This window comes from Coffea arabica, chromosome 11e (genome assembly GCF_036785885.1).
Source record: "Coffea arabica cultivar ET-39 chromosome 11e, Coffea Arabica ET-39 HiFi, whole genome shotgun sequence".
In the NCBI taxonomy this organism is placed as follows: Eukaryota; Viridiplantae; Streptophyta; class Magnoliopsida; order Gentianales; family Rubiaceae; genus Coffea; species Coffea arabica.
Genome location: NC_092331.1, coordinates 22,033,172 through 22,105,260, shown reverse-complemented (window position 1 = coordinate 22,105,260; position 72,089 = coordinate 22,033,172). Strand labels below are relative to the sequence as shown.

Below are 72,089 nucleotides of genomic sequence, written 5' to 3'. Positions count from 1 at the left end.
ACAGCCCCACCTCCCCCTAAGGCAAACCAAAGGGTTCAGCGAACGGCCTGCCCAACTCTCGCCGGGACTCAGTCATACCTCAATCAAATCCGAAATAAAACTACAAAATCAAACGAAATAACAGTCCAAAACTTAAAGTGAAACTTATATGCTTTGCTGTCTCAAAAAGGGTGTACAAACACTGAATATACAAAGGTTCTCAATCCTTCATACATCCAGCCCGTGCCGAAAGGTAGGGCGAGAACCATTACAAAATCTAAAATTAGTCTAGGCTAGTCTATACCGAGCTCTCGTCCTTGCTCGCCTTCCCCTGTTAAGGAAAACAAAACTAAAGGGATGAGCTAAAAGCTCAGTGAGGTTCCGACCACATAATCAAATAATAAGTTCAATACATTAACCATAAATAACCAACAATTCAAGAAACATTTACAATGGAAAGCAATACTAACACATTCATTAAAAGGATACGTGCTCACAGGGAGCCATTCATTCATTCATTCGTTCATTCTCCTTTCATTCCCTTATTCCTCCAACCATTTGAAATGCATTTTGATAAGTAAAACCCCTCATTTACATTGACAATCGTTCATTCATTTCATTCACCCCCTCCTGGACGTTGGCCAGGCTCCACCAGACTACAAGGTAATACTCGAGTATACCAATCATTCACCCAGGGTTACCAAATCGCCCGGCCGAATCCGCTTCTGGTTTGAGTTGATCGGTAACGAAGAGCAGGGCCCAGTTCAGCCATCAGGCTTACATTCATGCACATATAATCATTCAATCATTGTAAATTTCACATTTATTTAGGTCGAGTGCGATAAAGTACACACTCGCCTAGCAAACTCTTTTTCAGCAATCATTGAAAACATCTAACATGTTATCATTCATTCATAACAAGTCATATAATCAAGAACAAGCCACATAGTCAATGAAATTATAACAAACAAGAAACACTCACCTATTTAAGCAAAATAACGTCCAAAGTATCCTTCCGGATAACACCCTCAATCACCAAGGAACCCTAATAACCAAGAGAAACTATCACAGTTCAACCATCAAGAGTTTAAGTAAGTCAAAGAAAATTCGAATACTTACTAGTACAATATATAAATGTGAGTTTTAAAGTAAAAAGTATACATGTAGATTTTACGGCCGAGAAAAGGAAAATAAAGAAACCCTAAAATCACACTTGAAGCCTCGCGTGATGAAATTAGGTTTTCGGTCGAGAAACCCTAGGCAATTCTTCTTTGTTTCAGAAAGAAATGAGTAACCATTTGAAGTACAAAACTTGACATTTGTAACTAAGGATCATGCTTAAAATGGTTGTCTCATTCACCATGCAAAAATGTAGAAGTTCACACGAAAGGTAGCTCGAATAACGCAATTAAGTGTACCTAAGTATGTCCAAGCAAAGTAAGTCCAACGCATCACCAAATCACAGGTCAAATCTCACTTTTATGCACTCAAATTACAAGAAAACAAACGGACAGCATCTCCCCTTACTTTCTTTACTTTCCATCCTACAATCAAACACCAACTCACATTCCAAAACAACCACAATTTCACATACAAATCATAGGTGATAAAATACACCTTTCGGCATAACAACCACAATTGAAGCTACACTTATCGGATTGAAATGAATCTTATAGCGTTTCGAAGCCAAGACATATACCTACATTTCTTATGAAGACCTCCAAATCCAAATTGTGCATTTTCAGGGTCAAAAATGAAAATCTCCACGAAAATAGAAAACTGTCCGCGGAACAGGGCACATGGGCAGTCAAGGGTATTTCAGTCATTTAACATGTGATAGTGCTCTGATTGAGTTGAAATTTTACAGGTAGCTAGCTAACTAAATTATCCACAACTTTCATGTTTTGGGCAAAGGCCGATTCGGCCTCCTTCAGGGACGAACATGCAGTGTAAAATCAGGGCAGATTACTAACCCTAAGCTGGAATTTCCGCACAAAGTCTGAAATTTTCCGCAAACAACTACAACTTACACACAAATGCTTCATTTCTCACCATATCAATCCATCATTCATGGCCAACCAATAACTATCATATAAAAATAGAAAAATTCCCAAAAAATAGAAATTTAGCTAACTCTACCTCAAACCATAAAATCTTCCATACAATAACATATTTAACCACCACAAACCACTAATTTGACATTAGCATGAACAAAGAGGAAGTTTGTAAGCAAAGCACCTTAACACCTCAAGAAAGATGACAACTAAGGGTTTCCTTTCACAAATCCCTCCACTAGAAGCTTTAATCCTCCTTATCTAGAAACTTTGATGGTATATTTTACAACTTACTTGGTTAGAACTCAAGATTGAAGCAAATTGAAGTTGGCAAATGAAGTTTTCTCCCCTAGTTTTTCTCTTCAAGAAGCTCGGCCAAGAAGGTAAAGAATGAAGTAAAAATTGGTCAAAATTAAGGTTTTAGTAAAGGTAAAGAAAGTTAGGCAAGTCCAACTTCCAATCGTGTCGCGACACTTGGCACTTTTAATGGTTCAAGCTTATCTTCTTTCTTGCAAAGGTTAATCTATCTAGCTAACCTCTAATTTTCTCCTAACACCTTGTAAAATAATATCTCCGAATAAAAATTTCAATTAATCGCCAAAAAGTTTATCGTACTAAGCGCACTAGCGGGTCCCACGTCTAGAATGCACTTCAAATTAATGTACACTAACTCATACTAGGAAAATGAATTTAAAACTGTACTTGCTTGTAAAAATGCATAGAAATTTTAATATTTCCAAGGAAAGTATAAAATGTAGGCAAAGAAATAAAATAATGCTGAGAAAATGTGAAAATTTTTGTGAGAAGTTTGGGTTCTCACACTCTCTCCCCCTTAAGAAATTTCGTCCTCGAAATTTTTACCTTCAGATGGCTCTGGAGCTTGTTGGTTGTCTAAGGCATATACCCTTGCCGGTACTTTTGTTCGGTTCTCTCTTTCATTCGCTTGTTTTGATTTAGTGCCCTCCAGTTGCTGAGTACTACTTTCACGTGACTGTTTCCTCGGACAGTTGCTAACCTGGTGGTCACCACTTCCGCAAATCAAACACTTCCGTCCTTTCCTTCAACAATCACTCTTAGTGTGATTGGCCTTTTGTAGATCGTTCATCTAACGCCCCTAATGTCCATGCTGGGCCGGGTAAAGGGTTCACTTTCTGCACTTTGGAAGGTGCTATCAATTCACTTGGTTCCTCAGTCACACTACCAGGTGTACCCCTTTTTCGAGTTTGGGAGGCTTTTATCCGTGCTTTCGCAGCCTCAATTCTTTGGGCTTTCTCAAGGGCTTCCGTGAAGGTATTAACCTGAACCGCCGCTAGAGTTTCTTGAATTTCTAAATTCAATCCCTGTATAAACCGTCTCACCCTTCTCTGTTCGGTGGCCACTAATTCAGAAGTAAACTTAGACAATTTGGTAAATTTCATTTCATATTCGGCCACACTTTGGGTTCCCTGGCGTAATCCAATAAACTCATCCTCCCTCCTTTCACGAACTAAAGATGGGAGATACTTTTCATTAAATTCCCTTAGGAAGTTAGCCCATGTCCATATTGTTTGTTCTCTTTTCCACTTTGCCTTAATCACGTTCCACCACGCTCGGGCCGGTCCTTCAAATTGAAATACAGCAAAATTCACTTGTCATTGTTCAGTGTAGTTCAAAGCTGCAAAGATGTTGATCATGGCCTCCAACCACTGTTTAACTATGTCCGGATCAGGCCCTCCAAGGAATTTTGGAGGTACAAATTTTTGAAACCTCTCAAGAGCCCGATCTTCTCCTATCTCAGGGTTCTGGGGTTGATTCACAGGCATTTGGCCTTGTTGGTCCACCAATCTTGCTAAAATATTTGTCATTTGTTGTATAGCCATCGCCATTTGGTCCCCGGCTTCATCCCTCATTCCTTGTTCTGGCTCAGCTGTTGTTTCCCTTTTGTCTCTTGGCTCTTGGGCTCGCTTAGTCCCACGGCCACGACCACCACCACGTCCATGTCTCCCTTCCATACTTGTTTTTTCCTCTCTCTCTCATTTTTTTTTCCAAAAGGTAATTTAAAGAATAAACGCAATAAGTTGACAAAAGTAACTAAATTCTAGCACACCCAATACACAAATAGACACACACACACATAACACACCATATATCTAGGAGACAGATGATCAAATACACAAATACATATCAAGTTAGACAGATAATCATATACACAAATACACAAACTAACGTCATGTAGTAACAATATAAGGGCGAATCAAAAGAAAAGGGGATGTCGTCCCAGTCACAGTTAAAGTAACCCTATCCGGTCTCTCACGTCACTTTCTATCCAAACTAGACGTCCATTGACCTTTTGTACTCATTCTAGCCAAACAAAACATGTTCATGTTCCCAAAATGCAAGTCTCAAATACTTAGTATCGCCTCACGCTGGAGTACTCGGGCACGAGAATCCGAAATAAGATAATTCACCCCTCGAGCTGGCTAGTCCCAAGAGTAAACTATCTACAATCGAGATTCCTACCTGACGTACCTATCTATTGTCCTCAAATATCATAAGAAACATTTAAGGCCTATAACAAATCATGATTCATAACTTATGCTCAAACGAGCACTTAGCCCTTTCATACTTATACACCACTTGGCCCAAACTCACTCCGCGCAGAGACCACGCGAAGCAGGTTCTGATACCAACTGTGACAGCCCCACCTCCCCCTAAGGCGAACCAAAGGGTTCAGCGGACGGCCTGCCCAACTCTCGCCGGGACTCAGTCATACCACAATCAAATCCGAAATAAAACCACAAGATCAAATGAAATAACAGTGCAAAACTTAAAGTGAAACTTATATACATTGTTGTCTCAAAAAGGGAGTACAAACACCGAATATACAAAGGTTCTTAATCCTTCATACATCCAACTCGTGCCGAAAGGTAGGGCGAGAACCATTACAAAATCTGAAATTAGTATAGGCTAGTCTATACCGAGCTCTCGTCCTTGCTCGCCTTCCCCTGTTAAGGAAAACAAAACTAAAGGGATGAGCTAAAAGCTCAGTGAGGTTCCGAACACATAATCAAACAATAAGTTCAATGCATTAACCATAAATAACCAATAATTCAAGAAACATTTACAATGGAAAGCAATACTAACACATTCATTAAAAGGATACGTGCTCACAGGGAGCCATTCATTCGTTCATTCTCCTTTCATTCCCTTATTCCTCCAATCATTTGAAATGCATTTTGATAAGTAAAACCCCTCATTTGCATTGACAATCGTTCATTCATTTCATTCACCCCCTCCAAGACGTTGGCCAGGCTCCACCAGACTACAAGGTAATACTCGAGTATACCAATCATTCACCCAGGGTTACCAAATCGCCCGATCGAGTCCGTTTTTGGCTCAAATCGATCGATAACGAAGGGCAGGGCCCAGTTCAACCATCAGGCTTACATTCATGCACATATAATCATTCAATCATTGTAAATTTCACATTCATTTAGGTCGAGTGCGATAAAGTACACACTCACCTAGCAAACTCTTTTTCAGTAATCATTGAAAACATCTAACATGTTACCATTCATTCATAACAAGTCATATAATCAAGAACAAGCCACATAGTCAATGAAATTATAACAAACAAGGAACACTCACCTATTTAAGCAAAATAACGTCCAAAGTGTGACAGCCCCACCTCCCCCTAAGGCGAACCAAAGGGTTCGGTGGACCGCCTGCCCAACTCTCGCCGGGACTCAGTTGTTCACTAAAGTCCTCAATTAAATTACAAGATATATCTCAAATCAATCACATACACATCATAGACTATCAAATACACCTTTCGGCACAATATCCATAACTGAAACTACACTTATCGGATTGAAACGAATCTTATGGCGTTTCGAAACCAATACATAACCCTACATTTCCTTACTTTTCCAACCTACAAGCAACACCATTCCATCTCAAATCACAAAATCTTCTATAAAATAACATGTTTAGCCACTACAAACTACTAATCAACCATTATGAAAACAAAGAAGGAACTTTCTTAGCAACTTACCTCAAAAACTCAAGAAAGCTAGCAAACAACTCCACCAACCTCCTCAATCCTCCCTAGCAAGACGTTTCTATGGAGTAATTTGAGTTTCCAATGGTTGGAACTTAAGATTTGGCTTGGATTTGAAGTTGAAGATGAACTTTTCCTCTCTTTCTTTCTCTCAAGTGTTCAGCCAAGAAGGAAGAAGAAATGGGTTATTTTTGGTCAAATTTTTGGTATTTAGTAAAGGTAAGAAAGTTAGGTCAAAGTCCAACTCCAATCGGGTCGCGACACCTAACACCTTTTAATGTTATTCTCATCCTCTTGTCTCCCAATACAAATTAATCTAGCTAACCTCCAATTATCTCCTAGCATCTGGTAAAATAATAACACTTAGCACAAAAATCACTTAGTCTCCAAAATTTTATCGCGCTAGCGGGTCCCACGTCTATAATGCATTTCCAATATAACGTACACTAACTTGTACCAAGAAAATGACTTGAAAACTATTTTCACTTATAAAAATGTATAAAACTTTAATATTTTAAAGGACAGTATAAAATGTAGGCAAAGAAATAAAATAATGTTTAGAAAATGTAAAAATTTTCGGGTTCTCACACAAAGTATCCTTCCGGATAACACCCTCAATCACCAAGGAACCCTAATAACCAAGAGAAACTATCACAGTTCAACCATTAAGAGTTTAAGTAAGTCAAAGAAAATCCGAATACTTACTAGTACAATATATAAATGTGAGTTTTAAAGTAAAAAGTATACATTTAGATTTTACGGCCGAGAAAAGGAAAATAAAGAAACCCTAAATTCACACCTAAAGCCTCGCGTGATGAAATTAGGTTTTTGGCCGAGAAACCCTAGGCAATTCTTCTTTGTTTCAGAAAGAAATGAGTAACCATTTGAAGTGCAAAACTTGACATTTGTAGGTAAGGATCATGCTTAAAACGGTTGTCTCATTCACCATGCAAAAATGTAGAAGTTCACATGAAAGGTAGCTCGAATAACGCCATTAAGTGGACCTAAGTATGTCCAAGCAAAGTAAGTCCAACGCATCACCAAATCACAGGTCAAATCTCACTTTTACGCACTCAAACTACAAGAAAACAAACGGACAGCATCTCCCTTTACTTTCTTTACTTTCCATCCTACAATCAAACACCAACTCACATTCCAAAACAACGACAATTTCACATACAAATTATAGGCGATAAAATACACCTTTCGGCATAACAACCACAATTGAAGCCACACTTATCGGATTGAAAAGAATATTATGGCGTTTCGAAGCCAAGACATATACCTACATTTCTTATGAAGACCTTCAAAGCCAAATCGTGCATTTTCAGGGTCAGAAATGAAAATCTCCACGAAAACAGAAAGCTGTCCGCGGAATAGGGCTCGTGGGCAGTCAAGGGTATTTCGGTTATTTCACATGATACAGTACTCCGATTGAGCTGAAATTTTACAGGTAGCTAGTTAACTCAATTACCAACAACTTTCATGTTTTGGGTAAAGGCTGATTCGGCCTCCTTCAAGGACGAACATGCAGTGGAAAATCAAGGCAGATTACTAACCCTAAGCTGGAATTTCCGCACAATGTCTGAAATTTTTCGCAAACAACTACAACTAACACACAAATGCTTCATTTCTCACCATATCAAGCTATCATTCATGGCCAACCAATAACTATCATATAAAAACAGAAAAATTCCCAACAAAACAGAAATTGAGCTAACTCTACGTCAAACCATAAAATCTGCTATACAATAACATATTTAACCATCACAAACCACTAATTTGACATTAGCATGAACAAAGAGGAAGTTTGTAAGCAAAGTACCTTAACACCTCAAGAAAGATGATAACTTAGGGTTTCCTTTCACAAATCCCTCCACTAGAAGCTTTAATCCTCCTTATCTAGCAACTTTGATGGTGTATTTTGCAACTTACTTGGTTAGAATTCAAGATTGAAGCAAATTGAAGTTGGCAAATGAAGTTTTCTCCCTTGGTTTTTCTCTTCAAGAAGCTCGGCCAAGAAGGTAAAGAATGAAGTCAAAATTAGTCAAAATTAAGGTTTTAGTAAAGGTAAAGAAAGTTAGGCAAGTCCAACTTCCAATCGTGTCGCGACACTTGGCACTTTTAATGGTTCAAACTTATCTTCTTTCTTCCAATGGTTAATCTATCTAACTAACCTCTAATTATTTCCTATCACCTTGTAAAATAATATCTCCGAATAAAAATTTCAATTAATCGCCAAAAAGTTTATCGTACTAAGCACACTAGCGGGTCCCACGTCTAGAATGCACTTCAAATTAACGTACACTAACTCATACTAGGAAAATGAATTTAAAACGGGACTTGCTTGTAAAAATGCATAGAAATTTTAATATTTTCAAGAAAAGTATAAAATGTAGGTAAATAAATAAATAATGCTGAGAAAATGTGAACATTTTTGTGAGAAGTTTGGGTTCTCACAGACGGGGTCGTGGTCGCGGGATTAGGCAACCCACGACTGAAAGGGGTACTAGGGAAACCACATCTGAACCAAACCCTGAACCTAGGGTCGATCCGAACGTGCAAGTGACCGCAGCCATCCAACGAATGACCGACTTGTTAGCTCATGTAGTGGAGCACCAGGGTCAAAACCCTAATCCCTACCCTGGAAACCCTGGTAATTATGTGAAAAGCGAGGATAGGGCCCTCGAAAGGTTTCAGAAATTCTCCCCACCGAAGTTTATTAGAGGGCCAAATCCGGATGTGGCCGAGAGATGACTAGAAAAGATGGTGGACATCTTTGCTGGCCTGCATTAAATGGAGGAAAGGCAGGTGACTTTTGCTGTCTTCTAACTAGAAGGGGCAGTCCGTTCCTGGTGAACGTAATACGATAGAAATGGGACCGAGAACAAACGCCCAAGACATGGGTGAATTTCATGAGGGAGTTCAACACTTTCCTTCCTCTGATTCAAGAACGGAAGGAAGATGAGTTTATTCGGATTCGCCAGGGGACCCAGACTGTAGCCGAGTACGAGAGCCAATTCACTCGACTGTCCAAATTCGCGCCCGAGCTCATCATGACCGAGCAACGAAGAATAAGGCGCTTTGTTCAGGGCCTGAACGTGGAGATCCAGAAGGATCTCGCTATAGCCTAGATTAACGCCTTCAGTGAGGCAGTAGAGAAGGTTCAACGAATGGAAAATGCCAGGCTACAAGTGAGAAACTTCCAGGCGAAAAAGCAAGGATTTCCTGGAAGTAGTTCGGGACAGGGGGATAAGAGTACCCCTCCCAAGTTTGGACGGGGAACTGGAGGAGGAAGGATGCCGAGAATGTCAAGAGGGGCCCTGTCAAGAGGTGGCCAAGTTGGGAGAGGTCAAAGAGGAGGTTTCCAAGGAGGCTCTGTAACATCCCGAATATTAGGAGGTTGTTTGTGAAGAAAATATTAAAGTATATTTCTTCGGGTTTGATTTAAAACCTTATTTTGTTTTAAACGACTAGAAACCCTAATGTTTAATCAAAAACCCTAGTTTACTTGTGACTAAACGGTTTCTTAAATCTTTCATATTTTACTAGAGATTCTAATGTTAATTATTGAAATTGTAAATTCCTCACGTTTTCTTAAAAATTTCCTTTTATTTGAAAATTATTATTTATTAAGGCCCTACTACCCAATTGTTCAACAATAAGTGCAGATGAACCTGGAAATAGGGTTTTACACTTCGGTTTCAAGATTTGAGCAAAATTAGGGTTTTCGCGATTTTTCGCCGGATGAATTTTCGGTGCTGACCAAGGATCAATTTGGTGATTAAAAGTGACTTTTGAGTGAGAATTAATATGTGATTAGGAACAATAATATAAGGTTAGTAAATAGGAAGTAAAAATCCTAGTACGTGTGTTTTTAAGAAAAACGGCGCGAACCGGCGGGTCCCGCGCACTACCGATTGAACGCACCACTTGACTACCACTTTCTTGCCATACAAGTTTATCACTAATGGAGAAAAATATCTTCCCCCTCTTAGCTCTCCTATTGGCCGAAATTTAAGGCAAAGAAAAAACAAGGAAAGAGAAAATTTGAGTGGTTGAAATTGAGCCAAGTGTTAGGCCAACTTGTGGTCACAATTAGTCCTAATCCTCTTGTCTTATTAACACCATATTAGCAGCCTTTCTTCCTCATTTCTGCACCTTCACAGCCGAGCAAGAGAGAGAGAAAAGGGAGAGCAAGAAACAACCATTTTCTTCTTGATTTACACCATCCAAGTGAGAAACAAAAATTCTAAACCGATTGATCGTAAGTTTGGAAGCTTGGGAAGCTAAGAGAACCAAAAATTTCAAGAAATAGTGGAGGATCACTCTTGCAAGCCTTCTTTTTGAGGTATAAAATCTGATCTATGGCTTTGATTCTTTTATTCTTGTTTAAGATGTTAAATAGTCCATGTTTTGGGTTTGATTACAAGTGATGCAAGTTGTTGTGGTGATTGTTGGATGAAATATGTAAGTTAGAGTTTGATTAATTTCTGCCTAAACTTGTTGTATAGTTAGTATATGTTGTATATAAGATTATACAAGGGGCTTTGGTAGTGATTGGAACAAGGAATTGAAGAAAGTTCAATTGAAACCAAAAGATTTCAGATTTCTGGAAATTTTCATCCTATTCTGCCCGTTTTTGTTGCACCATGTTAGATGCCGAATTTGGCTTGGCATAAAACATGAAAGTTGTAGATAATGGTATTTTATAGTTACCTGCAAAATTTCATCTCAATCGGAGCAACGCAGAACGTGAAAAGTCCAAAATACCCCTACTGTTTTAAGAATTTCCCAGCAGTCTGTTTCTTCAGTTCAGTCCAGTTTAACACGATTTTTGACCAGGATCCATTCTGATTTAGCTCTGGGCCAAAACATAAAAGTTGTAGTGTTCTGAAGTAGCTTTAAAATGCCTCAAAGAAAACCTGATTCGGACTTGTGTACACTGAGTTAGGTTCCTTTACAGCATAATGCGTTTAAACTGCCGGTGAATTGGTTTCTGGTTTAGTAATCTGAGATTTTGACTAAGTTACATTAGGAAATGGACTAAGTGACCTTCATGAATGTTGTAGCTCTGTGTCTTAGCTTCGAAACGGCGTAGGTTTCGTTTTAATCCGATAAGCGTAGCCTCAGGTATGGTATTACCGCATTTGTACGTCAAATCTGTCTTGAACTACATTGCGTTTCTGCACTTGTACTTGATGCGATTCTTGTTGTTATGATATTGTGAGCCTATGGAACGGCTCTTGACATAAATTGCTGATATGTATGTTGTTGGGCTGTTGTTGAAGAAAAATAATGAAGCCTAAATGGCTGGAAAATTAGGTAAACACAAAGGGCATGCTGCCCAAATTTACGCTCGAGGACTATATAAATACACTTGCGACTTGGGTCGAATTGATATGAATAGTACTTGAACCATCTAGGGTACTTGAGTCTTCTTGTTTCGAGGTATGTAAATAAGGACTTGGCCGAACTTGTACCCTTGAGAAATGAAATAATGATTGCTCGAAGTATGTTTTCCTTGTACTTCAACTCGCAAGACAATTTCAAGTATAAATGTTACAAAGTTTTATCGTTTAAAAAGCGAGCAAGTGTTTCACGACTACTATCCGAGTGAATTTCAATCTCTTGATTTTTATTGAACGAAACGTTTAAGTTTCGAACTCTAGTCATGTTTCAAAGTTCTCAAATTGAGTTTTATCGCAGATTTGGACTCCGAACTCGGAGTATAACCTGAAAGTGACCAGTAAAGGCACTATATCTTTTGGTGAGTGCTTTCAAATACCGAATTGAACTTGATACTTGAACTTGATACGTGACCAATCTGATTACATGTTATATACGTGAATTGTAAGGGTAAGAGTGTACTTTATCGCACTTGCCCTTACGTGATATACTTGTTTATTGTTGCAATTGACTTGATATACTTGATTATGATGCGCGCACTTCCTGGAATTCCAGAAACCCTGTGGCGAGTTACTCTAGTCGAGCCGGCAAGGGCTTGGTCGATTGGGTAACGAACCCTGGGTCTCTTGTATTGTCGAGTGGAGTGATATCTCCTCGACTAATCGGTATACTCGAGTATTACCACCCGTGTTCTTGAGGATTTTGGGCCCAGCTGGGGGTTGAACGGTGGACGGAGAGTCGTGTAAGTGGTGTTCTACTGGATTGGTTACTTACTTGAAAGTTGACGGAGTGTCAACTACTACGGGATCAAGCTTCTAGTAATGTAATGGGAATTTGGCTCCTGAGAGTCATCCGTATCCTTATACTTTGGAGTAGTTATTGTTTATTGGATTATTGTTTCTTTTGAAAAATTTTCTACATTCGCTCATTTTAAGATTGCTACTTGACGTGTTACTGTTCACATTTATGAACACTTTATGAACTTTATGCTCGTTACCTTGCTATATCGAAAACTCGTACTTATAAATAATGGTCAATTTGCTATTTGGAACCTCACTGGGCTTTTAGCTCATTCCACTCCATTTGTTTTCCTTTCAGGGGTACGAGCGAGGTGCGAGATATGTAAAGTCTAGCATAGACTAGTTGTTTGATTTTTGACTTGTACTCGTGCTATTCCTCGAATAGAATGTTTTGTATTTGGATTGTATACGCCTTGAACCAGTTTGAGTATATTGAGACTTTGTACCTCGATTTCTATCAATGTAAATTATAAGCTGGAATTGGGATTGTTATTTATGGTTCATGGTTGTGTGTACATTACTCGATAGAGATAGTGAGTGAGTCCTGGCGAGAGCTGGGCAGGCGGTCCGCCGAACCCTTTGGTACGCCTTAGGGGGAGGTGGGGTCGTCACAGATGGTCATTCAATTGTCGTCACAGAGGTGGGGTCGCCTTAGTAGATTTCGGTGCTACTCATTCAATTGTCAACCCCAATTTCATGTGCGGAATTGATATAAAACCTGCTAGTTTACCTTATGACCTGAAAGTTAGTAGTCCTACGGGGGATCATCGTTTGATCACTAGTATGGTTTATAAGGATTGTGAATTTTGGATAGCAGAGAGAAAATTGTTAGGGGATTTGATAAGTCTGTCCATCAAGGGGTATGATGTAATCTTCGGCATGGACTGGTTAGCCAGGTATAATGCTCAACTTGATTGTAAAAGGAAAGTGGTAGAATTCCGCATTCCTGGGGAGGCGACTTTAAGGTTAGATATAAGAGTTAGGTTAGCCTCATCTGCCTTGATCTCGGGTATTCGGGTTAGGAAATTACTAAGTAGAGGGGTGCAAGGGTTCTTAGCCTTTCTAATTAATACCCCCATCGATAAATTGAAGGTAGAGAATGTGCACGTAGTGAAGGAATATCCGGACGTATTTCCTGATGAATTAGTCACCCTACCTCCGGAGAGAGAGATAGAATTAAAAATTGAGTTGTTACCAGGGACGTCACCTATCTCTAAAATCCCATACCGGATGGCCCCTGCCGAACTTAGGGAGTTAAAGTTGCAGTTACAAGACCTTGTGGAACGAGGGTTCATTCGAGAGAGTGGGTCTCATTGGGGAGCCCCTGTGTTGTTTGTGAAGAAAAAGGATGAGAGTTTGCGGATGTGTATAGACTATCGGGGGTTGAATAATGCAATGGTTAAAAATAAATATCCACTGCCCAATATTGATGAGTTGTTCGACCAGTTGCAAGGGGCAGTGGTCTTTTCGAAATTAGACCTCCGACAAGGATATTATGAATTACTAATTAGGAAGGAGGACATACCAAAAATTGCCTTCAATTCTAGATACGGGCATTTTGAATTCGCAGTCAAGCCCTTTGGACTGACCAATGCCCCTGCTGCCTTCATGGATTTGATGCATATGGTTTTTAAACCCTATTTGGATCGATTTGTAGTTGTATTTATTGATGACATCCTGGTCTACTTAAAGACTCGTGAGGAGCATGAGCAGCACTTATGAATCATCTTGCAAACCCTAAGTGAGCATCAGTTGTACGTCAAATTTAGTAAGTGAGTTTTGGCTGGAGAAAATTTCTTTCTTAGGGCATGTAATTTCCCAAGAGGGCATCTCTGTTGACCCGGCGAAAGTAGAGGCCGTGACTGATTGGAAGAGGCCAGAAAACCCTACGGAGATTCGTAGTTTTCTAGGGTTGGTTGGGTACTATAGTCGTTTTATTAAGGACTTTTCCAAACATGCCGGTCCTTTAACCGACCTGTGACGCCCCCACTTTCCACAAGGGCGAACCCGAGGGTATCGGCGGGACGCCTGCCCAACTCACGCCGGGACTCACTCGCTCACAACAGTCCTCAAATGAAATACAAGATAAATCCCAAATATTACATCCAATTCTCAAAGAATTACATATCACGAGTACTAGAAAGTAAAGCCTAGAAAAGCTGATAACTACAACCACCACGACAACTATATACATCTTACTAGTCAACATATAACAAGTACAAATTCAACTCATCTATAATCAAAACACTAAACACCTTCCCGAGCGATCCCCGCGTCGGCCCTCTACTAAGGAAAACAAATGGAATGGGGTAATTTATATGCTTAGTGAGTAATCAGGGGTAAAAATGTAAACTCACATAATTAAACAAGTAAATCAAAATATTTCACATCAACAACAGAAAAGTAACATCACAATGGTAGGATATGGGTGGCTCCAAAACCAGTTCAATTCCCCGAGTTTGAACGCCTGTTGACACTCCGTCAACCAAAGTACTTATGGTCCGTAGACTCCACTTAATTTTCTCCGTTCACCTTATCAACCCCCGCTGGCCAGTCAACAGCACACAACAGCTCGAGCGAAACAAAATAACTTAGCTTTCATCAAAGCTTTAACAAAAAACTAAATCCCAAGGTTAGCATGGAACTATTTTCGACCAAACCCCGACTGGCTCGAATAGTTCGTCTACCCATGGAACCGGGCAGGAACCAAGCCCTGAGATATCCAATCTCTCAATAGATGGTATCTCTAAAAGGTACACAACAAAGTACTTACCCCAACAGCACACAGCAAAAGGGGTTCAACTCAAATCAAGTAATCACACCCATCAGCACACAGCAAAAAGGTGATACTCAAGTCATGTAATCACCCCCATCAGCACACAGCAAAAGGGTGATACTCAACATAAGGCATGTATTCTTACATATGAAATCAAAACAAAGGATGGGCTTAGGTCGAGTGAGATAAAGTACACCCTCGCCTAAGTTTTCATTTAACATATACAAAGCACTTTAACAATTTCACATCAATAAACAACCCAATTACTCACTTGATAAAGCTTGGCACGAAAAATGATACAATTCACTGAGCCTGACCGTCACCGTCAAAAGCCTCACAGTCTGTATTGACAGATTATATACACATATAAGTGAAACGGCCATACAATAGCAGTTTATAACTTAAACAATCGAAAATGATCGAAAACGGTCAAAAATAATAAAAAACGGTCAAAAATGATGTTAAGGCCAAAAGAATGTCGAAATTGGCCGAAACGGCTGGAATGGTAACAAAAATACCAAAAATCGTCTTCTAGTGAAAATTTGGCGGCATGCCGTTTGTGTTTACCTATTTTTCATCCATTTATGGTTTCAATATTTTCCTCAAACAGTCCCGAAGTCACACATAAAATAATCTCATTTCAATAGTCATTCAATAGGCTCAAAGTCATACGAGTACAAAATCAAGTTAGGAACATGTGCGGAAATGAGATTTAAGTCATAAAACAAAAGACAGATTTGACATTGTTTTGCGTAATGGACACAACCAAGGCTACACTTATCAGATTGGGATGAAATTTATAGTGTTTCGAAGCTAAGACAAAGGTCTACAACTTTGATGAAGACCACTCTGTCCAATTCATAGTGTAGATAGGTCAAAATTCTATTGTCCAAAACCAGAATCTCACAAACGGGTTAGCTAACCACACTATGGTTAAATGACAATAACTCAGGCTATGAAGTCCAATCGAGGCGATTCTAGGAGCGTTGGAAAGCTAAGCTATAGCACTACAACTTCTATGTTTTGGTCAAATGCTAAATCAGCATGGATCAGGGTGAACAGATGCGGTCAAATTGGTGAAATGTCAAAACTGTCCCTAACGTTCTACCTGTGGCAGTCAGGGGTATTTCGGTCTTTTCAAAGGTTACGTTGCTCCGATTGAGCTGAAATTTTACAGGAACCTATAAAACATAATTTTATACAACTTTCATGTTTTAGGTTAAGCCTAATTCGGCCTCTAACTTGGTGAACGAAAACCGGGCAGAACAGGGCACTAAGGATTTTCACTTCTGGAATTTTGCTTCATTCAATGTATAATTCACATTTCTAGCTGAAAACCATCACTACCACCTCATATATAAGCTTGTATACATCATATACCATCCATACAACAAGTATGAGAAGGAAATCAATCAAACCCTAACTCAAAAGCATCACTCCAATCATCCAAAATCTCTTAATTTAAGCATCACAATCACAATTCTAACATTAATACCCAACTTAATCATGATTAATGGAGAAAGAAAGGTTAATCAGCCATTATGCCTCAAGACAAGAGCTTGCAAGAGTGATCCTTCACTACTCCTTGAAATTTTTGGTTCCTTAAGCTTCCCAAACTTCCAAACTAGTGATTAATCGGTTTAGTTTTTCTTGTTTTCACTCAAATTGTTCAAACTCAAGATGGATTGGAGGTGTTTCTCTTGCTCTCTCTCTCTCTCTCTCTTAAGTTTGGCCCAAAACAGAAAAAAAATGAAGAAAGATGAACTCAAATGGAAGATAAGAAGGTGAGACTTTGGCTTGGTCAGGGAACCATAGGTGGTTGACACTTGTCACCACCAAAACCAACAAAAATTTTGTTTTCTTTTCCTTGCATTTTGGGCCACATATTTCGGTTATATGGCTGAGGATGAGGGAGATATTTTGCAAAAATATCAAGGGTATGTGGTGGTAGGGAAGTAGTGATCAAGTGGAGGGTTCAATCGGTAGTGATCGATATCCGTCGGTTCGAGCCGATTTTCTTAAATCGCATATACTAGGGTTTTTAACTTCTAATCACTAACTTATTATTATCACTTCTAATCATATAATATTTCCTCATCCAAAAGTCACTCTTACCTACCAAATTTGATCCTCACTCCGTACCGAATAGTCACACTACGGAAAAACGTGTAAACCCTAATTCGCTCTAACTTGGAAACGGACAACGAAAACCCTTACTTCTATATTCATTTACACTTATTGTGGGGTGATTGGGTAGTAGGGCCATAATAAATGAATAATTTCCAAATAAAAGGCATTTTTAAGAAAAACGTGAGGGGTCTTACAATTCCATAAATTGAATTTAGGGTTTCGGTTGAAATATGATAAATTCGACTAAACAAAAGATGATCCTAAAAGTTGGGGTATCACAATTTCCCCTCCTTCAAAGAATTTTGTCCTCGAAATTTTTTCTTTTTTTTTTCAAAAGGTGATTTAGTATGTAACACAGTAAATTGACTAAAACAACAAGATATAACACACCAAATACACAAGGAGACATATACACAATATGATGCACCATATACACCAAGAGTGTGAGGACTTGTAAATTCCTTATATATTTCTTGAAAATTCCCTTTTATTGGAAAATTATTTGGCAATTATTATTCTATACTATCCTACTACTCAATCACCCTAGAAAAGTGCCAATGATCATAGGAAATTAGGGTTTCCTTTCCGATTTCAATTCGAAGTGAAATAGGATTTTTCGTGTATCCGTAGTGTAATTATCCGGTACGGAGTAAGGATCAAATTTGGTGCTTAAGAGTGACTTTTAGGTGAGAAATAATATCTGATTAGAAGCAATGATAAAAAATTAGTGAATAGGAAGTAAAAACCCTAGTACGTGTGATTTAAGGAAAAACGGTGCGAACCGACGTATACCGTGCACTACCGATTGAACATACTATTTGATCACCACTTTCTTACCATATAAGCTCATTAATATTTGTGCAAAATATCCCCTCATTCTCAGCTAGCTTTGGCCGAAAACGTTGACCAAATTTGCAAGGAAAAGAAAAAAAATGAGTGGAAATTGGTGATGCCACTTGTTGGCCATCTAGGGCCTTGACCAAGACCAAATTGTCTTGCCTTCTTATCACCATTTAGCTTCCTTTCTTCATCATTTTCTGCTTGCTTTGGCCAAGAGAGGGAGAGATACACCAATCCATCTTGAGTTTGAGTCACTTAAGTGAGGAAACAAGAAACTAATCCGATAAAAACTTTCTTTGAGTGTTTAGCTAGTGGTGTGTTGGTGAAAGTTTGGAAGGAAAAGTTAGGGCTGCTCTTGAAAGTAACTTTAGTAAGGTAATAATGCTGATTTACCATTTCTTACTCTTAATCTTGCTTAACTTGGCATAGCACCTTAAATTTGTGGTGGATGATAGCTATTATAATGATTTGGATGGATATAGTGTATGTTCTTGAGTTACATGAGTTAAGGTTTGAATGATTTTCTGCCTATGCTTGCTGTGTGGATAGTATATGTTGTATCTAAACTTATATAAGAGGTTGTGGTAGTGATTGAAGCAAGAAATGAAGAAAGTTTCCTTTGAAACCGTAAAATTTCAGATTTCTGGAAAACTGTAGCTCAGTTCTGTCCGGTTCCATTTCGTAATGTTATAGGATGATTTAGAATTAGAATAAAACAAAAAAGTTGTAGAGAATGATGTTTTATAGTTTCCTACAAAGTTTCAGCCCAATCGGAGAAATGTAGCCTGTGAAAAGATCAAAATACCCTCACTGCCCTAGGATGCATCCAGTGATCAATTTTAGACAGTTCATCTCATTTGACCGTGTCTATTCACTATGATCCGTGCTGATTTAGCCATTTCCCAAAAAAATGAAAGTTTTAGTACTTTGTTTTAGCTTTTCAAAGCCTCCAAGAACGCCTTAAACGGACTTTGGTAGCTTGAGATATGGCCATTTGGAGGTAGTACGGTTAACTAGCCGGTTAGTTGAAATTTGGTTCTATGAATTGGGAATTTGACTGGGTTACACTGGAATTTGGAATAAGTGATCTTCATAAAAATTGTAGGCCTTTGTCTTAGCTTCGAAACAGTATAAGTTACACCTAAATCCGATAAACGTAGCTTCGATTGTGTCCATTACGCAAAAACACGTCAAATCTGTCTTTTGTTAAACTTCATTTCCGTACATGTCATTAGCTTGATTTTTGTACTTGTATTACCTTGAGCCTATTGAACGGCTATTGAAATGAATTTATATTGTGTACGACTTTGGGATTGGTTGAGGAAAATTATGAAGCCGTAAATGACTGAAAAATTAGGTAAATACAAAGGGCGTGCTGCCCAAATTTACGCTCGAGGACTAGAGAAATATACTTGCAACTTGAGTAAGGGTTATGAGTGATTACTATTTGAACCATCTAGGATATTTGCGTCTTCTTTTTCCGAGGTATATAAGTAAGGACTTGGCCGAACTTGTACCTTTGAGAAATAAAATAATGACTACTCGGAGTATGTTTTCCTTATACTTTCGACTCAAAAGTTATTTCCAAGTATACATGTTACAAAATTTTTCAGTTGGAAAAGCAAACATGTGTTTCACGACTATTCTCCAAGTGAATTTCAATTTCTTGATTCTTATTGAATGAAACGTCTAAGTTTCGAACCTTAGTCGATTTTCAAAGTTCTTAAGTCAAGTTTTATCGCAAATTTGGACTCCGAACCCGGAGTACAACCCAGACGCGATCACTAGAGGCACTACTTTTGGTAAGTACTTCTAAATATCTGATTGAACTTGATATTTGTGATTTATCTTTGACTAATGTGATTACATGATATATAAGTGATTTGATAGGACAGGGGTGTACTTTATCACACTTGCCTTAACGAGAATTGTTCTTGTTCATCGATTTCAATTGACTTGCTCTACATGTGTATGAATTATATCTTGACTGAAATTCCAAAAACCCTGTGGCTAGTTAATCGAATCGAGCCGGCAAGGGCCTGGTCGATTAGATAACGAACCCTGGGTAATTAGTGATGTCGAGTGGAGTGTTATCTCCTCGGCTAATCGGTATACTCGAGTATTACCACCCGTGTTTCGTGTGGCATGCGGGCCCGGTAAGGTGGTTGATCGGGGAACGGAGATTGGCATGAAGTGGGGTTTTTCTGGACTAGATCATTACTTGAAAGTTGACGGAGTGTCAACTACCAATTGATCAAGCTGGGATGGAGCCGAGAGATGAGCTACTGTATCCTTACATGTGAATGTGAACAAGATATTTCTTGATTATCTGAAGTGCTATTTCTCTGATTCGATTTGTTTGCTCGCTATTTCACTATCACGCTGTTATTACTTTATTTGATGTCCAATTTGATATTTGAAACTTCACTGAGTTTTGGCTCACTCCGTTAGTTTTGTTTTCCTTACAGGGGTACGAGCGAGACGTGAGATGTGTAAAGACTAGCGTAGCCTAGTTGTTTTTGACTTTTGACTTATACTCGCGCTATCACTCGATTAGGATGATTGTAATTGGATTGTATACACTTTGAACCAGTTTGGGTATATAGAGGTTTTGTATATTGATTGTGCATCGATGTAAATTATAAGTTTGAATTGTGTCGTTGTTTATTATCTATGGATGTATGCACGTGATACGAGTGAGTGAGTTCTAGAGAGAGTTGGGCAGGCGGTCCGCCGAACCCTTTGGTACGCCTTAGGGGGAGGTGGGGTCGTCACAAAGAGACATTTCAAGTTAGACAAAGTCAAGTGCAGTAAGTACTATAAATAGAGGTATTAACATACCACAAGTAAATGACATGTAGGGACAATACAAGGGCAAAATGAAAGAAAACGTGACTTGTCGTCCCACACTCAGTGAAAATCACCCCCGTCCGGTTTCTTACTCCACTTCCCAAGGTGCCCGTTGATCTCTTATACTCACTCTTGCCAGATAAAGCCAGTTCATGTTCCCAAAATGTAAGTTTCAAGTACTTAGCAGCGCCTCAACTGTGGAGTACTCAAGCACGAGAATCCAAAATAAGATAATTCACATCTCGAGCTGGCCAGTCTCAAGAGTAAACTATCTATATTCAAAATTCCTACCTGACGTACCTATCTATGGTCCTCAGATACCATGAGAAAGATTTAAGGCCTATAACATTTATGATTCATAGCTTATGCTCGAACGAGCACTTAGTCCTTCATACTTATTAATCACTTAGCCCAAGCTCACTCCGCGCAGAGACCACGCGAAGCAGGCTCTGATACCATCTGTGACGCCCCCACATTCCCCAAGGGCGAACCCGAGGATATCGGCGGGACGCCTGCCCAACTCTCACCGGGACTCACTCGCTCACAACAGTCCTTAAATGAAATACAAGATAAATCCCAAATATTACATCCACTTTTCCAAGAATTACATATCACGAGTACCAGAAAGTAAACCCTAGAAAAGCTGATAACTACAACCACCACGACAACTACATACATCTTACTAGTCAACTTATAACAAGTACAAATTCAACTCATCTATAATCAAAACACTAAACACCTTCCCGAGCGATCCCCGCGTCGGCCCCCTGCTAAGGAAAACAAATGGAATGGGGTAAGTTATATGCTTAGTGAGTAATCAGGGGGTAAAAATGTAAACTCACATAATTAAACAAGTAAATCAAGATATTTCACATCAACAACAGAAAATTAACATCACAATGGTAGGATACGGGTGGCTCCAAAGCCAATTCAATTCCCCGAGTTTGAACGCCTGTTGACACTCCGTCAACCAAAGTACTCATGGTCCGTAGACTCCACTTAACTTTCCCCGTTCACTTTATCAACCCCCGCTGGCCAATCAACAGCACACAGCAGCTCGAGTGAAACAAAATAACTTAGCTTTCATCAAAGCTTTAACAAAGAACTAAATCCCAAGGTTAGCATGGAACTATCTTCGACCAAGCCCCGGCTGGCTCGAATAGTTCGTCTATCCTTGGAACCGGGCTGGAACCAAGCCCTGAGATATCCAATCTCTCAATAGATGGTATCTCTAAAAGGTACACAACAAAGTATTTACCCCAACAGCACACAACAAAAGGGGTTCAACTCAAATCAAGTAATCACACCCATCAGCACACAGCAAAAGGGTGATACTCAAGTCTTATAATCACCCCCATCAGTACACAGCAAAAGGGTGATATTCAACATAAGGCATGTATTCTCACATATGAAATCAAAACAAAGGATGGGCTTAGGTCGAGTGAGATAAAGTACACCCTCGCCTAAGTTCCCATTTAACATATACAAAGTACTTTAACAATTTCACATCAATAAACAACCCAATTACTCACTTGATAAAGCTTGGCACAAAAAACGATACAATTCACTGAGCCTGACCATCACCGTCAAAAGCCTCACAGTCTGTATTGACAGATTATATACACATATAAGTGAAACGGCCGTACAATAGCAGTTTATAAATTAAAATATCGAAAATGGTCGAAAACGGTCAAAAATAATAAAAAAGGGTCAAAAATGACGTTAAGGTCAAAAGAATGTCGAAATTGGCCGAAACGGCCGGAATGGTAACAAAAATACCAAAAATCGTCTTCTAGTGAAAATTTAGCGGCATGCCCCTTGTGTTTACCTATTTTCCAGCCATTTATGGCTTCAATATTTTTCTCAAATAGTTCCAAAGTCACACACAAAATATTCTCATTTCAATAGTCGTTCAATAGGTTCAAAGTCATACGAGTACAAAATCAAGCTAGGAACATGTGCGGAAATGAGGTTTAAGTCATAAAACAAAAGATAGATTTGACGTTGTTTTCCGTAATGGACACAACCAAGGCTATACTTATCGGATTGGGATGAAATTTATAGCGTTTTGAAGCTAAGACAAAGGTCTACAACTTTGATGAAGACCACTCAGTCCAATTCGTAGTTTAGCTAGGTCAAAATTCCATTGTACAAAACCAGAATCTCACAAACGGGTTAGCTAACCGCACTATGGTTAAACGACAATAACTCAGGCTACTGAAGTCCAATAGAGGCGATTCTAGGGGCGTTGGAAAGCTAAGACACAGAAATAAAATTTCTATGTTTTGGTCAAATGCTAAATCAGCATGGATCAGGGTGAACAGATGCGGTCAAATTGGTGAAATGTCAAAACTGTCCCTAACATTCTACCTATGGCAGTCAGGGGTATTTTGGTCTTTTCACAAGCTATGTTGCTCCGATTGAGCTGAGATTTTACAGACACCTATAAAACATCATTTTATACAACTTTCATGTTTTAGGCTAAGCCTAATTCGGCCTTTAACTTGGTGAACTAAAATCGGGCAGAACAGGGCACTACGGATTTTCACTTTGAAATTTTGCTTCATTCAAGGTATAATTCACATTTCTAGCTTAAAACCATCACTACCACCTCATATATAAGCTTGTATACATCATATACCATCCATACAACAAGTATGAGAAGGAAATCAATCAAACCCTAACTCAAAAGCATCACTCCAATCATCCAAAATCTCTTAATTTAAGCATCACAATCACAATTCTAACATTAATACCCAACTTAATCATGATTAATGGAGAAAGAAAGGTTAATCAGCCATTATGCCTCAAGACAAGAGCTTGCAAGAGTGATCCTTCACTACTCCTTGAAATTTTTGGTTCCTTAAGCTTCCCAAACTTCCAAACTAGTGATTAATCGGTTTAGTTTTTCTTGTTTTCACTCAAATGGTTCAAACTCAAGATGGATTGGAGGTGTTTCTCTTGCTCTCTCTCTCTCTCTCTCTCTCTTAAGCTTGGCCCAAAACAGAAAAAAAATGAAGAAAGATGAACTCAAATGGAAGATAAGAAGGTGAGACTTTGGCTTGGTCAGGGAACCATAGGTGGTTGACACTTGTCACCACCAAAACCAACAAAAATTTTATTTTCTTTTCCTTGCATTTTGGGCCACATATTTCGGTTATATGGCTGAGGATGAGGGAGATATTTTGCAAAAATATCAAGGGTATGTGGTGGTAGGGAAGTAGTGATCAAGTGGTGGGTTCAATCGGTAGTGATTGATATCCGTCGGTTCGAGCCGATTTTCTTAAATCGCGTATACTAGGGTTTTTAACTTCTAATCACTAACTTATTATTATCACTTCTAATCATATAATATTTCCTCATCCAAAAGTCACTCTTACCTGCCAAATTTGATACTCACTCCGTACCGAATAGTCACACTACGAAAAAACGTGAAAACACTAATTTGCTCTAACTTGGAAACGGACAACGAAAACCCTTACTTCTATATTCATTTACACTTATTGTGGGGTGATTGGGAGTAGGGCCATAATAAATGAATAATTTTCAAATAAAAGGCATTTTTAAGAAAAACGTGAGGGGTCTTACAATTCCATAAATTGAATTTAGGGTTTCGGTTGAAATGTGAGAAATTCGACTAAACAAAAGATGATCCTAAAAGTTGGGGTATCACACGACCTGACGAAGAAAAATTGTCGTTTTATGTGGGATGCTGGGTATGAAGCTAGCTTTCGACAGCTAAAGAAAAGATTAACCATGGCACCGATTCTAGCTTTGCGTAACGGAATAGATAGTTTTACCATTTATACCGACGCCTCGCGGGAAGGTCTGGGGTGTGTGTTGATGCAAAACAAGAATGTGATATCTTTTGCCTCTAGAAAATTGAAACCTCACGAGCAAAACTACCCAACCCACGACCTGGAGTTAGCCGCAGTTGTTTTCGCTTTGAAAAGTGGAGACACTATCTATACGGGGTAACCTTCGAGGTTTACTCTGACCATAAGAGCCTTAGATACCTCTTCTCGCAAAAGGAATTGAATATGAGGCAGCGGCGATGGATGAAATTTCTGAAAAATTACGACTGCACCATCAACTATCATCCAGGAAAAGCTAACGTGGTGGCAGATGCCTTAAGTCGAAAGGCTCAAGTAGCGGGGTTAATGATTAAAGAGTAGGATCTGTTAGAATCGGTTTGTGAGTGGAAACCTTGTCTTGGAAGTCATAAGGCGATTTTTGGTAATGTTAAAGTAACGTCCACTCTTCTGGAATGGATTAAAGAGGCTCAGAAGGAAGATGCTATGGTACGGAAGTGGGGGAGAGAAAGTGGAAAAAGGGAAATTGTCAGATTTCAACTTCAGTCCCGAGGGAGTTTTGAGGTACCGAAACCGAGTGGTGGTACCCAAAGATGAAATGTTAAAGAAGGAGATCTTAGAGGAAACTCATCGGTCCAAGTATACGATCCATCCGAGTAGTAGCAAGATGTATCAAGACCTAAAAAGAGCCTATTGGTGGGACAACATGAAAAAGGAAATTGCTCAATACGTGCAAACGTGTCTCATCTGTCAACAAGTTAAGGCGGAACATAAAAAATCATCTGGATTGTTACAACCTCTTGAGATACCGAATGGAAGTAGGAAAATATTACAATGGATTTCGTTTCAGGTTTGTCGCGAACACAACGAGAACATGACGCCGTTTGGGTAATCGTCGATCGGTTAACCAAATCGGCCCATTTCTTGTCGGTAAACATGAAGTATTCCATGGAGAAATTAGCCCAGGTGTATATGGATGAGATAGTAAGACTACACGGTGTTCCAGTGCGCATAGTCTCCGACCGAGATCCTCGTTTTGTATCTAGATTTTGGCAGAAATTTCAAGAGACCTTGGGGACTAAACTCAACCTTAGTACCACTTATCATCCCCAGACGGATGGACAGTCGGAGCATACAATTCAAACTCTCGAGGATATGTTAAGGACTTGTATTCTGGATTTTGGGGGTAACTGGGGTCAACATATGACATTCGTAGAGTTTGCTTACAATAACAGTTACCATTCATCAATTCAAATGGCACCATACGAAGCACTTTACGGAAGGAAGTGCCGATCACCGCTTTATTGGCATGAAGTAGGCGAAAGGAAGGTTCTAGATCCAACAACTATTCCATGGATGGAGGATGCACGAGAAAAAGTCAAATTGATACGACAAAGACTCCAAACAGTTCAAAGCCGACAAAAGAGCTACGCGGACAATCGAAGAAAAGATTTGGAGTTCAAAGTTGGGGACTGTGTTTTTCTTAAGGTCACACCATTACGAAGCGTCATGGCGGGTAAAGGAAAGAAACTTCAACCAAGGTTCGTCGGACTTTTCAAAATTCTCCAGAGAATTGGGAAAGTAGCATATCGACTTGAACTACCATCAAGTCTGTCCAGGATTCACGACATCTTCCATGTCTTGATATTTAAGAAATATTATCCCAACCCGACCCACATTTTACAATCGGAGGAGATTGAGATAGATGAGTCACTCACCTATGAGGAGAAACCTGTGCAGTTGCTTGACCGAAAGGTTAAGGAGCTTAGAAACAAGCAAATTCCTTTGGTGAAGATTTTGTGGAAAAATCACGGAGTAAAAGAGGCTACCTGGGAAGTGGAAGAAGAGATGCAAAGGAAATATCCTGAGCTATTTGTGGACCAAGGTAAGAAATTTCGAGGACGAAATTCTTTTAAGGGGGAGAGAGTGTGAGAACCCAAAAAATTTTCTTATTTTCTAGGCTTTATTTTATTTATTTGCACGCATTTTCTATATTTGAAAAATTTTCTAGATAATTTTTATGAGTGAATATAGTTTTAAAGTCATTTTTCTAGTATAACTTAGTTCATGAGAAATTAGGAGTGTATACCGGACGTGGTGTGACAGTCCCACCTTCCCCTAAGGCGTACCAAAGAGGTTAGCGGACCGCCTGCCCAGCTCTCGCCAGGACTATTAAGACGGTTATACACAACTCAAAACGTGCCGGAATACAGTAGCGCGCTTAAACAAAGCAAAATCACGAAATTGAAAATCGAAACGGAAAGTGAATAGTGCCTGTCACGTCACAATCCGACCAGGACCCAATCGAATACAAGTAAGTTCATATAATCCTTGAAATGGACATATACAAACCAAACATACCACATGAACATGGGTACACGCTTTTATAAACCACATTCGTAATTTTACAAATTAAAAAGAAACATTTGAATCCAAGTATAATTAGGGTTTCCAACCATTGAGGAGTTATACAAAATATCTAAACTAGTTCAACTCATACTTCAAAATCACAGTTCCAAAAGTGGTTCCCTGTAAGGAAAACAAGGATAACGGAACGGGGTAAGCTAGAAGCTCAATGAGGGACCAAAAGTATTACAGTGAAAATCATGAGAAAACACTTTTAAGCCACATATATACATCAAGTAAGAGAAATAAACGAACACTACAATTTAAAGGATACAGGTGGCCCTCAGGAGCCAAATCCCCGTTGAAATACTTGATCCAGCCTCGTTGACTCTCCGTCAACGTTTAATAATACACTCATGTCCGTAGACCCCTCTTACGTCAAAATCCCGTTCACCAAACATCGCCCTTACCGGGCCCGAACGCCGAACAGGAACAGTAATGGTAATACTCGAGTATACCGAAATCAAGAGTCTCAATACCCAAAGATTCCCCAAGAACAGGTACCCATGGATTGTCATTTCTAAACGATCTCATAACAAGCGCAAGTAACAAGTTCAAGTACATAACAAGTACAAGTAATAGATTCTAGTTCATTCAGTACAGGCAAGAGAACGAGTGTGATAAAGTACACCCTCATCTCATTCAGAATAACAGAGTTCCTAGTTATTCATGTCACACATTTCAAGTATAGATGAACCAATTAAACAACAATGCAGGGGAGTGGTACACTCACCTATTAAGGTGAAATAACGTCTAGAATATCTTTCCGGGTAACACTCTCAATCACCGATGAACCCTAAGGTTAATCAAGAGAAAATATTACAGCTCCTCCAGCAAAAGCTAGGTGAATCGAAGACAATTCAAATACCACTAGTACAAAGTATAAATATGATTTTGGAAGTGAAAAGAGTACATTTAAACCAAAGGATATGAGTAAAATATTTGGAAAACTTATGCTCGCTCGTAAAACTTTGAAATATCCATTTGAGTCGAAGAAATGAAGAAAACGTATTTCTATTAGTCGTAAATTTCATTTTTTCCAAGTGTACAAGTTGCGGCCAGAGTCGACCTTATAAGCTTCGATAAAAGAGGATGCAAATATCCTAGATGGTTCATATGGTATTCGCTCTCAAATCGTTACCAAACCCTCGAGTGTAAATTTGGGCAGCACGCCCTTTGTATTTACCTATTTTCCAGCCACTTATGGCTTCATTATTTTCCTCAATCAATTCCAAAGTCATACACAATATAAATTCATCACAACAGCCGTTCAATAGGCTCAAAGTCATTCAAGTACAAGATTTAGCTAGGAAAATGACCGGAAATGAACTTTAAGCTAAGAAACCAAAAAGGCAGATTCACCGCTACTTAGCATATTGGACATAACTGAAACTACGCTTATTGGATTGAAGTGTAAGTTATACCATTTCGAAGCTAAGATAGAGGGCTATAACTTTGATGAAGACTACTTCGTCCAGTTCTCACCCTAACTAGGTCAAATTTATCAAAACAACCCCAGATTTTCCAGTTCGAAGCTCACTGTGAAATTCAACTAGCAGTCCTGATTCATTCAATCATATCTCCGCACACACAACTCCGATTCAGGTAATTCCAAAGCCATTTGAAAGATAAGATACAAAAATATAATTCTTAAGAAGACATTGACAACCAATTCGGTAATATTCCTGGTCAAACTAACCACTTACAGAGGCTGATTATCATTTTTGACAGAAGCAGGGGTAATTTTGTCATTTCACAAGATACCCTACTCCGATTGAGATGAAATTTTGAAGACAGCTAGTTAACATCATTTTCTACAACTTTCATGTTTTAACCTAAGGCTAATTTTGCCTTTATAATGGCTAAAATGAACCGGGCAGAACAGGGTCAGTGGAAACCCTAAAATCGAAAATCCCTCTAAAATCTGGAAATTTCCACAATAAACCACAATAATCACATAGAGGCTCCAAATTACTTCATATAAGACTATCAATCCATAGCTAACCACAAGATACTATATAAAACAGAAAATTCCTCAATAAATAGGAAAATTTGCACAACTCAACCATAAGTCATGAAATAATCCACAAACTAACATATTCAACCTCTATAAGCCTCCAATTCCACATTATTAAGGATAAAAGAGAATTTCCTTGATAACTTACCTTTGCAACTCCAAGAAACAAGATTGCTAGAGCTTGTTCTTCACAAATGACTCCACCAAAGGCCTTAAACTAACTTATCAACTCACTTTTGTGGAGGAATTTGGAATTTAAACGGTAGGTTTTCAAGATTCAAGTAAAAAAGGAAGGAAAATTGAAGAAGCTTTTCTCTCTTCTTGTCTCCAAGGTGCACGGCTAAGAGGGAGGAAATAAAGATGATTTTTGGTCAAAAATTATTTTAGTAAAGGTGAAGAAGACTAGTCAAAAGTCCACCATCCAATGAAAATGCAACATGTGGCGTTTTTAAGATTATCTCAATTCTTTGTCTTGCAATACTTAATTAAATAGCTAACCTCTAATTAGCTCACAATACCATGTAATATAATTCCTGTATACAACTTCTCCCAATTAACCATAGTTACCACACTTATCGCACTAGCGGGTCCCACATCCACTGTACACCACCCTTAACACAGAAAATAACTTATATGGGAAAAATAATTTAAAAATCATATGTTCTCATAAAAATTCCCAAAATATTCATATAAGAAAGAAAATATGGAATTTAGGCACAAAAGACTAAAATAAATGCCTAGAAAATAAGAAAATGTTCGGGTTCTCACACGTGGGACCCGCTAGTGCGATAAGTGTGATAAATTCGGCCAATTAGGTTAAGTTTTGTATACCGGGATTAAATTACTAGGTGTTAAGAGGTAATTAGAGGTTACCTAGATGGATTAACATTAAAGAGACAAAAGGATAACTTTAAGCCTACAAGGTGCTAAGTATCACTTTTTAATTCAAACTTGACTTTGACCACTATTCACTAACTTTACTAAATACCAAAAATTGACCAAAAATCATCTTCATCCTTGTGGCCGAGCTCCATAGAGAGAAAAGAAAGGAAAGCCTTCAACTTGTTTCTCCATTTTTTACACCAATCTTGTGATCCAACCATAGAACTTCAACTTTACTCCGTAAAAATCCTTGGTTAAGTATTATTATAGAAGGTGGTGGAGTTGTTTTGGAAGAAAGAAACCTAAGCTACTACCTTTCTTGAGGTATCAAGGTATGGTGTGTACAAATTCATAGTTTGTTCTTAATAATGGTTTATTAGTGGCTTTTGTGGCTAAATATGTTGATTTGTAGTAGGTTTGATGTTTGGAAGTGGAGTTTTGATGGATTTTTGATTTATTATTGATTTTTCTGTTTTTATATAGTAATTATTGTTTAGTCATGGAGTGATGGTTTGTTATAGTGTAAAATGGAGTTGGTATATGTTGGATATGATTGGTTGCGGAAAATTTCTGGTTTGGTGCGGAAATTCCAGTTTAGGGTTTCAACTAATCCTGTTCTGCCCGGTTCTATTCGGCCATGATGGAGGCCGAATCGGCCTTAGGGTAAAACATGAAAGTTGTAGGAACTGATGTTTTATAGCTTCCTGTAAAATTTGAGCCCAATCCAAGCAATGTAGAATGTGAAAAAAAAAATACCCATGACTGCCATAGGTAAAGTTTGGTGGACAGTGTTGACATTTCACCGCATCTGTTCACCCTGATCCGTACTGAATTAGCATTTGGCCAAAACATGGAAGTTGTAGTGCTATGTCTTAGCTTTCCAACGGCCCTGAAAAATCCTCAATTGGACTTTGGTAGCCTGAGTTGTTGTCGTTTAAGCATCGTGCGGTTAACTAGTCTGATCGTGAAACTCTGGTTCTGTAATTTGAAATTTTGATCTAGTTACACTACGAACTGGACTGAGTGATCTTCATCAAAATTGTAGCCCTTTATCTTAGCTTCTAAGTGGTATAAATTTCACACCAATTCGATAAGCGTAGCTTCGGTTGTGTACGATACGCTAAGCGACGTCAAACCTGTCTTTTGTTTTAGGGCTTAAACTTCATTTCCGGACTTTTTCCTAGCTTGATTTTGTACCTATACGACATTGAGCCTATTGAACGGCTATTGAAATGAGATTATTTTATGAGTGACTTTGGGGTTGTCTAAACCTTTAGCACCAAGTGTTCCTTATTTTTACTGTCAAGTTCTTTTGGCTTTGCATTAGTAGTATGTGGATTAGGTTTATGACTCGTGTTCGAGTCTCATTGTGTTTTCTTGAATGTTTTAGGGCGTGCTGGTGACCCAAGGCGCTCGTTGGGCGGAAATTTGTGAAATCTCTTTGTTTGATTGGTGAGTGTACTACTCACATGATTGTTACTTCATGGCTTTGTTATACTTGAAATCTATGATTGAAATGTTTTTGTTTACTGATGATATTGGTTGAGACGAGGGTGTACTTTATCACTCTCGTACTCTATGGCTTATGTGACTGGTTACTGTATCAATTGAATTTCTCTTGAATGTACTTGAACTGGTGTCGTTGGACGTGTATCCAACGACCTTTACTGTTAACTCTGAGTTCAACCCCATTGGTGGTCAATTGAATCGAGCCAGCAAGGGCATCGTCGAGGAAATTGATAAGCCATGGGGACTATTTTGTGGAATCATTGGGTATGAGACTCTTGATTCCGGTATACTCGAGTATTACCATTTCTGAACTGGTTGGAGTTCAGTCCCAGTAAGGGGTATGTGAGGTGGACCAAAATTTGAGAAAAGTGGAGTCTACGGTATTGGTTACTCTGTATCCATTGACGGAGCGTCAATGAGGTGAGATCAAGTATGGCAAAAGTGGAAAAGGCTCTTGAGAGCCGTCCGTATCCTTTTCTCTCATTTATTGTGTGGTGTTAGTTGTGCTCACTTGATGAACGTATTTGAATTGTGTATCCTTGTGATTATGTACTCCTTGAATGCCTGAGTCCTGGTATCTCATTGGGCGAATGCTCACTCCGTTAAATTTTGTTGTCCTTACAGGGAACAACCTTTTGGAGACTATGATGTTTTGAGGCACGAGTTGAGCTAGTTTTAATATATTCTTTTGTAAAGCTCCTCGATGGTTGGAAAAACCCAAAATGTACTTTGATCCAAATATTTTCCTTTTGATTTATAAATTACAAACGTATGTGTATAAAACCGTTTAACCATGTTCATGTATCATATTTGGTTGGAAATGTTCATTCTCTAGAGTTATATAACGTTATCTATATTCGATTGGGTTCTAGCTGGATGGTGACGTGGCAGTCACTATTCATTTGCGGTTCCGATTTTTTTTTTTTTTTCGGATTTCCGTTTTGCGATTTTGAATCATGTAAGCGCGCTATTTTATTCCAGAATGTTTTAAATTTTGTATAACTGTCTTAGTAGTCCAGGCGAGAGTTGGGCAGGCAGTCCGCTAACCCCTTTGGTACGCCTTAGGGGAAAGTGGGGCTGTCACAATTACATACCCCAGCGCCGGGCCAGCTCTTCTTTTATATAAGGCGATACTACTCAAGTATGTCAAGCGAGATCTCTCCAATAGACCACGCTTATACACTTTTCCCATGGCTCACCAAGCTTCTCGACCAAACCCATGCCGGCTCGAGTTGCAAGGTCGGCTGATGAGATTTAGGCATCCCCGTTATTATCACTGAGAGTCGAGGAGATTCACTCCAATCGACTTATGCAATCATAGCATAAATAATCACTGAAACACTTCACTTAAATATTCACTTCACGTAATTCACTTTAAGTAATTCAAATACATTTCACTTAAATATTCACTTCACGTAATTCACTTTAAGTAATTCAAATACACTTCACTTAAATGAAAACGAGTGCGCTACAGTACACACTCGACCCGGCATTTCAAAATACCCAATCACTAATAACAATTAAGCATGTAACACTTATTCACACACTTGACACTCACCAATCAAAAACAAGGAAGTAGTGCCCAATTGAGGGTTTAGGCGTCCACTGTGAGATCTTCTTGAAGGTTCCCTTGAGTGCCTGAGCAAATAATAATTTACAATCACGCACTATCACTTATAAACCCCTAGTTAACAAGGGAGATTGTACACTTGTACAATCTAAAAAATATCATGAAAGAGAGCCTTAATTACTCGAAAATCGAGACTCAAAAGTGGGGTTTAATAATGCAAGGAAAAACTGTTTTCCCTCAAGAAATCAATTCTAAAACGGTCATTCAATATCGAAGGGTAGTGAAGAGTTTCTAAAAACTCAATTCCCTTCAAGTTCAAAAATTTCAGTTTTAAGGAGTAATCTTTGAAAAATCATATCTTACACTTTGTAGGTCCAAAATTGGAAAACTTGGCACCGTTGGAAACTAGTTTGAAAGTACTAAAAGTTCCTAAAACACACTTTTCCAGGATTCTAAATGGAAAACACTCAAATTTCAGCTTAAATTGGCTGATTCGCAATACAAGGCAGTTTAGATCTTGGTTTTTGGCAAACTTTGGAAATTCGGTAAAATTCACAGAAAGTGAACTAGCCTCTGAAATTCACAGAACTATTAGAGTTCCAATCAAAGTTTTAAACACAATAAACAGAACTAGAATCGGAGTTTTGAGCGTCAAGATATAGCAGCTCAAAGTTAGCTAAAAATAAGGACTAATTGAACATTTTCCAGATTTGGAAGAACAATTTTGGCACATCATTTGTATATCGAAATGATTTTAGAATGACACCAAAATTGATACAATAAAACTTCCATATGAGGGCTATTCCTCTATCAAATTTTATTTGAAAATTCGTATGGGAAGGTAGTTAACAAAACTGCCAAAGTTTAAGGAATTTCTAAGGCAAATCTGTTTTCTTGCTTCCATTTTCTTTTTCAAACATTTTGCCCAATGAAATCAACTCAAATATGGCTCATTTGTGAAACCAAGGTCCAAGAAACATCTAATATACATTTGGTAGGTGATTGACATCAGAATTTTCAAAACAACAAGTCCCAAGTCAAGCTAGGCCATTCGGCTAGCCAAAATTAGGGGTTTCCAGATTTGGTACAGTTTGGTAATTAGACCGCATCTCACTCAATTCAACTTGAAATTGAGCATGGTTGGTGGCTTTGGAAACTACATTCAATTTCTACATTTCATCAGAAGGAGTCATTTTGAAATTCAGTTTGCAAATAAGAGAAAATGGAGCCACAATTTGCAGCTTCTACAATTTTCTCGGTTGCACTGACAGAACAGGGCAGCCGACTTTGATCAGTCACTACAGATGACTCACATCGAATTAGAAGGTACATGATACACTGTTAGAAAACTACGGATGTCTAGTTTCAAATTCCGTAAACAGTACTTGATTCCAACATCTGAGCAGAGAGTTATGATCATTCAAAGATGCTTTGTCCAGACCACCTGAACACAGTTTTCCAGATTTCTAAAATTTCGAAATTCCAACTTTTACTCAACCAATTCACATGATTTTTGGTGGAAACTTTCCACATATCCTATACAACATATCTAAATCAGTTTCAAGGTCATTTGAGCAATAAAAATTTGAATCAAACCTTCGAGAAAAACAGGGCAGATTCGGTCAGATTTTCCCCATGCAATCCCTTCGGTTTTCCTCCCACTTCCAACAAATCTCATCTTGTTTATCACATAATTAATACAAACAACACTTATCATCATCATATCAGTCCTATATAATCAAGGTGGGATTTCATAGAGCCCACTCTAACCATTTAAATCCAAACAACAACAATAACAATGAAGCTACAAGCTTCCTAGCAAAGATTAACCCACTAAAGCCAAGGTTAGATAGTTGGATGATTACTACCTCTTAGATGATGAAAAACCAGAAATTTTGGTCACCAAAAGCTCCAAGAAACTCGGCTGGAAGGCCTCCTCCTCCAAGCCAAGGTGAATCTCCAAGTAGTTAGAAGTTGAATGGTGTTTTTGGGGCAAGATTGGAGCAAGAATGGTGCAAGGTGAAGTTGGGTTTTCTCCTTCTTCTTCCTTGTGTGTTTCGGCCAGGCTAAGAGTGAGGAGAGAGAGAGAAATCTGGTGAATGAAGCTTCTCTTGGAAGCTCAAAGACTTGGGGCCAAAGTTTTGTCCAAATTTCAACTACAAATAGTGTCGCGCACGAGCGTTTCGTGTCCATTTTCTCTCGGGTTTGCTTCACTTGTGCACTAAACCTCTAATGTACTTCCTTTAACATTATAATTATTCACTCTTAGTAGTCTAGAATAAATTTCTTAAATCTCCATTTAACCATTCCGGCTCGATATACGCAAACTTCCGATTTGCGCGCGTTAAAGCGAAACCTGAATGAAATTCTTGTAATGATAATATAAGTAACTAATATTAGGGTAATTAACCATAAAAATAGTTATCTTAGAAATAAAAACATGAATCCTCATACAAGTCTAGTATTAATTCCTCAAATCCCCAATTAGTTTGTACTGGCGCGACTTTCGGGAATCTTTCGACGCGCGTACGGTATAAGCTTAATTTTTACTCACTTATATCTAATCTCTCAATTAACTTTTTTTAGTCTACTATTGATCATTCTTAATTCTCTAAAATTATTGCACTCTCGAATCGAATTTTACCTCGAAAAGCATGTACTCGTTATTCCTCACTAAACGAGTCTTCGAAAAATAAATTTTTCTGATGAAACGTTTTAAAACATAAGGGAGACATTATTCTATACAAATGGACTTAAAATGGTTGAAATAAATTATTCGGAGAAAACAGGTGAATGAGTAATTAAATAAGCCAATAAATTACAATAAAAATAAGAGAATTTTCTGGTCCTCACAACATGTGCCTAGTTATTGTCTTAAAAATAGTGGTCTCAAGATATATTAAGAAATCTGCAATTATGAGGGTTCATGTTATGTTTAAATAGTGGGGCTTTAAAATTTTCCAGTTTGTCTTCTACTTTTATGTTATAAGAAAGTACATTGACATCTTTCTTCCTATTCATTCCTAGTCAAATGTTTTTTAACCCTTGTAGACCTCGTGCAAATTGATGTAAAACTATCAGCATTTTATCAGATAAATGCTACATTACTTTTTGTGGAGAATGTTGCATAGTCTATTATTCTATATTCTTTACTCAAAATTATGTCTAGTCTAAGGGAAGAGATTGAAAAAAAAAAAGGAATAATCACATGACTGTTTCCATGTATATATCAAAATGAAAAAAATATCTAATTATCTCCTCAGCTCATGAATCAGAAAATATACATTGGAGTATGATATTTGTCATGCTCGGTGTTTCTTAACCTGTTTTGGGCAGTGTAGATTGGTAATCAAGAAGAAGTGGGGCTTAATGTGATGGTACTTGAAATACCTTTATGGTACTTTTGCAAAAGCAAAAATCCAATGAGTTTCTGTAAACAGTTGTTAGTAATTTATCATCCATTAGAAACAAATTGAGATGCATATATATATATATATATATATATATATTACCTATGAGATGCATATACATCCATAAAAATTAGTAGTAGCGTACTGTTACTGATACCCAGTAGCAAGGCTATTGGCTACTGAAGCGGCAATGATGAAAAATAATGTGACTTCACTTGATGTGAGCAAATATATGCGTATATTATTTGGCGATTATAAATGGATGAGCAATTTTCTCTCCAAAAGATTGGTTCAATATATTTGAATCATTAAGAGAGTTATTTGAAAAAAAAAAATATCAAGAATATCATATCTTTACTATTTTATTTGTGTAAAGAAAAAAATCTCTAGATTGACTCAAAGATATGATATACATCGAGGGGGATAAGACAAAAGTCCAATATATGTTAAAATTTACCTATGAGGATACAACCACTTAGGGACCAGAGATCCCAAAACTAGATTGAAGACAAACAAAACATAGAATGGTTTGATTGATTAATATGTACTACTTTTATTATATTGTCTATCCCTATGGTGTAAGTGCATTTGTGATCCTATGATGATATATGAGGTTGCGATTTTTAATTCCTTAATAAGTTCTGTAGTGCTTATGGGTGGGATCAACTCATGGGAGCATTTTGGATAGATTCACCTATATAAATGTGGTCATGGGAGCATCCTAAATAGATTCACCCAATTCTCTAGAACACTCATAAAAATCTAGATAAAGCACGAGGTCATAAATGTGTTGGCTTATAAAACCTGCTTTAGAACATTGAAAGGTTCATATGTGTGATACGATTCCACGTGCCCTGAAGTAGTCATCGTTTAAAGGCCAAGTTAACTTTGACTCTAGTACAGGAATTACTGAACACTAAGTGAAAGTGTAAAGGCATTGTCACCTTCATTATGCATGAACTTTTAATCTTTGCCCTATTAAATGTTGAGTATTGAGTGTTATAATTTTTTATTAAAATAAGTAGAAAAGTCACATGTTTATTTTGAATTCAAACACAATAAATTACAAATTCTTTAATGAATTTTCAGCTACAAATTCAATCATTCAAAAGGGTAACTTATATCTTTAAAACAAGATTTTTGTCTCAAATTGTGTACCCTACAAATTCAATCATTCAAAATTCTTTTACTGAATTTTTATCATCATACAATGAATCTAGTTTTTTTTTTTAATTTGTAGCTGAAAATATGAGATGTTAATTCTTCTTAATGTTGGTATTTTAATACTCTTAATTTCTCAACCTATAAATAGAGGTTTCTATCAAGCATGTCTTACACATATTTTGCTATTTCTGGACAATCTTCTACTTTTCTTTCCTTCACTACTATTGGAGTTTATAGGGTAAAGAAGGGTGTTATATGAGGTTTTTGTCCTACTCCAACAGTGTGATTGGAGTAGACTACAATGAGATAAGCTGGGCTATTGTATCTTGGAGGAGACATGCTGAAACTTACTATACCGGAAGATACTCTATAGGGGCACGAATCGTTTTAAAAAGAGCGACCTACTCTATGTGTCAACCTACACCTACAAATTATTTGCCTTTTTTAATGCAATATTTTGAGGTAACATATTTTTGTTAATTTCTTTGTTAAATTTGATTAGAGAAATTATTGTTATTTATATGATTATTTTGGCCCAGGACCAATAGGTCTACTCTAATTTGATAGAAGGAAATACCTAGCTTCATGCTCCTCTTATGGCTATTTATGGTATTTGAAGTTGCATACCATATGTTTGATTAATTGCTCCATAGACCATTAGACAGATTTAAGGCACAAACGAGACTTGAGTTGTATTATTAGATTATCCTTAATCAATTTATCTTTCCACAAATGTAGTCTGGAAACATGATTGAAATCATAATTCAAGGTTGATATTGGATACAAATTCAATTCAGACATGTTGGTTAGCTTTAGCAATAGATTTGTCCATGCTCTAAATTATTGCTGATTTGTCTTTGTTGTCAATCAGTTTGACTTGGATCTTGTTTCGGCTAAATGTTGTCCTTTTTTTTAAATATCTTTCTCCATGTGCCTACTCAAACTACATGCTTATGTTTTATGCATCTTAGCCAAAACTCACAATGTTTGCTATTAGGAGTGGATTGAAGTGTATTGTTCTCAGACTAGCATATTTCTCTTTAAGGGGAAGCCATCGAGTGATTTATTTTGGTCTAACATGGTATGAGAAACTCATAGCCACATGAATGTGTTTATTCCTTACCTCACTGAATTTTCTCAATGGATAATTTTAGAAACCTCTCAAGAGATTTGTGACAATCACTTAGGACCCTTAAACTTTAAAAAGTTTCACTCACCTCTCCGATTTTTAACCTTTTGTAACATTGTCAACCTATTTCAAAATATATAATTAAAGAACTCATTTGTTGGAATGGAGAATATATTTTTATTCCAATATTGCCCTTTTCCTGTGAACTATTTTGTTTTCACAACAAATCTTGTTAATTCCAATTTTCCATCGAAGTCATTTTCCTAGAAAATCACTTCCTTCTCCATAATTTTCCAGCGCTTGGTTATTTAGTGAAAATATTTTCCAAATTCCTTTTTTCATAATTTTTTGATGTTTGGTTTGTCAACAAAAATATTTTCTGACTTCCTTTTTTAGTGTTTGTTGATATGTTGCAAATGTTTTCCTATTCTCAAAACATTCATCTGATTACAAGTTATTTTTAGTTTCTATTCATTATAATCATATTCTCATTTTTATAAAATATTTATTCAAATTACACCATGAATCCTTAAATGGAATTATTAATGATACTGATGAATTCGCTTTTGATCTCCCTTTTTTTAAAAAAAAAATCATAAAGGGGTGAAAAGTCTCTTTTATCAAATTGGATGCCGTGACATTTTCTCTATTGTCTCAGAACAGTGATATTAGAAAAAATTAGGTAACCACTATACCAGAGGCAACATTTTTCATGAAATACACAAATAGTAAAACTAATCAACTAGGCACCTATTATTGTTATGTATTGGAAATTGAGCAGCATATATATAATCGCTTGTTATTATACTTCCAACTCTAAAGTAAGAGCAACTCAAAAATAGCTCTTCTCATAATCCGTTGATACTGTTGCAGAGACAATTATAGAAACATGGAAAGTATTTCATTCGACACCCCAATCTTTCTTGAACCTCTCGAGAGAAATCAAACGAATTTTTTGACTCTTCACCATAAATGCTTTTCCCAGCTTCTCATTTTGCACCAAATGATCAAATACGAAGTCTAGAAATTCTTCGCTATAACCTTCTATTTTCATAACCTCATTATGTAGTTGGTTTATATCAAGCTTGTTTGCACTAATTTTGTTCAAAGTAGCCGCCACTTCTCCAAGTTGTTGAGGCATCCTTTCAATGTCTTCATTGCTGCGATTTTTTTTTACGATATTGTTTGGTTCTCGATGATGTTGCTCTCACTTTTGAGGGTTTTACACTAGTTACATCCTTTTACACCTTTTCTCTACACTTGTTTTAGGAACAAATGGAGTTTCCAAATTCACATCAACAAATGATTTTGCAAAAAACCTAGTCACCAGATCTTTCCCAACCACAACAGTCGTTTCATCATACAATTTGAAGCATTCACTATGCATGTATAACAATGTTAGAAAATTTTCAAATCAAACAAATCAAAAGCACAAATAGATGTTTCGAGTTCACCACAACCACTTTGCATGGGTCAACAAAATAGAGTAACGTGGTTCTTGAAGTGCAGATATAAGCTTAGATTGAAGAATGAAATTAATCTTCTGAAAGTTCAAATGTGAGAACCCATAAAAACCCTAATCTTTTCCGAGGGTTTTATTTCCTTTAATGGCATGTTTTCTGCGTTTTCTGGCTTAGGAAATTTTCCTGATAAATTTTTATGAGTAATTATAGTTTTTAGATGATTTTTCTAGCATTGGGTAGTTTTTGAAGAATTAAGAATATATATTGGACGTGGGACCCACTAGTGCGAAAAGTTCGGAAAAATTCGGCCAATTAGGTTAAATTCCGGATACTGTGTAAAATTTATCGGGTGTTAAGAGATAAGTAGAGTGTGTGAAATGATTGATGTGAGAGAGAAAAGAAAGGATAGGAATGCATTAATGAGGTGCCAAGTGTCATGGTATCATTGGATAGGATTTAAGAGTTACTATTCCAATTTTTGACTTTTTTGACCAAAAGGTTAAATATCTTAAAAATTGCTCAAAATTCACTCATTTTTACTCCTCCATGGCCGGCTCTCTTAAGCTCAAGAAGGAAGAGAATTGCTTCAAATTTCAAGCTTCCATTTAGCTCAATCTTCCAAACCAATTGCATCAACTAGTTTCTACTCCATAAAAGCTTTCCATTAGGTGCTAGTGAGTTGCTTAGTGAAGTTTTTTGGAGGAGCTAAGGTGGTCTACCACTTCCTCTCTCTTGTTTACTTGGTAAGTAGTGATTGACTATCCTCTTACACCTAATGATGTTGAATTTATGCCTAATGGTGGCTATTGTGTTAGAAATTGTGGTTTATTTCTTGGTTTGAAGTGATTTGGTTAAGTTTTTATTTTTTTGAGGAATTTTCTGGTTTTATGTGATCTTGATGGTGTGGTTGTTTTTGATGGTTGGTAATAAGGGGCTATGGCTCTAGTAGGTGCATATGATAGGAAATTGCAATCAATTTTGGGTTTGGATTGAAATGAGAAAAGTTAGGGTTGATAACCCCCAATTCTGTCCGGTTTTGGATCATAGGGTTAGAGGCCGAATTGGACTTTTCTCAAAACATGAAAGTTGTAGGTATTTATGAGTTTGAAGTGCCTGAAAAATTTCAGGGAATTTGGAGTAGTGTAGAGTGAGTTATGCCGTTTTTACTGTTGCTGTTCTGGGTGATCAGAATGTGCGAACTGTGATTGTAATCGTCTGTTTTGACTGGAATTGGTTTGGATTTTGTTGTTGGTATCTTCTGATGAAATGTAGCTGGATGTCTTAGCTGTCATATGCCTTTGGAATAAATGAATTTGGACCTGTATAGACTGAATTGGACTGATTACAGTTTTGTGTGATTTGGGAACCTGCAATTACGGTTCTGGGTTGGTTTTCTGCATTTTTGACCTAGTTCTGCTAGGATTTGGACTGAGTGGCCTTATACATTGTTGTATCCCTGTCTCTTAGCTTCGAGATGGTGGGTCTTACGCCCTCATCCGATGAGCGTAGCGCATTTTGTGCCATTACCGCATTTGGAACCCAAAACCTGTTTTTGTTGTTGGGACAAATGAGTTCCATTTCTTGATTTACTGGTTTGCTTATATACTTATATATGCATATGAAACCCTATTGGGGTTGTGTTGGGCTTGGCTTTGTGACTCGTTATCGAGTCTCAGTGCATTTGTTTACGTGTTCTAGGGCGTGACGGTGGTTCACGACATTCTCCTGACGGAAGTGCATGATATAGCACTGAATTGATTGGTGAGTATACTACTCACTTAAATGTTACAATGTGGCTTTGGTATATGTGAATTTGATGCCTTGACGGCTAATATGGCTATTGAAAATGATTGAGGTGAGGGTGTACTTGACCGCCCTCACCCCCTTGTGATTCCATTCAGGACTGTTTACCGTTTTACTGAAATACTGCACTTGCTATATGAGATATTGAATTCCATTCATGGAAAACTGATTTGGTGTCGTTTGGACGAATGTCCAACGGCCTTACTATATTACTGAGCTCAACCCCGTAGGTAGTCAATTGGATCGAGCCGGCGAGGGCTTGGTCGTGAATATTGATGTGCCACGGGGACTGTACTGGGGAATCTTGTAGTAATGAGACTCTTGGTTCCGGTATACTCGAGTATTACCAAAATGACTGATTGGAGTGCGGGCCCGGTTGGGGTATGTTTGGTGGAAGGAATGGAGTGAAGTGAGGTCTACGGTCGGGTATTCTTAAACATTGACGGAGGGTCAATGAGATTGGATCAAGAATGTAAGCGTGGAAATGGGCTCTTGAGAGCCATCCGTATCCTTTTACCGACTTGTTTTAATTCTTAATTGTGTACTCGAAATGAAAGATTATGCTTATATGATCCTTGTGCTTATGTGGTAGTAACTCCCTGGGCTTAAGCTCATTCCGTTCCATTTGTTTTCCTTACAGGAAAATGACCACTTTTGGAAAGGTTATACTTGTTGGTTGTCAAGTTGAGCTCATGTAAATGCATCTTTTGGATAGCTCTTCGAATGAAACCCTAATGTGTATTGGGTTCACTTTCTTTTGATTGGCAAACCGAACATGTATATTCGTAGTGAATGATTTTTGATATGCCGTTTTGGCTTGAAAATGTTACATTTCAATGTGTGTATGTTTGGTTGATATTTGGTTGAATTTTGGATCAACTCGTATTTCAAACGGCGAAAGAAAAATTTTGGCTACTCTCGGCCTAGTATCTGGATTCTGACGTGTCCAGCACTATTCATCTTCGGCTTCGAATTTCATTTTTATTTATTTTGTGATTTTGACATATTTGCGCACGTTGGTTTGTTCCGGAACGTAATAGATCGACGTAAACTGATCCGTTAGTCCTGGCGAGAGCTGGGCAGGCAGTCCGCTAACCCCTTTGGTTCGCCTTAGGGGAAAGTGGGGCTGTTACATCTAAGCATAGCCAATACAGCCCAATAGAACACTATTTGAATTCATAAAATTGGAGCCATGAACAATCTACTTTGCACCTCTGGCATCAACATATCATATAGCCTTAAATTTTAGAAAACTACCTAAGGGAAAAAACAGAAAGATCGTGAGAAAACTATTTATACACTTGAAAGCATAGAACTGCAACTGTTAAAGTTCTTGTACATGGACTCAACCATTTGCCTAAATGTGTCCAAATCTGACAACACTATAGTCGATTTAAACAATCAAATAAAAAGCTTTGGTTGATTTTGGGCAATAAACACCAATATAGAAAGCAATCCAAATTATGTTGTTCAAATAAAATTCTTGCAAAATGCAGATCTTACAACCCTCCTTTCTAGGTTTAGTGCAAAAATCCAAAAGAACAAGAAGTCCTAATTTGACATTTCGAACTCCATTATCAGATTCTCTTGATTGAATTCACAAGAATAAGAAGTATACTAGATACATTGATTAAAAAATCCAAACAGCAAACAACCAATAGCAAGCTTACAAACATTGAAGAATGTAACTAAATGACTATGTAAGGCACATATCAACCTTGTAGTGGGTAGAGATATGATACAATTTAGAGACATCTATACAACATGCTTTAAGAAAAATAAAAATCTTATATAGACAAAAGATGTAAATACATTAAATTACCTAAACATAGGCATGATACACACTAGGACTAGCAGTTCTTAGATGATTTTTGACATGTTCTGCCGAGCACATAACCCCAAAATTATCTTTCACAGCATCTACCACACATGTAAATGAACTTAATTTAAAACTATTGTTATGCCTTTTCCTGAGTTTCACCTCATCGGCAAGAATCTCAAGCATCAAACGCTCCATAGGTCTTGACCACCTAAACTGTTTCTCTCCCTTCTTACCCATCTTCAAAAAATTAATTAATTTCAATAGCCATCACCAATAAAACAAACTTAAAAATCCTATCACCACCAATGCACCAAAAAAAAACTACCATGCAATTTAATCAAAATGATAATAGAATCTATCTACCAAAAATTGACTAAATACATGTTATCAACTCTACAATTGAAAGAACAAACCAATGCCTGATGCACAACTCATAATAAGAAAGGCAGGTAGGCTATCTCATATCATAACTACCAGCAAACTAATAGTCAAAAAACACCTAAATGAAACAACTAGTGAAGTTAGGAGAACTAAAGCATAGAATACCACACTAACAACAAGTGAAGTTAGGAGAACATAAGTCTTTTTGCTGTTTTATCCCAAAAACGAATAAGAGCTAGAGAGATAAACTATAGCATAATCAATTTCAATGGCCATTAGTAATAAAACAAACTTACAAATCAAGGAACAAATTGGATATTAAGGAATTCATAAAAGGAAGTTTTCTAAAATATATCCAAAATTAAAAGCACACTTTAACACAAAAAAAATTCTATTTACAACTCGTCTTAACTGATTCAAGAAACTAAACATTTGGAGAGACAAAAAAGAAAGAAACTACAACCACTATCTAGATTATCTATTTTGTCTTCTTCATATGTAATCTGCATACGTAGCATGTCCAATTGCATCCCTTTTTCTTGGCATTCTCTATTTTTTGCTTGCCCCTCATTTTGTGTTTTATAAGTCTGTGTGCAAGATACTTGTTTAATCAGATCATTTGGAGTTTCAGATTGTTGCCCTTGAATGACCTCTTCCATGAGTATGTCATTTGGAGCTATACCCATAATGTAATTGTGTATGATACAACATGCCAAAACCACATCTACTTGGGTTTTAAAATCTCAAAATGGATCATTATCAACAACCTTAAAACATCCAAGCCTTTTTTGATGGTTGTTGGCAATGAGGAGTAACGAAGATTGAAAAGCTTTTTTTCATTTTGTAAGGGATTATCATCATACTCCTTTAGGTGATATCGAACTCCAGAATAAGGAGGAATGAACCCGTTGTGAATACCATATCCAGCATATACAAGATAGTATTTGTCTAAAATTGAAATAAAAAGTTATTTTTGCCTAATCTAACGGTGTTTTGCATAATTATATGACTCACATAAATTAAACAATTACCTTGGGGTACATGTAGACCCCTTGGTCTTGTAAGAGCATCTTCAAGAACACGAGAGTTGTGTGCCAATCCTTTCCAATCAGCAAGCATGTATTAAAACTTGAGGTCGAAAGAAATAGTAGCTAACACATTTTGAGTCGGGTAACTCTTGAGACCTCGAAATATTCCTTGAAGTCCAAAGGGTACATTTGCAACAACATTTGTCCCATCTATAGCCCTACACAGTCCTATTTTATGATTTAAACTAGATATAAAATAGTTTCTATTATCTGAGTTAATTAATTTTTACACAAAGAACTAAACTTACAGCAAAGCAAGTGTAGTATCTTTGACTATTACGAATCTCTCATGGAGTTGCACCATTTGGCAATTGTATTAAATCTAGATATAGTTTCAATATGGCATCAAGTACAATGGAAAAATAGCAGTGCATGGTTTCAATTGACCTATACAACTGTCCCCCAACCACTTGAAACCTCAAATTATAGCCAACCATTTGTAGAAACATTAACAATTGCTCTCTTACTGACATATGAATAGTAGGCTGTAACAATCCTCTAATCATGAGAGCATTTAGTAATTGGAAAAATGTATTTTGGTCCATTCTAATTTGGTCTATGCAATAGGAACTACTTCCATACAACATGCTATCCATGTAATCCTCCCTAGCCCGCTTTCTATTAACATAAGGTGGTTTAGGTATAACAACTGGAGTTTCGTAGGCTTCAAGAGCTACGTATCCTGCTGCTAAGACTGAAGTGACAACACCAATTACAATAGCATTCTCATCATTGTGACGACCCTACCTCCCCCTAAGGCGTACCAAAGGGTTCGGCGGACCGCCTGCCCAGCTCTCGCCAGGACTCACTCACTAGCTCACGCGAATCACGTACATACACATCCACCATGAACCATAAATAACATTCCCAATTCAAGCTTATAACATACAAGGATAGGAATCAGGATACAAAGTCTCGATACTCAAACTAGTGCAAAACGTATACAATCCAAGTACAAAATGTTTCATTCGAAGAATAGCGCGAGTACAGGCCCAAAAGTCCAAGTTCAAAAACAAAAGGCTACACTAGTCTTTTCAAGTCTCACGCCTCGCTCGTACCCCTGTAAGGAAAACAAAACTAACGGGGTGAGCCAAAGCTCAGTGAAGTTCCCAAATATCAAATTGGTCAACAAATCAAGTGATAACAAAGTAATAGTGAAATAGCGAGCAAACAAGTCCAATCAGGAAAATAGTACTTCAGATAGCCAAGTAATATCAGGTTCACTTTCACATGTAAGGATACAGTAACCCATATCACGGCTCCATTCCAGCTTGGTCAAGTGGTAGTTGACACTCCGCCAACTTTCAAGTTATAACAAGTCCAAAATAAACTCCACTACACGCCAATCTCCGTCCACCGATCAACCCCCTTTCCCGGGCCCGCACGCCACACGAAACATGGGTGGTAATACTCGAGTATACCGTTTAGTCGAGGAGATAACACTCCACTCGACATTACAAGTGACCCAGGGTTCGTTATCTAATCGACCAGGCCCTTGCCGGCTCGACTCGATTAACTAGCCACAGGGTTTCTGGAATTCCAGGCAAGACATATCCCAAGTACATGTAGAGCAAGTCAAGTATAATTACTAGCAAGAACAAGTCATATTAGGGCAAGTGCGGTAAAGTACACCCTCGCCCTATCATTCATTTTCATGTAATCATACAAGTCAAGTAAGGAACACATGTATCAAGTACAATCGGATATTTGGAAGCACTCACCAAAATATAGTGCTTCAAGTATTCACGTTCAATTATACTCCAGGCTTGGAGTCCAGATCTGCGATAAAAATTCAGTTTGAGAACTTTGAAACACGAGTAGGATTCGAAACTTAAACGTCCCGTTCATTAAGAATCGACCAATTGAAATTCATTTGAAAGACACTCGTGAAACACTTGCTCGCTTTTCAAATCGTAAGGTTTTATAGCATAGATGCTTGGAAATAACACTTGAGTTGAAAGTACAAGGAAATACAAGTTTACATTGACCATTATGTCTTTTCCTCAAGGGTACAAGTTCGGCCAAGTCCTAACGTATAACCCTCGAAACAAAGTAGCAAAGGTTCTCGCTAGTTCAAGTGATAATCACTTAACCTTTACTCAAATTGCAAATATAGTTTTCTAGTCCTCGAACGTAAATTCGGGCAGCATGCCCTTTGTGTTTACCTAATTTTCCAGCCATTTAGGCTTCATTATTTTTCCTCAGCCACAACCCAAAGTCACACATATCATAATTCAAGTCAAAAGCCGTACCATAGGCTCATCATATCATAAGAATAAGAATCACAATAATAACAAGTGCAGAAATACAATCTAGTAAAAGACAGATTCGATGTGTGGATGCGGAAATAACACATCCGAGGCTACGCTTATCGGATTAAGGCGCAACTTATGCCGTTTCGAAGCTAAGACACAGGGCTACAATGTTCATGAAGATCACTTAGTCCAGTTTCTAATGCAACTTAGTCAAATCCTCAAATTACAGAACCAAAATCTAACTAGTCGGCTACTTAACTGCTCTGCACTGGAATGGTCATATCTCAGGTTACAAAGGTCCGATTAAGGTGTTCTTAGAGGCGTTTAAAAGCTAAGTCAGAATACTAAAACTTTCATGTTTTGGAAAAAAGCTAAATCAGTACGGATACTAGTGAATAAACGTGATAAACTGGATAAACTGGCCAAACGGAGTACTGGGAAAAACCTTAAAACAGTAAGGGTATTTTGGTCTTTTCACGACCTACGTTCCTCCGATTGATCTGAAATTTTGTAGGCTCCTATAAAATACCATTCTATACAACCTTTATGTTTTACCCTAAGGCTAATTCGGCCTCTAACATGCAGTAACAAAACCGGGCAGAAAGGAAGAAAAATTTTCCAGAAATCTGGAATTTTCAGTTTTCAATGCAACCTTCCTCAATTTCTTACTTCTAACACTACCAAAACCCCTTATATAACCTTAATTTCAAAATATATACATCACACATCAAATTGGCAGCAAGTCCTCAAACCCTAGTTCATAATATCAAAAGGGGAAAACCTCCCAAAACATGATAGCATCCATGATTCCACCACAAATTTGAGTTACTAAGCTAATTTAAACAAGATTGACAGTAAGAATTAGAGAGATCATCTTCCTTACCTTGATTAGTGTCCACCAAGTGTATCCCTAGCTTCCCTTTCCAAAATCTCACCAATACTTCACTAACTAAACACTCAAAGGTGAGTTTAATCGGTTTATTTCCTTTGTTTTCTCACTTTGTAGCTAGAAATCAAGAGGTAGGATGGTGTTTCTTCTTGCTCTCTCTCTCACTCTTTGGGTCGGCCAAGCAGCAGAAATAAGGGGAAGAAGATGCAAAATTTGGAGTTAAATAGAAAGTCCTTGTCTTGGTCAAGAAACCTTTAGGTGGCGACACTTGTCGCCACCACCACCTTTCATTTTTTTCTCTTTCTTTCTTGCATTTCTAGCCTTAGAATTCGGTCAAACCTAGCTGAACATGAGAGGATATTTTGCTCAAGTTTCAATAAGCTTGTACGGTAAGAAAGTGGTGGTCAAGTGGTGCGTTCAATCGGTAGTGCGCGGGACCCGCCGGTTCGCGCCGTTTTTCTTAAAAACACACGTATTAGGGTTTTTACTTCCCATTCACTAACCTTATATCATTGCTACTAATCACATATTATTTCTCACTTAAAAGTCACTTTTAATCTCCAAATTTAATCCTTACTCTGTACCGAAAATTCATCCGGCGAAAAATCGCGAAAACCCTAATTTTGCTCCGATCTTGAAACCCAAAAGTAAAACCCTACTTTCTAGGTTTATTTGCACTTATTGTGGAAAGATTGGGTGGTAGGGCTTTAATAAATAATAATTTCCAAATAAAAGGAAATTTTTAAGAAAAACGTGAGGGTTTTACAATTTCAGTGATTAAATTTTCAGTGATTAAAATTCGGGTTTCTAGTCTTTTAAAACAAAATAAGGTTTTAAATCAAATCCAAAGAAATACACTTTAGTATCTTCTTTACAAACAACCTCCCAATATTCGGGGTGTCACAATCATCATCACTACAAGGATCTATCTATGAAAAGTTAATATAATTATTAATTGATTGCATGCATATAATCATTAACTACTGGGATCTATTTATGAAAAGTTAATATAATTATCTCGTCATCATCACCACTGGGATCTATCTATGAAAAGTTAATATAATTATTAATTGATTGCATGCATATAATCATGGCTTGATTAAGGTTTTGGGGTTCCACCATTTTGACCGTGTTTTTTATTTCTTCTTTCAACCCACTCATGAGGGATGACATATAATAAGAATAAAAAATAGGGTGTAAAGATGGCATTACCAAAGCTTAAGGCTCAAATTTCTCCTAGTAATTAGGTACTGAACCAGTTTGAGTGATTTTGGAGAATTCTTCAGTAACTTCCTTTGGTGATCTATCACCAAAACATTTGCAGATTTGCAGACAAAACTCATTCCAGGGGATATACTTTCTACCTATGAAATTCCCTAGGAACCATATATCAGCTCTTCTCATCAGGTATAGCTTTGCCATGGCTGTCTTTTGCTCCTCTTTAGCATCATGCGTATGGAAATATCTTCCACCTTTCTTTACCCATTCCCTTGGATTGTCATCATCAAATGTTGGGAAATCAATCTCAAATAGCCTAGAATTGAGTTTCATATCATTTCTCCCCATATTTTCCTTTCCATGATCTTCTTTCGTAGCTCCTGAAACCACCAAATCATCTTGTCCAGAGTTACTTCCACCTTTTACCCTTACTCATTTAGATCAAAGTCACATTTTTTGCAAACGTATTCATCAGAGAATCATATTTTGCTTTTAGATTTTTCAAAGATTTTTCTATGCTCTTCTGTTTGCTCTCAATCCCTTTGATTGCCTGATCTACCCTTCACTTCTCTAACTACTCCTCTCATAACATTACCTAGATCAAGCATATCTCTCACGATTGAATTCTCACAATGTTGGTCATTAAATTCTCAACAATTTTAGTCATTTTTTCTCTTTTCTTGTAGCTAGCTCTAATACCACTATAATGGTAATCAGGCTTACCAAACAGGAATTTGGCCCCTAAATTCAATCAAATTAATGAAATGGTAATAAATTACAAGCATAAGTTGATTTTGTGAGGACTTGTGACAATTATTTTATATTTTATCTTATTTCTTTGAATACGTTTTCTTTTACTTTACTTTATTTGCATTAATTTCTTACATACTTTCATAAGTGAGTCAAGATTTTTATTATTTTTCTTTTATAAGTTAGTGCATGTTAAGTTCGTAGTGCTTTATGAAAGTGGGACCCACTAATGAGGTGTGTGCGATAAATTTGAAAGATTAGGAGGAGCTTTTGCAAAGGGATGTTGTTTTATAAGGTGTTAAGAGATAATTAAAAGTTGACTAGATATTTTAGTGCTTGGAAGACAATTAGATAAGGATTAGCTGTTGATTTGCCATTTGTCACAAAACCATGAAAACTTGACTTTGACCAAGACTTCTTGTAGTTTTTATCTTGCAATTTTCACCAAAAATTCTTCCATTTTTCTTCCTTGGCCAAACTAAAGAGAGACAAAAAGAGAGGAGAAAACTCCAATTTCTACTTGATTTCTTGCTTGATTCCTTGAAAAATCCATCCTAAAACCCTAATCCAATCCGTAGGAAGTTGTATCAAGGAAGGAGAGAAAGCTTGTGTGGAGTGATCTGTGAAAAAGAAAGCTCTTGTTTGCATTTCTCCTTAGGGTTTGAAGGTATTCATGTCAAGAAACTACCTTTTCTCTTTCATCTTGAACTTCAATGGATTTATGTCTTGATTATTGTAGGATTCATGGAAAATTTCATAGTTTTGTGAAGTAGTTCGAAATTTCCAACTTTGATTGAGAAATTCCAGCAAATGCTAATTTCAGGTTTGCTTTGTCCTTTTAGTCTTGCCATGAGGATTTTCTAGTTTTTGTATGCACTTTTCGCTTCACTATAGAAATTTCTAGTTTTTGTTTGTAAATTCCAGTTTAAGGTTCAATTTTTCAGTTTTGGTATGGTTGTATATGAGCTAGGTATATGTCCAATTTGGCTAGCTTTGTGGCCTAGAACAAGTACTTGTGATCGTGATTAAGGTTGATTTGCCATGAAGTTAAAATTTTAATTTGGAGGAGAAACTTAAGGAAATTAGGGGCGATGCTACTGGTTTTGTTTTGTTTTTTTTTCTTTCTTATAATGTAAGCAAGTAAGAGTGAGGGTAGAGGTGTGATTTTTGGTCTATTTGGACTTAGGTTGCTTATGGTTGCCTGAATCCACCTTGGTTGTGACGCATAAGCTGAATTTTTGTCAAAAACTATGTATGATACAAAAAAGAAAGTAATGGTTGCTTCAAGCACGTTTTATAGTTGCAATTGTCAGACTTTAAACTCCAGCTTGGTCATTTTTCTTCCAAAAGTCGTGTGTATATTTTATGTATGTTTTGCTGAGTTTCATGAGTTATAAATACATAATTTTTCCCTTTAGTTACTTATGTTTATTGGGTTCAAATGTTTTCCTTTCACTCAAAAACTATACTTGAATCATTGCCCTAGTAAATATTTAGATTTTTCCTTGGTTCACCTAAGCTTTGGATGATTGGACCATAATATCTTTTATCTTGATTGCTTTTAGGGTTTGTTGCTGAACGAGAATAACCCGGAGACGAACGTTTAACATTGCTCTACTTTGAACTAGTGAGTGTGTCACCTGTATGACTTGTTGCTTAAGTGAACTATTATGTAACTGAAAGTTATGATTGTTTGATTGTGACTTTGCTTTACCCTTGGCTGGACGGGTATGCACCTTATCACACTCGACCCGACTTGATTGTTGATTGTTCTACTACTGAATTAGAATCTATTACTTGTGCTTGAATTGAATGTTGTTTGGAACATACTATCCAACAACCGCACTGTCAACTTGGGCCCAAACCTCATTGGTTAATTAATCGAATCGAGCCGATAAGGGTTTGGTCGAAGTAGATTGACAGGCCATGGGAAAACTGTTACTAATTCACTGAGTTCTAGTTTTATTCCAAAATTTGGTATACTCTGGTATTACCTTCGTTGTTTGGTGTTCAGGCCCGGTAAGAGGAATGAATGGTGGATGGAAATTGGTGTAAAACAGTGAACTATGGACAATGTTTCTGCTTCTCTAAATATTGACGGAATGTCAATAGGTTTGGATCAAGCTACTGTGACTGGGAATTTAGCTCCCGAGAGCTAATTGTATCCTTTTCCCAGAATCACTCTATGTTAATTGTGGTGTTCGTCTATCTCTTTAAATTGGTACTCATGTTTGATAACTTAATGACTGATCTATGTGATTTTATTTTCTCATTTTATTTATGACTGCATGACCCTATGGTAGCTCATTAAGCGAAAGCTCATTCAATTATCCTTGTTTCTCTTTTAGAGGCAATGGCTTGGGTTGGTGATTTTGGGAAGAATTTGAGCTAGTACTAGACCTTAGGCATTTTGTTTAAGCTCTTCTGTATTAGTAAACCTCATATGTATTTGTGTAAGATTTAATACTTTGACTTGTACTCTAAGCTTGAATCGTTAGTGACTCTATTGTATATAGTACTGGGTTGTGATGTTTTGAAGTTGTGTTATTCGTTTTAGTGCCCACTGGAAATATTTGGGTTAGTGAGTCCTGATGAGAGTTGGACAAGCAGTCCGCTAGCCCTTAGGGTACAACCTAGGGGAAGGTGAGATTGTCACAGATTTCATTAATTATTTGAATTTATAGTGATAATAGAGTAATACGGAAGCAACAAGAGAAGAAATCTTGAAGGAAGCATGGAGGAAAGGAAACAAAGGAATAAGCTTAGATGAGCAAATCTAATTCTCTGATTAACTGATCAAATTATAAATGAATGCAAAAATTGTCCTCACAGGCTCAAAATAGTTGTTCTATTAACTATTAAAGCTACTACTAGCAAAGGGACACTTGGACAAAAAGACAAAGACCAAATCTTCTAGATACTAACTATTTAATTGTAGAAACTAATGGATGTGAATCAGGATGGGGAGTAGTACTGAAAAGTAAACCTCATAGTATAGTAATGAAAATGAAGAAAAAATTTGTAGATATACTAGTGAAAAATTTAAAGAAAAGAATTTGCTTAGCAGTATAGATCAAGAAATTTTAGTTGTAGTATATGGCCTAAGTCGCTTTAGATTATTCTTGATAAGTAGACAAGAAATATTAGTTAGGACAGATTGTGAAGCAATACTAAAATTTTATCATAATAAAAATAGAAAGAGAATTAGTCAAAGAAAATGGTTAACATTTAAAGATACTCTTATAAATAATAATTACAAAATTATTTTTGAACATATAGAAGGAAAAGATAATAGTTTATTGGACCAATTAAGTAGATATCCAACCTCTGATTAAAGTTTACAGGATGGCAACAATCGGAGAATGAGAACTCAACAAGTATCCCACAAGTACAAATCCCCAATTCAGAGCAAAAGTAAGCAAACAATTAGAAGAAATACAACAAATACTTCTAGACAATTTATGGAATGAACAAAATGTATTCCAAAAGGTGAGAAGTCTAAATGCATTAGCATATTATTTTAGCAAATTACCCTCTAGAAGTTTTACATTTTATTCGAGGTCAACAACCAGGCATTTATTCTTCATAGACAAAGGTAGGGGTGAGCAAACAGTGCATATTCGGTAATTCGGTTATATGAATTTGGTAAATTCAATTATTAAACTTACAGAATTCTAAACCGCTTTCAAATTCGAATTGGAGATACCCGAATTCATTCAATTTCAAATTTGAATTCGGAAACGGTAATGAATTCGGGTTAACCGAATTCATTTAAAAAAAAATTGTTGAATCCTTTAATTGCAGTTTTCGGCCTAATTAAAATAATAAGTATTATAGTTATACTAAATATAGTTATATATTATACCTATACTTATTAATTATTATCTAATTCTAGTCATGTATAAAATAATAAGTATTATAGTTATAGTTATAAAATAATAAGTTATAAAATATGTATAAAATAATAAGTATTATAGTTATGTTATGTATTATTGTATATTTGTATTATTATAGTCATATAACAATTAACAAATATTAAAATAATATATTGTACATTATTATATATTATTATTATCATAAGTACATGATAATACCATATACTAAATATTATTAATAGCATTTACCTATATAATATAATAATATATTAGTAGTATATACTAATACTAAACCAATTCTTTATAAACGAATTCAAAATTGGTTATTACCAAATTCATAATCTCATTACTTATTTCATACCATATTAGAATTCGGTGAATTCGGTAAATACCGCTTTTGTACCAAATTACCAAATACCCTATTTCAAATTACCAAATTGAATTTGAATTCGGGTATGAATTCGGTACGTACCGAATTTGCTCACCTCTAGACAAAGTTCTTATTACAAATTAAAGAAGTGAAAAATCCTTCATATAAAGGCTTTTATGATCTTTTAGAAGCATTAGAATTTGCCTGTAAATCAATAGGAATAAATTTTCATATAGAAGACTCTATTAGAACATTATCATAGCAACATAAATCATCAAGTAGATAAAACAATTATTAAATGTTTTTTCTCTAGGGCTGCCAAGAACTTCGGACGTGCATGAGCGGCAACCCTGGGCATACGATGGTGGCTGGCGGCTCCTCCACGGCGGCGCCGCAGCCCTTGGCGGATGGGGGTCCTTGCTCCCCAAGTACGGCAAAATCTTTCGCACAGCTATTCTCGCAGCCTATCGAATCTCCAATCCAGGTGAAGCCAACAACAAAATACAAGGGTGAGGCGGCTGTTGTATTCTCCAAAGCAGAGGCGGACAAGCTAGCAACTCCTTTCCGCTGGGCTCTGGTGGGGAAATTCTCGTACGGGCGGCCTAGTTTGGAAGGGGATTCGTAAGTTCTTCTCCTCCTTAAATCTGAGGGATCAAGTATCCATTGGGCTCCTGGATTATAGACATGTTCTTCTGAAGTGCTCTGCCGAACAAGATTTTAACCGTATCTAGACTCGTGGGATATGGCAACTGGGGAAATATCCTATGCGCATTTTTCGTTGGACTAGGGAATTCCATGTGAAGAAGGAGTCAGCCTTGGTACCAGTTTGGGCATCTCTGCCGGCCCTTCCTGTTCACTACTTTGACAAACATTCGTTATTCTCTATTTTGGCACCAGTTGGGAAACCACTCTTCCTGGATTCGGCAACGGCAGCGGGCATGAGACCGAGCGTAGCAAGGGTGTGTGTAGAGGTAGATTTGTTAAAACCAATCTGTTCGCGGGTGTGGGTGGCTGTTGAAGGAGAGGGAGGTTTTTGGCAAAATATAGTGTTGGAGAACACACCTAAGTACTGCAGCGCCTGCTGGAGATTGGGCCATTCGGTGGAGGAATGCAAGAAGGATACGCACAATGGTGTTGGGGCTGTGCTTAAGGGCAAATAGGCTCAAGTCGTAAAGCAGCGTGAAGCTGCTGAGGCTGTCGAGGAGGCCAAGGGAGGTGTATCAACGCCTGGGGAGATTGGGGATTCAACACGAGCAGAGTTGATGGTGGGGCAGCCTTCAATCCTGGCTGGTGACGGAGGCAAAAGTCAGGCGGACACGGCTGCGGAAGCGGCGACGACGGACCCTGTACAGCAGCCTGTTCGTTCGCTTGTTGCTGATGCGACATTGACACTGCTGCAGAGCATTGGGCAGGTCGATGGCGCACCAGATTGGGACCGACCCATAGGCCCTTTGGCGACAGAGGGAGTCTTGACGGAGCAGGTAGAGGCTGGGGTGGAGGGCATGCGATCCAACGCCGCTTGTGGGCAACTACGGGAGAGTGGGCAGGATGCTACAGCTGCTGGCCAGGAGGGACAGGTTGCATGTGACGGAAGGGAGGGGACGTTGGACGGGGAGCAAGGGGTGCGCGATACACAGCAGGCTGACGCGGGGCAGCTGATTCTGCTGCACAACAGCGAGCTGGGGAGTTTAGTTGTTGATTTGAGTGGGAGGGAGGAGGTGCCTCACGATAGCCAAGGGGACGTCGACATTGGGTTATCGCCTGTGGCAGGGAATCTCTCCCCACGGCTGGTTGTTCGACAAGAGAGGGTGGGGGAGTCAGCGGTGGTGGCTTTGAACATTGACCAATCTCAAGCAGTTGAGAGAGATGCCAAGCAAGCGAGAGGGAAGGGTGTGCGTGCTCGCATTCCCTCTGACAGACAGCTTCGGTCCGCGACATCTTCCCATAACTCCTTTCAGGTATTATCTCATGATTAATGGCATCTTTTGGAATATTAGAGGGGTGGCTAAAGCCCCTAATTTGAGACGATTGATTAGTTTAGTAAAGTCTCATCAGGCTAAGTTCGTTGCAATATGTGAGCCCAAACTAGATGTGTCTAGAATTGAGTCCATTCGATTACGTTTACATTTTGATTTTGTGCTTGTGAATTGCTCGGGAGATATTTGGGTGTTCTACAATAGTCTTTTCGTGTGTTCCATGGTTGGTAATTCGAGTCAACATTTATCTCTTTCTGTGCAATCTCCGTTGATGCCGGGGTCAATTATAATGTCTTTTGTTCATGCAAAGTGCTCCGTGGAGGAGCGGAGGGAACTTTGGAGCAACCTAGTAGCGGATAAGCCTAGCTCTCTGCCATGGTGCATTGGGGGGGATTTTAATGTCATAATGGCTCCTCATGAAAAACGGGGAGGCCGACCATTTGCTGTAGCTGAGGGAGTGGAGTTTATGTCCTTCTTGGAGGAGGCTGGGGTTTTTGATGTGGGCTTTTCAGGGCCTAGCTTCACGTGGTGTAATAATCGGAGAGGTAGAGCTAGAGTGTCAAAGAGATTGGACAGGCTGTTAGTCAATGCGAAATGTTTGGACTTCTCTGCAGCCATCTCTGTGGTTCACTTGGCGAGACATCCCTCGAACCATGCGCCGTTGAAGATTTCGTTTGCTTCTCTGAGTGACAATAAGCCAAGGCCTTTCCGATTCTTGAATGTCTGGACGACTAAACCGGACCTTTTGGAGGTGATTAGACATGCCTGGGGTCAAGAAGCAAGTGGTTCTCCACTGCGTGTATTGTGCTCTAAATTATTAGCGGCGAGGAGAGCTATTCAGGTCTGGAACAAGCAATGCTTTGGAAATGTGATCGATGCTGTTCGTGAGGCGGAGCAGACGGTACAAAGGGCTGAGGAGGCTGTGGATCACGATGATTCGGAAGCGGGTCAAGTGGAACTCAGGAAGGCTCAAGCGGAGCTACGCTATGCTTTGTCTATTGAAGAGCAGTATTGGAGTCAAAAGGCACGTGTCAAATGGCTTCGAAGTGGGGATCGTAATTCGAGGTATTTTCATGCGGTGGTCAGGCAGAGACGGGCCCAAGGGCTGATACATCGAATAAAGAAATCCAACGGTGATTGGGTGGATACGGATGCTGAGATAGCAAGTGAGGCAATCACGTACTTTTCTAATCTTTTTGCTGGACCGTTGGAGGCTGCCTCCGATATGTTGCACCTCATTCCACCCTTGATTACAACGGAGGACAATTGCATGTTTGAGGCAGCTCCTAATATAGAGGAGGTGCATCAAGTGGTAAGGGCAATGGATGGGGACAGTGCAGCGGGCCCTGATGGATTCACAGGTAAATTTTACACCTTTGCATGGGAGGTTATTGCTCAGGATGTTTATAATGCGGTACTCAGCTTTTTCTATGGGGCAGAACTTCCTCGCTTCGTCACCTCTACCTCGATCGTGCTGCTTCCTAAAGTCTCGAATCCTCAGGATCTCTCTCAATTTAGACCGATTAGTCTGTGTAACTTCTTTAACAAGTTGTTATCCAGAATCTTGGCTGATAGAGTGGCTGGTGTCTTGCCAAGGATTATCTCCCCCCAGCAGTCAGGGTTTGTTAAGGGCCGCAATATATCGGAGAATTATCTACTAGCTCAAGAGGTGGTGGTGGGTATTGGGAAAAAAGCTAGGGGTGGCAACGTCGTTCTGAAGCTAGACATGTCCAAAGCTTATGACAGGGTATCTTGGTTGCATATTATTGGGGTCTTGCGGAGGTTTGGCTTTGGGGAGCGTTTCATAGATATGGTATGGCGGCTATTGTCTAATGTTTAGTTTTCGGTTCTGATTAATGGGTCTTCGCACGGATTCTTTAAATCTATGAGAGGGTTACGTCAGGGTGACCCATTGTCGCCGACACTATTTATTATAGCGGCCGAGGTCTTGTCGAGAGGCTTAAATGCACTCATGGTGCAATCGGGTTTCTTGGGGTTTAAAGTTCCATATGGTTGCCCCTCCATAACTCATTTGGCGTTCGCGGATGATGTGCTTATTTTTGCGAATGGGTCCTCCTCCTCTCTGAAGGACATTATGCAGGTGTTGGAGATGTATCAACGGTGCTCAGGCCAGTTGATAAGTGCCCAAAAAAATGGCTACTTGGTTCATCCGTCACTATCCCTGGCTCGAAGAAGGGTGATTGAACGTGTCACGGGGTTTACTTGGCAGCCTTTCCCTATCCGCTATCTAGGGTTTCCACTTTACTTTGGGAGGTGTAAATCTTCATATTATGCAGCAGTGGGTCAGTCTATCCTTGGACGGGTCTTATCATGGAAATCAAAGTTTTTGTCTGCAGGGGGCAAGATGGTTTTAATCAAGCATGTGTTGTCGTCAATGCCAGTACATTTGCTATCCGCTGCTGTGATTCCTACCTCGATTTTTAAATCCATAGAGCAGGTTTGCTCGAATTTTTTGTGGGGGTCAACGGCCGAAGAGTCGAAGTTTCACTGGATACGGTGGACTCAACTGTGTTACCCGGTTGAGGAAGGTGGGGTAGGGTTTCGGAGGCTAAGGGACGTCTATACAGCTTTCTCGTGTAAACTCTGGTGGAGTTTCCGTACGGGAACGTTACTGTGGGCTGCTTTCATGCATGCTAAGTATTGCAGAATGGTCCATCCTGGTCAGGCAGAGATGAGGTTGACGGATTCGGCTATCTGGAGGCGTATGTTGAACGTGAGCCGACACGTGGAACTTTCCATGGTATGGTTAGTCAATGACGGGTCGTGTCACTTCTGGTATGATAACTGGCTAGGCAGCGGCGCCTTATGTCTTAGAGCACCAGTTGATCTATCTCTCTCGTTTTGTAATTTTATTACCAATGGGCACTGGGATGCAAGTCTTTTGTCTCGAACCTTGCCAGGGGACATTGTCCCCTCCATCTTACAATACCCGGTCCCTGACGGAGGGTGTGCAGATGAAGTCATTTGGGTGCCATCGACGTCTGGTACATTCACATTAGCATCTGCTTTTCGAGACGTCCGACAAGCCCGTAACACGTCGGTGATTTCCTCTAAGGTTTGGCATCCTCGCCTCCCTTTGAAAGTGTCATTCTTTATGTTGCGCTTATTGAGGGGGAGGCTGCCACTGCCGGATGCTTTGTGCAGACTTGGGTTCCATTTACCTTCTAAATGTTTTTGCTGTCATGGTGCGTCTGAGGAATCTATTGAGCATGTGTTTGCCATTGGTCACGTAGCGTCAGAGGTCTGGTCTTATTTTGGTGGTTTGTGCAGTTTGAATTTGTGACGACCCCACTTCTCCCAATGGCGAACCCAAGGGTATCGGCGGGCCGTCTGCCTAGCTCGCGCCAGGACTCAAAACTTAAAACAATAAAAGCCAGAAAATCCAAAAGTGTACTATACATACTAAATACAATCCCAAAAGAGTTATAATTATATTCCCCAAAAGTGCCTGCTCATACTATTACATCCTTATAATTACAACCCAAAACCAAAATGTAGACCCTAAGGAGGGTCCTTGTACAAACCACCACAACAAAAACAAACATCCTAATTGTCCAACTATTACAAGGAAATCTAACTATACTAGTGTATGTGCCAAAAGTCCCTGCGTCGGCCCTTGCTAAGGAAAACAAAAGGAAAGGGGTAAGCTATATGCTTAGTAAGTAAACAGGGGCAAAAGCGTAAATTTCACGTAACCACAGTTACACAGTAAGAGTAAAGCAAAAGCAGAAAAATAACATTCGATAATAAGGATACGGGTGGCTCCAAAGCCAATTCATGTGCCATGCGTGACCTCCTGTCGACACTCCGTCGACCACAATTAAGGTCCGTAGAACTCCACTTGTACACCCACCGAACACCTTATCACCCTCACTGGCCAGTCACCTCACAAACTTGCCCGGGCGAACGAAATCACAAACTTGCTCGGGTCACAAACTTGGTCCACATACTCGGTGAACCGGATTTACAAACTTGGTGACCTCAAACCAGGTTGGACTGACTTCGACCAAGCCCTAACCGGCTCGAATAGTCCATCTAGGTCATGAGATCGGGCCCTAAACTCACAAACTTCACGAAATTATTCAAAAGTCACCCCGAGCCACAAGCTCAAGGGTTTTAGTTCCAAAATTGCTCATATACACAAGTCATGGACAAATATGTGCGCAAGTTAGGGGTTAGGTCGAGTGCGATAAAGTACACCCTCGCCTAGGTACCCTCTTCATACATATCGAAACACATAAGCAACTAACACCCAAGAGCGGCCTGAATACTTACTCAACGAACAAAAGAGCAAAATACGAAATTCGTGCCGCGAGGAGTAGCTAGTAGGCCCCACCGGCTCCACCAAGCTCACCAACGTCTGAAATAGAAGATTGTGTCACAATATATCACAAAAGGCTACTAACATACTTAAAACAAGCAAAACGACAAAATCGGCACATACGAGTACGGAAACGGCACACGGAAACGGGAATGGCGGCCTAGCCATTTTGCCGTCAAAACGGTTTTGAGCCTAATCGAAGCTATGAGTGTTGGATCAAGGTACATGAGGTACCGTTGCGAATCTAAGAGAAAATTCTATAACTTTCATGAAGACTCCTAACTCCGGATCTGAACAGAGATGGGTCGAAAGTGCAGAAAACCGTTCCAGGAATTCGCACTCCAAAGTAACGGACAGGGTATGTTTGCTGGACTATAACTCCCAGCTCACAAATCCAAATCAGGAAATTCCAAAGGCATTAGAAAGCTGAGACATAAGGCTAAAACTTTGATGTTTTGGCCAAGACCTGAATCCACTTAGAACAGAACGAAATTTGAGTGTCAAAGTACCCGTCAGAACTGTCCAGATTCAAAGGCAGTTCTGACGATTGATCTTGTTTGGGTCATAACGGAAGCTACGGAACTCGGATTTCGACGCACTTTATACCGTTTCGAAGACAAAACCAAGATCTACATTTCTTATGAAGGAGTCACCACCCATATCGTACGGTATCAAAACCGAAAAAGTCACGGGCAGAAGCTAAACTAAAAACGCACAGAACCTGATGTTCAAAACAGGCTTGAGTATTTCATCTATAACTCATGATACCCTAATCCGTTTGACCTGAAATTTTACAGGAATATTCAGAACTTAAGGGGCTACAATATTACAGAAGGTCACTCAGCCCAGTTTCGAGTGTAACAAGGTCAAAAATACCATAGACTACACCAGAATCGCAAAAACAGGTTTACAAACCATATTCTGGTTCAAACATCATAAGTTAGGCTACCTAAGTCCAAATCAAGTGATTCCAAAGCCATCCGAAAGCTAAGATACAAGGATACAATTCATCAGAAGAAATAAACAACCAAATCAGAAGCATTTCTGGTCAAATTAGCCAATTACAGAAGCAATACTCAAGTTCGGGTAGAAACAGGGCAGCAGGGTTATTTCGGTCTTTTCACAGGGTACGTTGCTCCGATTGAGCTGAAATTTTGTAGGCACCTATAAAATATCATTCTATACAACTTTCATGTTTTGATCTAAGGCCAATTCGGCCTCTAACATAGGGCTACAAAACCGGACAGAAAAGAGGGAAAAATTTTCCAGATTCTGAAATTTTCAATTTTCAATGCAACCTTCCTTGATTTCTTACTTCCAACACTACCAAAACCCCTTATATAACCTTAATTACAACATATATTAACCATACACCAAGTTGGGCAGCAAATCATCAAACCCTAGTTCATATAACCTAAAGGGGAAAACCCCCAAAACATGATAGCATCCATTATTCACCACCAAATTTGAGTTGCTAAGCTAATTTACACAAGATTCAAAAGATCAAAGACCATGATCAGATTTCATACCTCAAAGACAAGCTTGGATGAGTGATAATCAACCCCCTTGGAACATTTCTGGTTCCCCTAGCTTCCCAACTCACAATTAGCACTTTGATCGGTTTGGAAATTTGATTTTCTCACTTGGTTTGGCTAAGATTCAAGAAGAAAGAATTTTTCTTTTGCTCTCCCTTTCTCTCTCTCTTTTGGTCAGCCAGCAGCAGAAATAATGAAGGGAAAGTGCAGAAAATTGGTTTAAGAAGGTTAGTTGCTCACTTGGCCAAGAAACTCTAGGATGGCGACAAGTGTCGCCACCTCCACCTTTCATTTTTCTCTTTCTTTCCTTGCTATTTCTAGCCTCTAATTTTCGGTCAAACAAGCTGACAATTAAGAGGATATTTTGCTCAAATATCAATAAACTTGTATGGTAAGAAAGTGGTGGTCAATTGGTGCGTTCAATCGGTAATGCGCGGGACCCGCCGGTTCGCGCCGTTTTTCTTAAAAACACACGTACTAGGGTTTTTACTTCCTATTCACTAACCTTATCTCATTGCTCCTAATCACATATTATTTCTCACTTAAAAGTCACTTTTAATCACCAAATTGATCCTTGGTCAGTACCGAAAATTCATCCGGCGAAAAATCGCGAAAACCCTAATTTGCCCCAATCTTGAAAACGAAGAATGAAACCCTACTTTCTAGGCTCATTTGCACTTATTATGGAATAATTGGATAGTAGGGCTTTAATAAATAATAATTTCCAAATAAAAGGAAATTTTTAAGAAAACGTGAGGAATTTTTCAATTCCAGTGATTAAAATTAGGGTTTCAATTAAAATGTGAGAGATTTAAGAAAACCGGTTAGTCACAAGTAAACTAGGGTTTTTGACTAAAATATTAGGGTTTCTAGTCTTTTAAAACAAAATAAGGTTTTAATCAAACCCAAAGAAATACACTTTAGTATCTTCTTTACCAACAACCTCCTTATTATTATTATTATTATTTTTTCGGGGTGTTACAGAATTCCCCGAGCTCTTCACTGCGAGCTCGCATAGTCGACTGGTGGTTGCGGTCACACAATTCTGCGATTCGGCGTTTTATTTGTCTTATCCTTCCAAGTTTTATCTGTTGGCATATTTGGAAGGCTAGAAATAAAGCAGTGTTTGAAGGGGAACAGATGCGGTCTACTGTCATTTGTCAATCCATCTTCTCGGAAGTCAAGTCCATTGTGGATATCCATTTCAAGCAAAAGCTTGGGGTGCAAACTTTCTGTCAGTTGTTTGATTGGTCGCATTTGACTACCAGTGTATTTGACTTTAAACTTGTTCGCTGGGAGGTGACGGCGATGGGGGGTCTGGTGCTTAATACGGATGGTTGTTCCAAAGGTAATCCAGGAGTGGGTGGAGGTGGGGGGGTTCTCCGGGATTCAACTAGGATGCCTCTAGTTGCGTTTTTAGCTTTCTTCAGGGAAACTACTTGTCTTCGCGCGGAGACATTAGCCCTTCTCATTGGCCTTCAAACGTGTGTTCACCGGGGTTTTATTAATCTATGGGTGGAATCGGACTCATTGGTCTTAGTTGGGGTTCTCCAGCGGCGCATTCAGTGCCCGTGGCAGATCCGAAGGGAAGTCCGGCAGATTTGGCGGTTAGTCGAGGACCATGCCTGATTCTCACATTGCTTTAGGGAGGTTAATAAAGTTGCTGATTTATTATGCAATGTGGGCATATCTCATCCTGAGCAGCAGGTCAAGGTCTACGACGGCTTTCATATGCTCCCGAGGCTAGCTCGCGGGGCAATTAGACTGGATAGAATAGGAATGCCTTCTGTTCGGAAAATTAGACGTCTGTGAGAGGAACTTATTATTTGTTGCACTGAAATAAAAATTTAATTTAAAAAAAAAATACATAAATCATCAAGTAGTAATCATATAGAACTAGTCACTCATAATTTTACTAGTAATATAGAATTATGTAAACATCGTGAATGCATGAGTAGAAATTAAAGATTGTTAAAAGATAGATGCAAATCTTATAATGAACAAATTAACTTTCAAAAATAGTTGAACGTTTCATTATCCAAGAAGTTGCAAAGGTTAGAGGAAGACCACATCCTTTGGTATTTGGACTTGCTTTGAAAATATTTCTTGCACTTGAATGTTGTCAATCTTGGGTTTGTTGGCAGGAAGTTTAGTCCATTTATAAGGAGAAATTTTGCCAAAATTTTTTTTTTCAAAATCTTGTCCAAAATTGCAAAAATGCCCCAAAAAAGTTTCAAAATTTTCAATTTTATCCAAGTGTAACAAGTTCCATACTATTAGTAACTCAAATTCCTTCTACTTTTGAGATAAATATATGTGACTTGAAAATTTTTTTTCTCATTTAACTTGGAAATGACTACTATGTGATTTTAATTTGTGAATTTATAGGAAAATATATCTTATAAAGTGGAGAAAATTATGTCTACATTTTGCATATTTGATGAAGTATCTTCTTTTTACTTGATCCTATAAGTTAAGTAATAAATATGGTCAATAATGACAATATTCTTCTCATGATTATTCTTTTGAGAAGAAGAAAAGAAAAAAAAAAAGAGAAAACAGAAAAAGACACAAAAAAAGCAAATAAGAGTTGTTCTACTCCAATGGTTCTTGTACTAGTAACCGGGAGTCTTTATCTACAAATATCAACTTTCACGTAAAATAGTACTTGAATTAAGAGTATGCAAGACAACTTGAATATGTGAAGTATTGAGTAACCGATGATCTTCATCTAAAAATATCGATCTTCGTGTCAAAAGGTATTTTCACAACTTAAGTATATATTTATATATGTTATATGAATAAATCACTCTTTAAATTGGAATAAGAAGGTGATCATGAGTTTAGGAAGCGTTTTATTGACCATATGAGTTGCTTGCTTGTGAATTTGGGTAAGGATGAAAAATTGACTTGAACTTGTTATAATGGCAGTATAATTGGCTCTTCTTTACTTGATATTATGAGTACTTGAGCTCGGTTGAGTGATTTTATAATAGTTATTTACCTTATTTTGAGGAAATGAAGTTGATAGTGCACATATGTTTATTTTCAAAATTTTGGATCATTGTTGGTTTGTATTTCTAATTGTTTGAGGACAAACAATGGTTCAAGTGTGGGGCATTTGATAAGAGTATATTTTATGTGTTTTAAGCGTGTTTTATTAGTTAGTTTTGGTGTGTTTTATTTACTTTTATAGCTAATTAACTAGGTTTCTAGCGAAAATATGCATTTTATGGTTTAAAGTGTGAAAATTGCATTTCTATGGATTTTAATGGGGAAAACTTCATGTTTTTGTAGGTTTAATGATTCAATCATCAAAGGGAGTGAATTGAGAAGAGAATTGGATGATTATTGATGATTTGAAGAGGTTTAAAGAGGACATGATGTGAGGACCCAAATATTTATTTTACGCATTTTTATCTTATTTTACTGACTTATTTAATTATTTATTTATTCGTTTACTCCAATTAATTCATTTCATCCATTTTAATTTCATTTGCTTGGAGCAATGTTTCATTTTATACTTTAAAACGTTTCGCTAGTAAATTTAATTTTCTGCGGCTCGTTTAGTAAGAAATAGTGAATACACGTTTTTCGTGGCAAAATTCGGCCGAGAGTGTAATGATCTTGGAGATTCTTAAAGTGTAAAATTTGTTATTTTTGGGTATGGTGGATTGTAATTGTAATTGCTAGCCTTAACAGTTGTGGCTTGTATATTTGAAGTATTTCTTAATTAAGTCGATGGTTGATTTGTGAGTCTCTATTAAGCTTGAACGAGGGCGTGAGTCCTAACGAGAGTTGGGCAGGCGTTCCGCTGATACCCTAGGGTTCGCCCTAAGGAGAGGTGGGGGCATCACAATTGGTATCAAAGTGCTAGGTTTGAAATACCTAGAATAGGGTTAGGAGTTCTTAGTCATGAACTTTTGGTTATAGAAATTCATGATAAAGCTTAAGTTAAATTTTGAATGGTATCAGTGATTATAAGAATCTAACCTTTAGTTTTGTGGGTTATTTGTAGGATATGGATAGTAGCAGTGATGATGATAGAATTGAGGAACCTCTCCCCATGATTCCATATCGTATGGTGGAAGGCAGATACCTCATGCGGTACTCACCTGCTAGGCGGGGTAGGACGTGCCTATGCCGAGAGAGATTCTCCTACCATAACCACTTGGTGTTACAGGTAGTCGAGGAGCGGAGGCAGTTGACCCGTGACCTCAGGATAGCACGAGTTAAGAGAGAGGAGATGGTGGCCACTATAGAGGTCTAGGCTGCTCGGATCCAAGAGCTAGAGGCTATGGTACTTGAGGAGCGTCAGAGGGCTGATGCCTCCCATGCTCAATTTCAGGAGACCAAGGGGCGCCTTATCCGAATTGTCCAAGAGACAGGAAATCGCGTGGATGACATTATGACTGAGTGTGGAGCCATGGCTGACCGTATAGAGGAGGCTTTACTTGGGGATGTATCTGGAGAGGTTGCACCTGTTGTGGAGGTAGAGATAGAGCCTATGGAGGAGGATCCCGAGGAAGACCCCGAGAAGGATCCTTCTGAGGCTGCAGGGTCTTCTAGTTCGGTTCACTTGTATTAGTGATCTCCCGACCTTTTGACTTTTGACTTCTGTTCAGAACTTAGAAAGGGTGAACCTCGCCGTGAGGCCTTTTGTATTTTGTTGCATGTACCCTTGTATTTTGAGGCACTTGGATGCCTATGTCTTGTATTTGATATTAATGACTCGTTGTATGCACTCTTGACATGTGACATGACTTTTAACCTATGTAAAAATCTATACTTTGATTCTAAAGTGTTCTTGCAACTTGTACATGTTTTTTAATTTCTACGCTTATTTTTTCTCTTTGAATTAAGCGTTTAGAATCTTGCTAAATAGATCGACGAGAATGTGGAAGAAGGCATGGGCATGGGTTTCGGCAACCCCACACTCCCGAGAGAGGTGCGGGATCTGCGACTGGCCAAAATCTAAACCCTAGGAATGAAGGGAATGGCCAAGTGGCTACGGCCCTTAACCGCATAATAGATATCCTGGAGCATTTAGTTGAGCGCCAAGGCCCTGAGCCAATCAACCAACGTGGGAACCTAGAGAGGGTTGAGGATAGAGTTTTAGAGCGATTCCTGAAATTTGTCCCACCTAAGTTTTCGTGGAGGGTCTGATCCCGTGGTAGCTAAAAATTGGTTTGAAAGGATGATAGTGATTTTTGCTACTTTAGATTATGTCAAGGAAAGGCAAGTGAATTTTGCTGTTTTCTAGTTTGAGGACGCATCACGCTCGTGGTGGAATGTTGTGAAAGTGAAGTGGGAAAGAGAACAAACCCCCTGGATTTGGGCCAACTTTGAGAGGGAGTTTAATGTCAAATTCCTCCCACCAATGATACAAGAAAAGAGGGAGGATGACTTTATTAGGTTGAAACAAGAGTTACTAAGTGTGGCCGAGTATGAGGAACGGTTCTCCAAACTTTTCAAATTTGCCCCTGAATTAGTGATCACGGAGCGCAAAAGGATAAGGAGGTTTATTCAAGGGTTAAATGTTGAAATCCAAGAATCTTTAGCAGCCACCCAGATCACCACTTTTACGGTGCCTTGGATAAGGCATAGAGGGTAGAATATGCTAAGTCTCAATTTAAAGTTTTTTATGCTAGAAAGAGGGGTAACCCAAGCGATGCCCCTAAACTGTTCGAGAGGTCTACCCAACCCCTTAAAGTGAGAAGAGGGGTTGGAGGAATGAGGATGCTCGAAAAACTCGGAGGAACTCTATCAAGGGGAGCCCCAACAAAAGAAAATCAGAGTGGACGAGATCAGAAAAAAGGAAGTTCTCAAGTTGGTCAGGCCGTGACTCCTCACATAACTTGTGGATATTGTGGTAAGTTTAACCATACTGAGGTCAAGTGCTGGAGAAAACAAGAAAAATATCTGATTTGCGGTAGTGCTGAGCATCAGATTTCGAATTGCCCTAGTGCTTCTAAGGAAGGAGGAAATTCTCAACAACCTGTTAGTTCCGTTGGAAAACAGTCGAGTGCCAAAGGTAGTGATTAATGCTAATGGATGAGAGAGGGATCCATGTAGTAGGAGTTCTACGAAAGGGGATGGATCTGACTCCACTTGGGAGATAAGGGTTATAGTTATACCCTAGTCTAAACTGACAATTTTAGAGGTTGTAATCTTTTGTATAGGAGATGAAATCCTTTTGTTGTTTTGTATATTTGCAACTTAGCACATTTTGCCATGATCTTATTGTTCCCCTTTCTTTTGAAATGATTTGATGAATTTATCCTAACTTAGTGTAACTATTATGATCTTTTATGACATATAAAAATTTACTTTGCTTTTAATTGATTTTACGGCTCATATGTATATTTAATTTATTGTTCCACACCTTCAAACATGTTGTAGACACCAAATTTTTAAATAATTTTCATCCTATTTTTATTTTTTGTTTTTAGTGATAATTCTTATCTATTTTTATTTGTTAATTTCATGATTTTGGTTTTAGACTCTTAGCATTTGTATAGCATTTTAGATTATTATTATTATCTATTATTTTATTTCTGTTTTTGCTTTTATTCCTTGTTGCCCTTTTAGTTGTTGTAAGACTTTTAGCATAAAATTTGTCAAAAAAGAGAAAATTATTCATAAAAAATATGTTTTATTTCTTTTTACTGTTTATTAATTGAAAAGAGAGAAAATTGCTCGCAAAAAAAATATTCTTTAAATTTTTAGATTCAATTTATGAAGGTTTGTTGTTTATTTATTTTGTTAAAAAAAAAAAGGAAAGCCACGAGCACGCGCGATGCATTCCGTCCCAGTTTCGTGCGAGGCAGCAAAAATAGCGCGGCCCTGGTTTGTTTTTCTTCTAGTTTTCTTCCATTTTTTCTCCATTTTTTGGGCTCCGTTAGATCATCACAGTACTGTTACACTTGGCTTTCATCTACAAGCCCAGAGCAATCTAGAAATGGAAGCTAATCCGATGGCTGAGAGGGGAACGGAGACTTGAAGCTGCTTCTGAACCATTAAGATGAGGTTAAGTCTGGGAATCTGATAAAAAGAAAAGGGGAGAGGTTTTAGCAGGGGGCGGAAGTTTGAGAGAATAGAAAGAAGCAGAGAACGGCCAGGCTGAGGGAGGAAAGATTAGGGTTTTAAGAGGGGAGAGAACCACTAGCGGAGGGAGCTAGGAGTAACGGGCTGAGGGTTGTTTACGGCTGGGAGAAAAGGACAGCGGCTAGGGGCTTGGAAATAGGAGGAGTGACTGCTAGGGTTTGAAGTTGGGGGAAAGGAGCAAAAGAAACGGATGCTGAAAAAAGAAGGGGTCGGTGGCTAGGGTTGATGAAAAAGAAAGAACGCAGCTTTGAGGAGAAAAGGAAAAAAGGAAACCAGAAACAAAGGAAAAAGGGAAGGGCGGATGAAATAGGGGACGACAGAGAAAAGGGGGAACCAGAGTGAGCTGGGGTTTTGACAGGAGGAGAGGAGAGTTGAGGTTGGCAGCCAAGGGAGAAAAAAGGCAAGGGTGACGGCTGAGAGTGAAGATAACGGCGGCTGGAAAAGGAGAACGAGAGGGAGGTAGCTACGGGCTAAGTTTCTGGGGGGCTGGCCGAGTGAGGATCCGAAATGAAGAGAGTTGCAGCAGAGGTGGGCAGCTGAGTTGAGCGAAAAAGGCAGGAGAGTTCTTTGGCGGCGGAGGAAAAGGCAGCAGAAGAACCCTTAGACGATCTTCACCAGAAATTTGCGACTTCGAAATCTGCATCCGGACGCAATCTTGTCAACCAACCCCCTGTTCAGTAGACTCCGCAAGACGTCAAAGGTAATCTCTTTTGCCTTCTGTTTCTCATATGAGCTTAGACCTTATCTAAGTATGCCAAAGATCTTGCTGCGTTTTGTTTATGAACATACTTTGTTGTTTTGCTTCCTGTGGCAGTCGAATGGGTTGAGTTTTTTGTCGAAAAATATGTTGTTTAATCTTGTCCTGAGGATATAAAATCTGATGGTTAATGTTTGGTGAAGAGTTTGCTCCAAGTTGTTTGTCGATCTGATAGGCCGCAGATATAAAAATCAGAATTTTGTAAGGTTTCATGAACAAATCTAGTTTTTGCTAGTTTTTCCTCTAACTCAGATTTTACTTTGTTTTACGTGCTTAGTATGGAATCCTGATGAGATGTTTGAGAGTCTTTCTATAAGTTTTTCCTGATGAATCCATGAGGCTAGCTTGAGTCATAGTTTGGTTGCATTCGTGCATGAAAGGCTGCTGCAACGTGTCTGAAGTTGCAGAGCGATGTTGGTTATTTGTTTTTGTGGGTGACTGAAGTTTGTTTAGCTAGACTTCTTCTTGGGTCTGTTGGTTTTTGGAAGGTGATGCTATTGCGTGCGTTCGCTGCAATTTATTGCAGCAAAGTGTAGTACCATAGCAAGCTATAACATAAACAGTGCTTTGTAAATGAGTAAAAGCTTTCGGCTGTTGCAGCAACCTGAGCAGATTTTTTTTTTTCTCCTTTTGCTGCTTCAAGTTTCGTCATGTTTGAAGCTTATGATCTCCTTGATTTTCAGTTAGTATGCTGTGAACATAAGCATTGCGAGCTTACCTTTTCCTCTGCTATTATTTTATACTTCATTGCATCATGGAGCTGCTGATGCTTGTAAGGTTTCCCTGGTGCATATAATGGCTTGTGTCCCTTGCTGTTTTCCCTTTAGTTTTTGCTGTTGGTCTGTTGTTAATTGGGTTCACCACAAGTTTTTTCTTCTTTTGCACCTTGGCTGCATTTTTCATAAGCTAGCTGCCCTCTTTACTATGTTGGAAATGTGCAAATGTTTTTTGGTTAATGGTAGCAATGGATTGAGGTTGATCCACCTGAGTTTAGTTGGAATCTTTTTGCATGATTACTTTGGTTAAATGAAAGTTGCATTGAAAAGGAACCCGCGAGGAAGATTGAACCTCCGAAACATTCTTGCATGAAAGTTTTTCCAAGAAATTGCCTCATTTCTTTCCATGATTTTTACTTGTTTGAATGCCAAAGTCATGTGTTATGTGGTTTAATTTAAAACTTGGGTGTGGATTTGAGAAAGTCTGATCAAAGTTGTGTTAGATCCTGAGATTTATGTTCGGAAAAATGCAGCAGAACCTTGCCGAAAAGCTTCAGGTGTTGTTAAGTTTTTTGTTGCAGAAATGTGCTTCCTTCGTAACATTTGCATGCATTTTTGCATGGAAAATGCTCTAAGATTTGCAATTTAGCCCATTAATTTCTGCCTAATTCCCCTAAGGCCCTAGAAATCAAGAATATCAGACAATTTGATCCCTTTTTAATGTGCAATTTTCCTTTGGTATGTTTCAATTTATTTTGGCCAGATTATTTAGGACTTTTAGGATAGAATTTGAGTATTTAATGTTTTCTTGATAATTCTTAGTTTTAATTCGGATTTTATTAGAATTTTGGTAATTTTGTTGCTTAATTGTAATAAATGGGTTATCTTTCATTTTATGAAGTTTAAATTTTGATTTTGCTATGTTTACTCTTGAGTCGTTAATTCTACTTTTTCTTCCTTTTTAGG

The 72,089-nt window shown here is 38.3% G+C and overlaps 2 protein-coding genes across 2 annotated transcripts; both read left to right on the top strand.

The window, feature by feature from the left end:
• The first annotated feature begins 26,198 nt into the window (after positions 1-26,198).
• Positions 26,199-52,604, top strand: LOC113718170 (uncharacterized). Its single transcript, XM_027243090.2, has 2 exons — positions 26,199-26,574; positions 52,558-52,604. Exons 1-2 carry the CDS (start codon positions 26,199-26,201, stop codon positions 52,602-52,604), a joined length of 423 nt encoding a protein of 140 aa, XP_027098891.1.
• Positions 52,605-55,051: 2,447 nt separating this feature from the next.
• LOC113718171 (uncharacterized) lies at positions 55,052-64,172 on the top strand. Its single transcript, XM_027243091.2, has 6 exons — positions 55,052-55,311; positions 55,478-55,661; positions 55,851-56,648; positions 56,746-58,479; positions 58,570-59,928; positions 63,528-64,172. Exons 1-6 carry the CDS (start codon positions 55,052-55,054, stop codon positions 64,170-64,172), a joined length of 4,980 nt encoding a protein of 1,659 aa, XP_027098892.2.
• The last annotated feature ends 7,917 nt before the right edge of the window (positions 64,173-72,089 follow it).

What these genes read in the sequence shown, in the direction of transcription:
- LOC113718170 (XM_027243090.2), top strand. Translation starts at nt 26,199, where the DNA reads ATGGCGGGTAAAGGAAAGAAACTTCAACCAAGGTTCGTCGGACTTTTC. An exon ending in TGAGCTATTTGTGGACCAAG is followed by an intron (nt 26,575 to 52,557) that starts GTAAGAAATTTC and finishes GAATGTCAATAG; the next exon opens with GTTTGGATCAAGCTACTGTG.
- LOC113718171 (XM_027243091.2), top strand. Translation starts at nt 55,052, where the DNA reads ATGGTGGCTGGCGGCTCCTCCACGGCGGCGCCGCAGCCCTTGGCGGAT. An exon ending in CTTCCCATAACTCCTTTCAG is followed by an intron (nt 56,649 to 56,745) that starts GTATTATCTCAT and finishes AAGTCTCATCAG; the next exon opens with GCTAAGTTCGTTGCAATATG. An exon ending in TTGGTCACGTAGCGTCAGAG is followed by an intron (nt 59,929 to 63,527) that starts GTCTGGTCTTAT and finishes GGGGTGTTACAG; the next exon opens with AATTCCCCGAGCTCTTCACT.